Source organism: Haliotis cracherodii, unplaced genomic scaffold (genome assembly GCF_022045235.1).
Source record: "Haliotis cracherodii isolate W230 unplaced genomic scaffold, xgHalCrac1.p SCAF_13, whole genome shotgun sequence".
In the NCBI taxonomy this organism is placed as follows: domain Eukaryota; kingdom Metazoa; phylum Mollusca; class Gastropoda; order Lepetellida; family Haliotidae; genus Haliotis; species Haliotis cracherodii.
This window is the reverse complement of record NW_027266268.1, coordinates 4104723-4170037: the sequence shown is the minus strand read 5'-3', so window position 1 is coordinate 4170037 and position 65315 is coordinate 4104723. Positions and strand designations below refer to the sequence as shown.

Here is a 65315-nt window from a genome sequence, read left to right as displayed (position 1 = left end):
TATGATGAAACTGCAAATAGTCACTAGAAGTTGTTACCCACCGAGTCTTCTCATTGCCAACTTCCTGAGGAGTCTGAAGAGATGGAAGGGATGCATTTTTGGTCTACGTTGGTGTTGCCGAGCAATATGATGAAACTGCAAATAGTCACTAGAAGTTGTTACCCACCGAGTCTTCTCATTGCAAACTTCCTGAGGAGTCTGAAGAGATGGAACAGATGCATTTTCGGTCTACGTTGGTGTTGCCGAGCACTATGATGAAACTGCAAATAGTCACTAGAAGTTGTTACCCACCGAGTCTTCTCATTGCCAACTTCCTGTGATGTCTGAAGAGATGGAACAGATGCATTTTTGGTCTACGTTAGTGTTGCCGAGCACTATGATGAAACTGCAAATAGTCACTAGAAGTTGTTACCCACCGAGTCTTCTCATTGCCAACTTCCTGTGATGTCTGAAGAGATGGAACAGATGCATTTTCGGTCTACGTTGGTGTTGCCGAGCACTATGATGAAACTGCAAATAGTCACTAGAAGTTGTTACCCACCGAGTCTTCTCATTGCCAACTTCCTGTGATGTCTGAAGAGATGAAACAGATGCATTTTTGGTCTACGTTAGTGTTGCCGAGCACTATGATGAAACTGCAAATAGTCACAAGAAAATGTGTCTTCTCATTGCCCAGGTCGTTTCTTAGTGTAACCCCAGTATGATGTAATTGAAGTAACACATGTTATATTTGGGATAACACTTTCTGAGTAAAGTAAAGTTTCTCGTACTTTTGGGGGTTGAGTCCCTCCCGGGATTCGAACCCACTCAGCCACAGAGGCTTCCACAGAGGGGTACACAAAGTACGTGACTACGAGTTGTCGAACTTTCATTTTTGTGGAAGCCTCGGTGGCCGAGTGGGTTAGATCGCTGACTTTGTGTGCTGGCGATTAGGTGCTCTATCTGGCAGTGTGGGTTCGAATCCCGGACGGGACTCAACTTTAAAGGGTACGAGAAACTGCACTTTACTCAGAAAGTGTTATCCCAAATGTAACAATTGTTACATTTGAGCACTTTCTAAATGACATGGTGTGTTCAAAAGTTTAACGTGTTTGCCAACCATTGTTTCACGGCAGCATCGTGTGCAAGAGATGAGTCTTCAAAAGGCACAATGTATTGTATCATAAAAAATGATTGCCTAAATTCTGAATATTACTTAAACGTACTCCAGAAAACGTTTGGCGAGTCTTACTTAAGTTTATGACCTGTAACCATAATCAACCTCTTGAAACTGGGAGATAGAGAAAAATAACTTTTATCGAAAGAAAATGATCACTTTGTAAACTATCTGACATAGGTGATGAATTCCATTATTTATTTATTTGTCCATCTTTAGAAAACGAAAAAACACAGTTTGTACACAGATTCTACTACTTCGAACGCAATATATGTATAATTAATTTACTTTTTAATAATCAACGATCAGGAACTTTGAGAAAATTGTCCAAATTCTGTAAAATCATCATATCGTTGTTTAAACCTATTAATTAACTCTCCCCCTCATAGAATTGCACATATGTTGCTACCCAAGAGAATCTGTATAAATATGAATGCATGCTCAGCGAAGATGCTATTGTATATATTTATAAGTATATGTATTATGTTGTTGAAATAATTGTGTACCTCTGATGGCGCTGATAGCGGCCTGAGTGGAAATAAAGTTGAGTCCAGTTCAGGTAGGGAAGCCCGAAGTAATTCAGGTTTATTAGGGTGTTAGGCAGGTTGACGAAACCCACTAGCACGACCACTGACAAACCAAGGATCATAATGTACGATTGGAATCTGTCTTCATTGGATCATGGCATACGTTTCGTGAATTTGACGGTGTGTGTGTCTGCGCGCGTACGTGTGCGTGTGTGTATGTGTGTGTGTGTGTGTGTGTGTGTGTGTGTGTGTGTGTGTGTGTGTGTGTGTGTGCGCGTGTATGTGTGTGTTTGTGTGTGTGCGTGCGTGCGTGCTCGCGCTATTGAGAGTGTGCTTTGTGTGTTTGTTGAGAACACAAACACCCAGTCTTTACATTATTATTATTGTTATTAATATTGTTTCTTGTTTTATGCCGCTTTAGCAATACATCGTGCCTATACATTACCGAGTCTTGATCAAACAATCAGTGATTGACATTGTAAACATCGATTTACGCTGTCAGTTGCTAGGGGCCAAATCGAACACATGATCTCCAGGGATTTGTAATTATTATTGAGTTAAATATATATATATATTTAAAAGGAATATGTTAAAATAACGATCGAGACACCTCGTGATGGGCATTTACGAAGTGCATTGTACCATCCAAGAGGACGTCCGTGTCAACATACATGTTCAAATATACAGCATTACGCGTTAGTGATCGGATTGTATCAAACATATAGAGGTGTTATTGTGGAGAAGCAGGTTATGAACATCGGCGGGTACACGACTACTGGGTATTGCGGCTGATTAGAATCTTTGATGAGTTGATGGTGCACAGATGGTGCATTGATCACGGTTGATTGATAGTTGGCGTCTTTTGATGTGGATTGCTCTTTGGAATTCCTAATCTTGAAGTCTGGTTGTAGGGGTTTGATGTTGTCCCACTCTATGCCTTGTTTGTTTGTTGTTTGTTGTTTAACGCTGCACTCGGCAATATACCAGCTATATGAGGCGGTATGTCAATAATCGTGTCTGGACCAGACAACCTAGTGATCGACACCGTTGGCATCGATCCACGCAATTCGGATACGATGACATGCGTCAACTAAATCAGCGAGCCTGACCACCCGATCCCGTTAGTCGCCTCTTACGACAACAATAGTCGCCTTTTACGGCAAGCATGGGTTGCTGAAGACCTATTCCATCCCGGATCTTCTCGGGGCCCAATGTGGCTGGGGTTGTCACAGATATGGTAAAATAAAGCTGATTTAGAGTCCACTTTGGACACTAAGCTCTGATGTTCTTAATGTTCATATTGGGGTAACTCAGAGTCATGTAGTGCGTGAATGATGGAACTCTGTAAATGCAGCCTTTAAATAATCGAGTCTGGGCCATTTTCCCCAGTGGCTAAAAGACCATGATAAGCGTTTAATACCCCTGGGTCCTGGGTCCTGGGTCCTAGGTCCCGCTGACACACATTTAGCCAGGTCACACATTGACTCAGCTGATGCATGGTGTATTTGTGATCTACTCTACTGAGGAATCAACATTTTCGCCCGTGTTGAAATATATATGTGTCATCTACAAAGTATAAAGTAAGCACATATTTACGTTGATAGAAAGACAGGTCTAATCTGCAGGTGCTCTATATGACTTGCAGTTTCAAGAAGTAAAGGACAGGCCAAAGTGCTGTGTCAGGATATCCAGGTTAAAAGCTAGATCAAGGGTTTCAAGGGATAAGATGACGTGACAATATTTTGAACAGCTCCTTCGGTGGTACTTTCAAGTGAACCACCAATTTTTAACCAGTTCTGTGGTCTAATGGTTAGAGTGCCTAACCACTGATCAGGAGGTTCTGGGTCCATTTCCCGTCATCCATAATGCGAGGTTTCAGTTCTTGTCTTCGAGTTGACGTTTGAAACAAGTCCAAATTTAGTCTCAAAAGGGAATTTCATAGAAGGAATGAGGTCTAACTAGGAAAAAGAAAAATCCTCCCACCTGGTCGTACTGTGAACAAGTAAAACTCCATCCCATGTCTTACTGCCCATAGAAAGTATAGATTGGTTCAGTGGCAAGTACCAGCATAGTGCCTTATAATTTGTCAGCGTAACCCTGTTTGAAAACAGTTGAGGGTTATATATTTGCCTCACCCTGAGAACATTCCTCAACAGGTCAACATGACCTCACCTGTTTGATAACTGAGACGCATATGTCAGCAACCGTTTAGAAACGATTGCGTTCGTATCTCCCCCTGAAATGCCACGATCTTCTTAGTGACAGGTATGGTATTGTAGAACCAGCAATTATCAGGCAACCCGTTTTGTTTAGTTTTGTACTCGTGCAGTCGTACAGGAAATAGTGTAGGCATACAGACAACCATGCGTCACACAGACACCATGTAGGCACACAGACAACCATGCGTCACACAGACAACATGTAGGCATACAGACAACCATGTGTCACACAGACACCATGTAGGCACACAGACAACCATGCGTCACACAGACAACATGTAGGCATACAGACAACCATGCGTCACACAGACACCATGTAGGCATACAGACAACCATGCGTCACACAATTGACGCCTTCTGTATACTCTCTCTCCCTGATTTTGTAGTCATCTGTTTTGTTCAGTTCTCTCTCTCTCTCTCTCTCTCTCTCTCTCTCTGATTTTGTAGTCATTTAGACATCCGTTTTGTTTAGTTCTGTACTCTCTCTCTCTCTCTCTCTCTCTCTCTCTCTCTCTCTCTCGGACGGCTAAAACAACAGCGTTAAAACAATGAAATCTTTTGCCAATTTTACTAATCAACCTCTCTATTACAAGCGACAAAACCCGTTCCATATTCAATAAGACTCAATATCATGATCATCTTTGAAATACTGGTAGAAAGAGCATGCTCACTGTACCTCAAAATGCTGGAGCTGCAGGAATATTGCTCGACGAGAGTTGACTGGTGGACTATTGAAGAATTTCATGAACAAAATAATCCTTATTGATTCTATAAGACCAGATCACATTTGATATTGATTTATTTTCAAAGTGTTTTATCCGTCGGTATTACACACACGCATAAAATTATAATTAACAATAGATATGATTGTCTCAAGACAATATGCACCATCTGGAATCGAGACGTTTTTGCATGGTTTCTGGAGACAACGATAACTTTAATGAAAATGTGTCTATTTCCCCTTTTCTTCCTGACCGGACCTCCGATATTTATATTACCTTTAGGGGTACGTGAATGCCGATATATGTATTCCAAATAGGTTTTTTAATTCCGTTTACGGAGTGTGTGATTTTTACACTTTCACTTGGACATTTAAATACTTTCTACGAATGCAATGAATTTTTCCCTCGGGAATTGACGATATTTGCACTTCAAGCATGTTTAAGTATATGAACAAATATAGAGCTCCAAAGACATCTAAAGATTTCTGTTTTGTCCAGTTCTAAATTTGTTTGGGGAATATTGATCAATGACTACAAGGGAGTATATGAGTATGGTTTTCGTCCGCCTTTAGCAAGACTCCAGCTGTATCACATCAGGGGACACCACAACCACGTAAGAATCGAACCCGGGGCTTCGGTGTGACGATCGAACGCCTTAACCTCTGGACTACTCCACCGCCCCGCAATCACTACAATCTCTACAAGCAACATCGACCAAAGTAGGTGAGGTAAGGTGAGATTTAACGTTCCGGTCAAGATTATTGCGCTTAAGTAGCGACCTGCACGAGTGTGTGTGTGTGTGTGTGTGTGTGTGTGTGTGTGTGTGTGCGTGCGTGCGTGCGTGCGTGCGTGTGTGTGTGTGTGCTTATCCGGAGAAAAGCCTATTTTACAATGCTAGCCCACCGGGATACAATGCCACAGTTTAACACGAATACCTCACTCAGACACAGTATACTCACTCCGTGCCCACCAGCCCTTAATGCCGAGCGCTAGACAGGGTAACAACAAGTACCATTTTTTAACGTCAATTGGTATGACGCGGCGGGAATCGAACCCCGGGCCTTCCGCTCTACAGGCAGACGCTCTACCACTCGACCACGGAGGCCTTCTCTTACAAAGAAACATACACCCGGCGATGATGGCGTCATTGACAGTTTCCCAAGGGAGGACAAAACACTTGCTATTACCAACAGCTTTATTGACGTTTCTACATTACAGGTGAATGTGGGTCCTTCTTATGTACATTTGACGTCCTCTGGTTTCATTGCATTCACCTCGGCACACTGGACTCGGTCAACGGGGTTCTCCCTGTTTTTCGGGTCACCGCAGTACATGTTCTTGAAACGCTGAAGACAGGAGGAGAGTGAGTGAGTGAGTGAGTGAGTGAGTGAGTGAAATGGATAACTATCGCTCTTTGGGTAGTACATGATACTACTTCGGTCACTGTTTAATGTGTGATAAAATATGCAAGTAACACAGGCAATCAACGTTTAATTCGAACCCATGACTACCGGAATAAGTAGCGTGAGTGATTGCTGTGTTATGCCGCTTTCACAATATTCATGTCAAATCTGGACAGGGTACACCAACAATGGGCTTCCTACAAATGAAGGGAACCGACGTGACGAGTGAACGCTTGAGCATCTGGTCTATGGGCATATGGGAAGGTATTCGAAATGAACGTTTATATTACTAAACCAGTGACATTATCACATGTCATGAAATTACAATACTGATATCGGAGAGTGGTGTGTGTAAAGGGACTTATATAACTTCGTTAAAACTATATCTTAATTAAGTAAATGAAGAAAACAATGGTTAACACTCCTTGAAAATAATGACTTGGTTTGTTTGCGAATTATTCGCATTATCGACCTTCTTTATATCCTGACTGTTGATTTACTTACAGTGTATTGCGCCGATAGGAAGTCGGCATTGGTGAAATCTGAAAATTAGATGAAAAAGTAAGTGAATGTTGCTTTACGTCCCTTTAAATTCCAGCTAAATCGCGATTGTCTGTTAATAACCATTGTTCACACGGGATTAACTCCATGAGCAGCGACTCACGCCGTCGGGTACGATGACACATGGTCAGACAGGTCCCAAATTGTTTCCATTTGACCCTATGCGGCTCTTTCGAAATACACGATGTTTCAGGCACCTATTGTTGGTACCTGTTTAGTTGGACTTCAGGTTCATGCGTTTATTTTAGTAGGTAATGTTGCAGGTTGGGCACCTTGAATCAAACTATTTCACAAATCATTTCGGACACTAGTTTTACTTGGGCACAAACACAATGTGGCGTTTTCATGATGTTCTCTGTCAGTTTAGTTCGTCATTCCGACGTTGTAAGACAGGGACATTGCGATCCACTTAGCCTGTTCTGGACAGAAATGTTACTGTAATAGATATTTCATGGTTCATTAAATCGTTAGACGTTACACTGAATGCCGCCCGCTGAAACCACAAGCGAAAGGACACAAATCTTAAATATATCTTACTTAATGTCTTGAAGTCGTCTGCGGTCGCAAGGCCATCTTGGTTGGCGTCGAATAATTTGAACATGAATAGGCCGTATTGGTCGGAGAAGCCGTACCTACACGTCCATCTCGTCACGACCTCCCACTCTTGCATGATGCAAAGGTCATCTGCAGGTCAAATTATAAAATACCAAGTTTTTTCTCAAATATCGTGCTCCACAATCATAGCCATATTGTTACCAAACACAAAATGTAGAAATGAGGCTAAAATATGTAAAAAAACCCTGATTTTAGACGTTTTCAGGAAACGTTTTTTCTGATATTTTAACATGAGCACGGGTTTGACCTAATATGGTATTCTTAAGAATAAGGAAAGCTGGAACAAAGAAAAGGTAAAACATCCTCAATGTTAGATTGCAGCCTCAGATGGTGGAGTCTTTTTTACTTTTTCTACGGTACTTGATCATGCCATTAATGTAATAAGACACAACCGACCTTCCAGGTTATGAAATGGTCGGTCACTAAACAGAGATTACCGTCGTAGTTGTAATACAGGACGTCTTTGGCGACGTCACTGCCGTCCACTCTGCCGTCGCCGTTGACGTCGTTGTCCAGCAAAGCAGCACAGAACTTCCCCACAAGCTGCTCAGGAGGGTTGCAGTGGTTGATTAGGTTAAACCCAAACCTTCAAAAGTGAGTGAGTGAGTGAGTGATAACAGTTACCGATCAAGACCACCCGGTAAATTAATTCGCCCTTTACGACAAGAATAGATTGATGGGGATCTGTTCTAACGGATCCCCGGGGATGTTTGGTATTATGGGATGTAATCGTAGTAATTGTAGTATGATAACAGCTTATTTAGAATATTTTTCAAATCAGGTGTTACAGTTTGGGTGAATGTCTTGATATACCTCGAGAAACCACAGGTCCCACAGAAGAGGAGGGCGGACACGGTGAGTCGAAGGGCAAGCATTCTGTGAAATAAAACACAGGCAAGTAATAACGTTTCTATTTGACAGGACCTGTGCAGTGTCATTGCGTATGAGCTGAGTAGCAATGTATTGGTCGATAACACGAACATAAGTCACACCATCGGGGTACACAGTTCATCAAACTGAATGTTTTCTCAGTTGTCACACAGGATTGTTGTTGTTAAAACCGGCAACCACATCAAACCTGATCAAAGCGGCTTCAAGAAGGGACACTCATTGATCATATATTAAGACCCGAAAATGAAATAAAAAAGCTCAATTAAACAGGCAATACCCTGCAGTCGCAGTATTTCTGGACTTCAGCAAAGCCTTCGACATGGTATGGCATGACGGAGTCCTCACAAAACTAGCACGAAATGGAGTTGAAGGAAACATGGCAAACTTCACAGACAGCTTCCTGCTTACCAGGTCAATCTGATCCTATGTCACTGGACAATGGCAGCGTTATACCCCTAACCCTCTTTAACATCATGATCAATGATCTATATGATAATGTCAACTCATCTACCCCAACTTCTAAATTCGCTTATGACGGAGTAATATGGATCACAGACAGAGATATTTCACAAATAGACGACTGGGACACCCGTGCCCCCTAAACACTTAAAACAGCAACATAATCAAGCAGGGCTTTCGGAAACAATTTATCCACGATGTGTTAGAGGGAAAACCCATTAATTATAGTCGTTGTATCAGGAGTTATACTCTCTATGTGATATTGTCAAACGGTATCATACCAGCGGGAATGAATAAGTTAATTACATCTATACAAGATTATCATTGAACTGTGTTGTAAGGTAGTTTAGTAAAATACGAAAAGTACGAACCTGTCTGAATGCACTGGATAACGACTCTAGCTTTGGCCAGATCCGTTTTAGACTATTCACACTGCAGCTAGCTCCGCCCCAATTGGAGGTAGGCGCTTGGAGTTTTGCCAGGTGAGGGTCCAGAGGAGGGGTGTCCACGTTTTGCTAACTTTAGCTGAGAATCGTGTCCGTTTACGCTTTTACAAGAACTAAACAAAAGAGAGAGTACAGAACTAAACAAAACGGATGACTAAATGACTACAAAATCACAGAGAGCGAGAGAGAGTATACGGAAGGCGTCAATCGTTAGTAACAATCATTTGGGCATCTGGCCAAGACTTATTATTTACAGGCAACCGCTTCAAGTGCGACGTTAAACAACACAGAAACAAACATCAGGTAAAGGCTCTGTCCAGTCGGTATTCGAGTTATGGGTCAAGTTATGCCTTGACATTGTATCCTTCCAACATTCGTTTTACTGCAGTGCTTGCCGAGTTGCATGTACATCGAGGTTCTCACAAGGGAGAAAAGTTCGTTCGTTGGACTTGAGTGTATTAAAACAATCAGCTGGAATTTGATACATCCATGTAAGCAATACTATTGCTAATTTTACAGTGAAAAAAGTTCATCCGAATTATATAATCTAAATAAATCCCGAGCTGACAAGAAACAATACATTTAGCCATTTCTCCTCACAAATGTGCAAGAGAAATATTTCCATCCTCAACGCTCGAAAATCGTAGAACAGACTGAAATACTTGATTTTTATGACATCAAAAATTAGATTTTTAAGTCAAATATTTTCTATCTATTTATTAAATAGGAAAATGTACTTGCATGTTTCTGTTTTTGTTTTCAGAACGACGTGGATCTGTGTTAATGAATCAAGGTAAGAGTAACTGGATTAAAGAGAACACCAAAGGCGCTTCTACATAATTGCCATTTCTTGTCCACCCTAAAACAAACCAGACCCAATAAAGCCTGTACTTAGACACGCCGGATAGGGTGTCTGCATACGAAGAAACCTTTGGGATTTTGAACTACACACACGAAGTAGACCTTTCATTGCCTTTGATGTTACCTGAGTTGTTTTGAGGCATCATAGATGCAGCCCATTGAGTTGTTATTGTTTTTTTGATAGATTAACTAATCAACATCAAACATGATCATTGCAAAATATATTTTTAAGTTCAAGTGTCAGTTACGAAAGTCGAAGATGAGCTCGAGACATCAGAAGTAGATGGCATCAGAAGTTTATTCCAGCAGCTTGTGGAGGTAGATGTCTATGTGCAGGAGAGGCTATTTTCAGACGCTATAGAAGAAATCGTGACTGGATTTCCTGGCGCTGCTTTGACAAAGACGTGTGTATCGACTGCTTCAACATTAGGCGACATCGTCACAATGGTTAGCAATGACCACAATCAACCGCTTTTCAGAATGACATGAAGGTAAGTGTCGTTCATAAATTAAATAATCTGTTACAAATATATTACCACAATAACACAAATAAGGTGAGGTGAGATGAAATTGGGTTTAACGTCGCGTCCAAGATTATTGCACTTATATAGCGACGTGCATGCACGTGTGTGTGTGTGTGTGTGTGTATGTGTGTGTGTGTGTGTGTGTGTATGTTGTGTGGCTGCTTGTACTAGTCAGGACTGATGCCGATATATAGTGCTAGCTCACTGAGATACCATGCCGCAGTTTAACATGAATACCCCACTCAGACACAGTATACTGACTCCGAGCCGACCAGTCCTTGTTTTAGCCCCTTAATGCCGAGCGCCAGACAGGGTAACAACAAGTACCATCTTTTAACGTCTTTTGGTATGACGCGGCCGGGGATCAAACAGCGGACCTTCCGCTCTCCGGGCGGACGCTCTACCACTAGACCACGGAGGCGGTCTAACACAAATAATAAACAAACAGTAACAAGTTTACTAATACTTTTATTGGATGTTCTTTTACTAGATGCATATATAAAATACAGAGTGGATAAGAAATAGCCATCATTCAGCAAGATTTTGTTTTTATTGAAGATGTTTATTGATTTGAAATGTCATGTGAACCATGGTTCAGTAACACATAGTAATACTAATAATGTGTTATTATGGAAAGTATTTCAAGGACTGTTGTTATTATTATAATATTTATTCATTTCAGGTGAGGCAGACTCTAGCGAGCATCCACATCTTAGCCAAAGTCATCTCTTGATCCCATGCCATCTATGTTGGATGAAGAGGACATCAAACTGGAGCTCATGTAGTCTCCCAGATGCCAACATTTAAAACGCGTCGAACAAGAAGATCCGTTCTTCCGGAGAGACCGACCATCAGACAAGGCCTTTTCACAGCGGATGGTTAATACTTCGAACAGTTCCTGCTGAAGGATGACTGAGTGGACAACAGAATGCTGATCTTCGCCACTGACCGCTCTTGTTGCATGTGTCTTCATCTTATCTATGTCATCAATGTAATGTTTATTATGTAATTAATGTATATAAATGTTTTATTGTACAGAATATAATATTGTATACATAAATCATGAAATGAATTGCCAATAAATGAAGTGAAAGAAGTAAAAAAAAGTTTTATATTTTATCAAATTGACAAAATGGTCGGAGACGGTATGTATATATAAATGCACACAGAGTTGAACATATCTGTAGTCATACACCTAAAACAGGATCAGCTTGGTACGAAATCTGTATTGACTGGCAAGATAAACATGGTTGAACCTACATGTATCTAGTTTAATAGCCTAATTGGTCAAATGCACAATGTCGACCTGTTTCACCTCCCCAAACTCAGAAGGTATGCTTCGTGTGCTCTAACCCCGGACAGGTCGGCTGAAGAGTTCTGTGATGACAACACTGAAGGGGTATTCTATTGTTCAGCTGGACAGACTTATACTTGTCATAAGTCGCTTTGACCTGGACACAGGGCATTTGTACTTGGTGGCACATTCTTGACTTCACAACGTCCGGCAGCCTCGTGCTATAAACGTTCACCGAATCTCGTTATTGAAATGAATGACAACTAGATCATGTCTGCATGACAGAGTGGATATCTAAAGGACATGGTTATCGATATGCCACAATGTCTGATTTTATGATTGCATGTTCGTCTTTATGACGGCATGTATTCCTGCGTGGTATAAATGAATGCTTGTCCGTTTGACGGCATGGTTATCCGTGTGACTGCATGGTGTGACGTGAGAACGCTTTTCTGTATGACTGCATGGCTGTCGTTCGACTGCATGTTTTCCTGTACGACAGCATTTTTTTCTGTGTGAATGTATGACTGCATGGGTAACTGTATGACTGCATGAGTGTCTGTATGACTGTATCGTGTCCTGTCTTACTGCAAAGTTTCCTGTAAGACTGCATGGTTTCCTGTATGACTGCATGGATCTCCGTATGACTGCGTACTTGTCTTTTTTACATCTTGGGTGTCTGTATGACTGCCTGGGTGTCTGTATGACTTCTTGGGTGTCTGTATGACTGCTTGGGTGTCTGTATGACTACTTGGGTGTCTGTATGACTGCTTGGGTGTCTGTATGACTGCTTGGGTGTCTGTATGGCTACTTGGGTGTCTGTATGACTGCATGGATCTCCGTATGACTTCTTGGGTGTCTGTATGACTGCTTGGGTGTCTGTATGACTGCATGGATCTCCGTATGACTGCGTACTTGTCTTTTTTACATCTTGGGTGTCTGTATGACTGCCTGGGTGTCTGTATGACTGCTTGGGTGTCTGTATGACTTCTTGGGTGTCTGTATGACTGCTTGGGTGTCTGTATGACTACTCGGGTGTCTGTATGACTGCTTGGGTGTCTGTATGACTGCTTGGGTGTCTGTATGACTGCTTGGGTGTCTGTATGACTTCTTGGGTGTCTGTATGACTGCTTGGGTGTCTGTATGACTGCTTGGGTGTCTGTATGACTGCTTGGGTGTCTGAATGAATGTGTAGCTGCCACTTTAACTACAGGGTCATCTGCATGGATTTGTTTGCGTGCATTTGTGTCTGTGACCGTTGTGTCTATATGACCGTTGTGTCTGTATGACCGTTGTGTCTGTATGACCGTTGTGTCTATATGACCTTTGTGTCTATATGACCGTTGTGTCTGTATGACCATTGTGTCTGTATGACCGTTGTGTCTATATGACCGTTGTGTCTATATGACCGTTGTGTCTGTATGACCGTTGTGTCTATATGACCGTTGTGAATATGTGACCGTTGTGTCTATATGACTGTTGTGTCTATATGACTGTTGTGTCTATATGACTGTTGTGTCTATATGACCGTTTTGAATATGTGACCGTTGTGTCTATATGACCGTTGTGTCTATATGACTGTTGTGTCTATATGACTGTTGTGTCTATATGACCGTTGTGTCTATATGACCGTTGTGAATATGTGACCGTTGTGAATATGTGACCGTTGTGTATAAATGACCGTTGTGTCTGTATGACCGTTGTGTCTGTATGACCGTTGTGTCTGTATGACCGTTGTGTCTATATGACCGTTGTGTCTATATGACCGTTGTGTCTATATGACCGTTGTGAATATGTGAGGCTGCATTGGTACTATCTCTATAATATGTGTTGCACTCAGTGAATGGTTGAGTGCTTACAGTGTGTATTTCTGACTTTATGCTTCATATTTGGTAAAATAACTAAGAGTGCATGGCAGTCAACAAACAATTAGGCAATTCCGAAACACTCATGGCTGCCCCTACCTCATCCAAAAAGTACGTATAAAAGTTTGCCACACATAGTGATGCCTGACTGTGGGTACTTCTACAGTGATTCATATTTTCCATACATGGTAATGCATGATGCACGTATAGAGATCACAAGCTGCACCAATCTGCACCGTGACTGTGCATCACGACATACACTCATGCCATCCGGGGATCATCATTTTTCATATTTACTCACAATACCTTAAGTATATAAATATTTACGTTGATAGAAACACAGGTTCAGTTTTCTGCGCTCTAAATGACTTGCAGTTTGTAGAATTAAGGGGGAAGGGGGAGGGTCATGGCACACTATCCACAGTGTACAAAATATCCAGATTAAAAACTGTTCACGTCTCAAGGGTTAAGATAACGAAACAGTATTTCCTGCGCCGTTGGAGTAGGTGAATGGGTTGTACATTGGCCAAAGTCGCCCTGAATGCGTACAGAATGTGATGTCTGGGATCGGATCCGAGGTTCGCCCCGATTGACAACATGAGTGATTGACAACCTGAGCAACGATCTACGCAATTGAGATTGGGATTTTATAAATGACATCTCATACGAGAGAGAGAGAGAGAGAGAGAGAGAGAGAGAGAGAGAGAGAGAGAGAGAGAGAGAGAGAGAGAGAGAGAGAGAGAGAGAGAGAACGAACATGTAACGGGTTTTGTCGCTTATATGAAGTAATTGTCAGTAAAAGATTAAGTAAATAAGAGAGGGAGGATGCTTGATAGTAAAAATGGCAAAAGATTTAATTGATTTAACACTGATTTTTTAGACGTCCGTGAATCCCATTCTTGCAAAATGGCCGGAATTGTGCTAAAAGCGGTGCAAAACCCTACTAACCCTCAATGTAACGGTTGCATGCAAACATTCAATTAAACCCCAGATTCTTATTTTCTTGTCTGATACCCGAACAAAAGGTCACCACGACCGACGGTACACTAAACGAATATCAGTGTTTAGTTTAGACGTAGAAGGCACTGCCGGACCAACACGGCAAATAATCCCAGCACTAAATATTGCAAATACGTACGGATGTGCGTCCTGTCTAGAGCCCCACTTTGATTGATAGGTTGAGTTTGCTGACTAACAAGCAAAGCAGGGCTCTGCTCCAAGAAACTAACCCACCAAGCCTGGCTCTGCAGTTGCTCGCTAGAAGGGTCGAGAATGAAGGTGAGCTCGAAATGAACTGGGCATCCACTTCGGTTTAAAGCTTTGTTAAGTATTATTAACATAGAAATCCTAATCAGTGTGAGTTATATAGAATGTCCATTTTTTTGCTGTTGATGTCTGTTGTCATGTGGTTGACTTTAAATCTGTTCAGTTAAACTGTGCTATTCAAGAATGTTTTAAGACCTTTTTGTGAAAATGTTCGGGAAAATTGTGTTCTTATGTTAGTGTGTATATCACTCATTATCATTCGTTAAAATAATTTATCAATATCACCAACGTAATGTATGTATAATAAATAACGTTTTAACGTCTTGCAGAATTAGTGTGAATATATGTTTTGGGTATTCTTCATTGTTTTGTTGTGCTGCTAAATAACAATATGCCTTTGGAGTAAAAAACTAAGCTTTTGTAAACCCAACACAGATGATGTACAGAGCGTTGTTGTGTCTGGCCCTAGTCGTGGGTTCTGTCTCTGCCATGGAAAGCTGGTTCAGCGACAACAAGATGACAGAATGCGGCGACTTCCAAATCCAAACCAAGGGCAGGTGGGAACGACAGATTAGTATTTAAATTCCAATAGTCGTACATTTATAATAACTACAGCGTGTAAGTACCAGAACGCCTCGTGTGTCAGTCTGCTGTGGGAGAAAAGAATGAAGTGATGCACGTGTTAGACGCTTACCACTCTTGAGAAACCCGCGAGCACTGGTATGGTGCTGCAAAACCATGGGTGATAGTTAGAAGGAATGTGGGATTCGAACCCACGACAATACGGCCCCGGCACAAAATATGAGACACACATCTGCATATCTTAGACAACTGAGCCACTCGTGCTCCGGTCTCTCGTTGATGTTATTGTACATTTATAACGTCATGCTATTTTAATAGAAGCGCCCTGGCTTTGGCGAAGTTTTACTAAAGTTTTATTTTACCGACTCTGGTGGTTATCCAAAGAAATACTACCGGCTTGGCAACGGTTTGGTTCCATAACCGTACCAGGATACGCTGGTAGTGATCAGATTTTGATCTTTGGTTTGTCAGCACCATCTTCGTGCTCGTGGAATTCAGCAAAATAGTTATAGCCTCCGGTCTGCGTTCCTCTTAAGGTAATCAGAACTTATCTTCTTACCTGGTGGGTAGGATATGATCATCGTTTCGCGAACACCATGTCTCGTCACACGTGATAGTAATTTAGGAACGCATGCTTATTATGTAGTGGGAATCGTGCTTTGAGTCGCCCCTGACAACCATGAGCTACTGGGAACATTCTGGTACCTAGGGCCCCCATGCCGTCAGAGTTTCAGTACCAATAATATCCAAAGAAAACAAAGCAATTAAAAAAAAATTTTTTAGAGTGAAAATATTTTAGCAGAGAAAAACAGTTTCTACCTCAAGACTAAATCTTGGTTACATCAAGTCATTTTTCTTGTATATGTGGGATTTTGTTTATTTTAGGTCCGGTGGTTTAATGTGTGAGTTAATAAACATAATCTAATGTGACGCCTGACTCCATCATTTTGTATTCTCGCAGGCTCTCCAGCAAACCCATGACTGATGTTGACACGCGTCAACTTCTGGCTGACATCAAAGCTTTCGACACCAACAAAGATGGCTACGTCACTTCCGCCGAAACGAGGGACCCAACTGTTGCAGCTACCTTCGACAGTGACCTTAACCGTAAGTATTTGTTCAAAAACAGGTTATTCAGAATCACATTACGACCTTGCGCGATCACTACTTTTGCTACATTGGCTTGACACCTTACCCGACGGTGTAGTGGGAACACATTGCAGCCTCTGGAGCTACTCTAGAAGCGTTATACGTAATATTTCCAATCCCCAAATAGCAAAGGTCTTGTGGGCTCCCCTGCCATAACTCACAGTGCAGAGTTAGTCCCCTTTGCTGTGCAAGGATCAGCCGATCGTTCTTTTACATTCCGCATTCACTCTGATGATGAGACAGCAATACATCCGTTTGTGTATTAATGTGAGTGATGGACATCTACAGCCTGCATGACATAAATGTTACACGCCGACATATGACATGAAGTTAAAAACAAATTACTCACCTAAAATGCTACAATGAGGTGCACAAGGATGAGACATTCATCTGCGGTGCATGAATATGTATAAAGTGCCGATCAAGCAATTCATCAAAATCTTTCTGTTTCATACACCATAATATATCCAAATATCGATGTAAACCGAATAATATCACACTAGGAATAACCACATATCATGGTTTGCTCTGTTTGAAATCCTTATATTGACGATACCTTTTTGTCCTCATTATGATCATTTTATTGGTGAATGTTTTTGTTGTTGTTACCAGACTCCGGTTTCACTGATGTGACGTTAAATCATAACACGTTATTAACGATATGAATACATTTTATACACGAGGCATACGATCAGTCTTTCAGGAGGCCTCGTCGTACTGATTTTATGAGCGCCTCATTCGGTTTGTCGACGGTCTTTTTTTAAAAACCGCGGTGTTCTCAATAAATATGAAATTGCCCCATATCTTTAATAACGTCCTGTCTGGATTTGGTTTGTTTGTTTTGTCGTTTAACGCCGCACTCAGCAATATTCCAGCATTATCACTGCGGCCTGTAAATAATCGAGTCTGGACCAGACAATCCAGTGATTAATATCATGAGCAATTGGGATGTAATTGGGATGGATGACATGTATCAACCAAGTCAGCGAGCCTGACCACCCGATCCCGTTAGTCGCCTCTGACGACAAGCATAGTCGCCTTTTACGGCAAGCATGTGTTGCTGAAGACCTATTCTACCCCTAATCGTCACGCGTCTCCTGTCGGGAATATTCTATAATTGATTTACTTCCGTTCGTATATTGGTTGATTAAAGACATTGTTAACATTGAAATCTGTTCACATTTGTTTAATGTGTTAATTGCAAAATGTGTGTTCGGCGGATTTGTAATGAAAATAATAAAGGAACATTTTTAGATAATCGTATTGTAGCGAGTATTAGAACGTCGTCAGGGATTGACAAATACGCTGGCCCACATAAAACGTGGCAGTAAATCAGAACAACGAATTATAAAAAAGGGTAAGTCGAATTGATTTGTGGAAAATATGAAACGTATACCCACGAGCGACGGATCCTTGCATAGCAAAGGGGCACAAGTCTGCTCAGCGAATTATGGCAGCTGAAACCAGATGACCTTTTACAATACAAATACAATCATAGACGAATATTCATGTATAACGATACAATTAATATATGGATATGTATTTCTTTTGTCTATTTATATTTTTCTTGGGCCGGTGATGTGTCTGCGACAATGTACTGATAACTTTTGAAGAAAATGTGTCCAACTCTGACGATATCGTATGTTCTTGTCTTTAGCAGTTAACGCTGCGGTCGATCGTTGCACCTACATTTCGTAGATCTTGTCTTCAACAACTGACGCTAAAGTCGATCGTAACACAAATATTTCGAATGTTCTTGTCGTTTACAGTTATCGGTTTGGTCGATCGTTGCACCTGCATTTCGTATGTTCTGGCCATGAGCAGCCAACACTTTGGTCGATTGTAACACATGCATTTCGTATGTTCTTGTCTTGAGCAGCTGAGGCTTTGGTTTATCGTTATACCCACACCTCGTAGTTAACGCTTTTCTCGATTGTAACACCTACGTTTCATATGTTGTTCTCCTGAGCAGCTAATGCTTTGGTCGACTGTAACACCTACATTTCGTATGTTGTTCTCCTGAGCAGCTAATGCTTTGGTCGATTGTAACACCTACATTTCGTATGTTGTTCTCCTGAGCAGCTAATGCTTTGGTCGATTGTAACACCTACATTTCGTATGTTGTTCTCCTGAGCAGCTAATGCTTTGATCGATTGTAAAACCTACATTGCGTATGTTGTTTTCCTGAGCAGCTTATGCTTTTATCGATTGTAACACCTACATTTCGTATGTTGTTCTCCTGAGCAGCTTATGCTTTTATCGATTGTAACACCTACATTTCGTATGTTGTTCTCCTGAGCAGCTAATGCTTTGGTCGATTGTAACACCTACATTTCGTATGTTGTTTTCCTGAGCAGCTTATGCTTTTATCGATTGTAACACCTACATTGCGTATGTTGTTCTCCTGAGCAGCTAATGCTTTGGTTGACTGTAACACCTACATTTCGTATGTTTTTTGTCGTGTGTAGTTACCGCAGGAGTCGATCGTTGCACCTTCGTGATGATTGCGAAGAAGCGATATGACATCAGCACAGGCGTCGCAGCCCGCCTCTTCGACCTTCAGGACTCCAACAATGACCTCATGATAACCGTAGCGGACCAGGACGCGGCTGCCTTCAAATTGTTGGATAAGGATGGTGGGTTCACGATAACTTGGCAAATATTGATGTACCAAAGTTTCCCATAGACATCCACTCTCTACATTTTATAGTCACATTGTTTAAGGAGCACGGATGATTCAGTCACCTGATGCAAAAAACGAAGTTCACTGAATAGACTTGCATCTCGTTGGCATGCAAGAATTACATGATCATTGGTTCGAATCCCAGATTCTTAGCTTACCTCTGCTGATAGATTTCATCCAAAAGCATCAACAGTGTTTTGAACTTCGAACATAACGAAACAACAAAACGTATTTATTTGCTCCTTTGAATTTTCTTTAAAATGGAATATATAAAATATATAATTCATATTAGTTGGTTATAATGGCGTTTGTTTCAGTTTTCGCAAGCCATTTGACGGAAAACCCAGCCAGAAACACACATAACACCGCCAGCTCCTCCAGCTCGACACACACATCCAGCAAGCAGAAACAAACATAACACCGCCAGCTCCTCCAGCTCGACACAAACATCCAGCAAGCAGAAACACACATAACACCGTCAGCTCCTCCAGCTCGACACAAACATCCAGCCAGAAACACACATAACACCACCAGCTCCTCCAGCTCGACACACACATACAGCAAGCAGAAACACACATAACACCGTCAGCTCCTCAAGCTCGACACAAACATCCAGCAAGCAGAAACACACATAACACCGCCAGCTCCTCCAGCTCGACACAAACATCCAGCAAGCAGAAACACACATAACACCGCCAGCTCCTCCAGCTCGACACAAACATCCAGCAAGCAGAAACACACATAACACCGCCAGCTCCTCCAGCTCGACACACACATCCAGCAAGCAGAAACACACATAACACCGCCAGCTCCTCCAGCTCGACACACACATCCAGCAAGCAGAAACACACATAACACCGCCAGCTCCTCCAGCTCGACACAAACATCCAGCAAGCAGAAACACACATAACACCGCCAGCTCCTCCAGCTCGACACAAACATCCAGCAAGCAGAAACACACATAACACCGCCAGCTCCTCCAGCTCGACACACACATCCAGCAAGCAGAAACACACATAACACCGCCAGCTCCTCCAGCTCGACACAAACATCCTGCAAGCAGAAACACACATAGCACCGCCAGCTCCTCCAGCTCGACACAAACATCCAGCTAGCAGAAACACACATAGCACCGCCAGCTCCTCCAACTCGACACAAACATCCTGCAAGCAGAAACACACATAGCACCGCCAGCTCCTCCAGCTCGACACAAACATTCAGCTGGCAGAAACACACATAACACCGCCAGCTCCTCAAGCTCGACACAAACATCCAGCAGCCAGAAACACACATAGCACCGCCAGCTCCTCCAGCTCGACACAAACATCCCGCAAGCAGAAACACACATAACACCGCCAGCTCCTCCAGCTCGACACAAACATCCAGCAGCCAGAAACACACATAGCACCGATAGCTCCTCCAGCTCGACACAAACATCCAGCTAGCAAAAACACACATAGCACCGCCAGCTCCTCCAGCTCGACACAAACATCCAGCAAGCAGAAACACACATAGCACCGCCAGCTCCTCCAGCTCGACACAAACATCCAGCAAGCAGAAACACACATAACACCGCCAGCTCCTCCAGCTCGACACACACATACAGCAAGCAGAAACACACATAACACCGTCAGCTCCTCCAGCTCGACACAAACATCCTGCAAGCAGAAACACACATTACACCGCCAGCTCCTCCAGCTCGACACAAACATCCAGCAAGCAGAAACACACATAACACCGCCAGCTACTCCAGCTCGACACACACATCCAGCAAGCAGAAACAAACATAACACCGCCAGCTCCTCCAGCTTGACACAAACATCCAGCAAGCAGAAACACACATAACACCGCCAGCTCCTCCAGCTCGACACAAACATCCAGCAAGCAGAAACACACATAACACCGCCAGCTCCTCCAGCTTGACACAAACATCCAGCAAGCAGAAACACACATAACACCGCCAGCTCCTCCAGCTTGACACAAACATCCAGCAAGCAGAAACACACATAACACCGCCAGCTCCTCCAGCTCGACACAAACATCCTGCAAGCAGAAACACACATAGCACCGCCAGCTCCTCCAGCTCGACACAAACATCCAGCAAGCAGATAAGAAATGTGTAAATGCAAGATTGATGAGACGTCAGCATGCAATAAAGTGTATTTGTTTGCCTGCAGGTGATGGCCAGGTGTCTGTATGTGAAGCCTTCCAGGGATTCATGGCCAGCCTGGAGGATTTGGAAAACAAGGTCTACACCACGGAGGTATTTCATGACGCGTCAGCAATATTTTACCTTTGCTGCGACATTGTATTTTGTACTGCTCCGCATTTACTTTCCCGCATCCGATGATACCTAATGCGTAACTAGGCCTGACGTTTTCATCAGGTTCTAAGGTAAATGGTTTGGTAACAAATGAGGTATAACATGTCCATGATTCTATGAAGTTTGCATTCTGAAAAGAGCTTGTAGATGTCGTTGCAAAATCAGCATCAGACTTCAGTAGAACGTGATGAAGGCGTGAATCCTAGCTATGTGTTAGCGATCAGTAGATGTCGGGTAGTAAAGCGGCGCAATACATAGCTACTATTTCCCATCTAACTTTTTAGCCCTGGACCTAGTCATGCTTAAATAAACTTAAGAAAAAGCCTTACAATTTTCTCTGCAAGTGTTATATATAATTAGCAAAAGAAAACGAGAATTACTGGAAAGCCCACTCTTTCTGTTGACACAGCTGAAGTATACCAACATCGCCTACAAGTACAGGAAACCCCCTCCCACATCCTAATCCGCAATGTTCTTCATTGCAACAAAGGGGCCGACGGTCACGTGACCGCAAGGACGCTAAATGTAATGCTTTGTTAATAAAGTGATACATACTCATCTGTTGCTTGGACTTGTCCTATTGCCTTGATGTACATACGCATACATGTATATGGCTCAGTCATCAAAGTCGCCGCTATTCGCTTTACAAAGGTGCGTTCCTATGCGTACCAGGAACCTATGACGGGAGTCCCAGATTGTCCCTAATTTGGGGCTGATAAACACAATGGCCATGTTCGTGGCTTCAGCCCTGCATCACTTTAGACTTCCTCTCTCTGATCGAGCTCGCACGCCGTGGTATGATAGAATAATGTACAAAAGCGGCCTTAAACCGATCTCATTCACTGTTCTGAACTCAACAATCATAAAACACAAAATACCTACCTTCGCGTTTCATCTTATTTTTTAAAGGTGAAAACTACTTGCAACACAGTGATGCACCTGAACCTTTCAGAAAGTTTGATCTCCACCATGTTATTGTTTTCAAAATGGTCACTTTAATTACAACATTTCAAGTAGATGACCGTACACAATGAAAGTTATGTCCAATAAGCTTGAACAACTGAAGGGTATTGGGGACGCATAGTGGATAAAGCGTTGCCTGGTTCGTCTTGTTGAAGATTCTAGTTCGATTATTTACTTGGGTACAATATGCAAGACCCATTTCCCATGACGCAACGCTACCCACGCCATGATTTTGCCAAAAGCGGCGTAAAACATCACTCAATCATTTACCCTTCACTCGGGAGATCTTCTTGTCATCATCCCAAAGCGGAATCATTTAAATCAACCTGTGTGTAAACACAAAAAAGTCTTGACTTTGAACTTCCTTCTCTATCCTTAGCTTCATGTTCCATGTAACATGCGTTATAACAATTGCGTTAACCGTGCGTTTACCGTAAAAAAAAACACACAAAAAATAGAAAGGTCAAGGTCACTTCAGGGAGTCGACCATGTGGTTGGATGAGAAACACGCATAAAGCATAATATAACATAGAAACATAACACCATTTTTAACAGTAGTCCAGTTGTATCATGGCGGTCTGTAAATAATCGAGTCTGGACCAGACAATCTCAGGCGAGCCTGACCACCAGATCCCGTTTGTCGCCTCTTACGACCAGCATAGTTGCCTTTTACGGCAAGCATGGGTTGCTATTCTATCCTGGATTAGTGCTGGGGTAATTTGCCGTGTTGGCCCGGCAGTGCCTTCTACGTCTAAACTAAACACTGATATTCGTTTAGTGTACCGTCGGTCGTGGTGACCTTTTGTTTGGGAATCAGACAAGAAAATAAGAATCTGGGGTTTAATTGAATGTGTGCATGCAACCGTTACATTGAGGGTGAGAAGGGTTTTGCACCGCCTTCAGCAATATTCCGGGTGTTTTGCAAGAATGGGATTCACGGGCGGCTACAAAATAAGAGTTAAAACAATGAAATCCTTTGCCATTTTAACTACCAAGCAGCCTCTCTCTTTCTCTCTTGCGTAGATCGATGCTCATGATGTCGAACACTGGATTGTCTTTTCTAGACTGGATTATTTACAGACCGCCATCATATAGCTGGATTTTTGTTGAATGCGGCGTAAAACAACAAACATACGAACACACAGGTTTGGCGCTGACAATATAAGAATCGTAATCGGGACGAACCTCAGATCGAAACCCAGACATCGCATTCTGTAGGCATTTGGCCAATGTACAGCCCATTCACCTACTCCAACGGCGCAGGAGATACTGTTTCGTTATCTTAACCCTTGAGACGTGGACAGCTTTTAATCTGGATATTATGTACACTAGGGATACTTTATCCTGACCCCCACACCCCTTCCCCCTTCACCCCCTAATTCTAGAAGCTGCAAGTCATTTAGAGCGCCAGACGCTATCAACGTAAATATTTATATACTTAAGGTACTGTAAGTTAATATGAATTGTGGTCGCATGTGTATGTGTTTCCTAGGAGGGGTATGCGTGTGTGTCGTGATGCACAGTGACGATGCAGATTGGTGCAGCTTGTGAACTCTATACGTGCATCATGCATTACCATGTATGGAAAATATAAGAATCACTGTAGAAGTACACGCAGTCAGGCATCTCCATATGTGACAACATATTGTTGACTGCCATGCACGCTTAGTTAATATATCAAATATGAAGCATAAAGTGAGAACTACACACTGTAAGCACTCAACCATTCACTGAGTGCAGTCACAAACAACACATATTATATAGATAGTACCAATGCAGTCAAGAAGTCATACAAAAAACCATGCAGCATAGAGACAGCCACGCAGTCTTACAATAAATCATGCAGTCGTACGAGAAATCATGGTGCATACAGACAACCATGCAGTCATACAAGAAATCATGCAGTCATGCAGGAAATTATGCAGTCGCACAGAAAGCCATGCAGCCATACAAGAAATCATGCAGTCGTACAGACAACCATGCAGTCATACAAGAAATTGTGCAATGGTACATGAAATCATGCAGTCATACAAGAAATCATGCAGTCATGCAGGAAATTATGCAATGGTACATGAAATCATGCAGTCATACAAGAAATTGTGCAATGGTACATGAAATCATGCAGTCATACAAGACATCATGCAGTCATACAGGAAATTGTGCAATGGTACATGAAATCATGCAGTCATACAAGACATCATGCAGTCATACAGACAACCATGCAGGTTGCAATACTTTTATTGGATGGTATTTTATAAGATAAAAAAAAATCCAGAGTGGATAAGAAATAAAACATTTAGCCTTTTGTTCTTATTGAAGATGTTTATTGAATTTAAATGTCATATGAACCATGGTTCAGTAACACATAGTAATACTAATATTGTGTTATGGAAACTATTTCTAGGACTGTTGTTATTGTTATAATAGTTATTCATGGCTGAATGTTTTGTTTCTAGTCAACTCGGGATTTATTTAGATTATATCATTTTGATGAAAGGAGACTTTTTTCACTGTAAAATTAGCAATAGTATTGCTTACATGGATATATCAAATCTCTCTCTCTCTCTCTCTCTCTCTCTCTCTCTCTCTCTCGCACACATATTATCTTGTTAGTTATCTTGAGTTATATTTATTTTTCAGAGTGAGTTAGTGAGTTAAAATTTACCTTCGCAACGGCATTTTTTCAGCCATATAGCGACCCGACTGTTGAAAGTGACAGAACATTGATAGATATAGTTCTTATTAGCGTTACCCGTCTGTTGTCCGAAAACTACTCAAGCAATATCATTTCTGTCCACAAACGGAAACGTGGACGCGCCTCCTCTGGACCCTCACCTGCCAAAGTTTTTCGAGTCTGCCTCCATCGGGGGCATACAGCCTGAATAGTCTAAAACAGATCCGACCAAAGCTCGAGTCGAGTGCATTCAGACAGGTTCGTACTTTTTCGTATTTTACTAAAGTACCTTACTTTATCTTTTCTCATTGGTACTACTGAGTGACTCTTTTCATTTTCAATCGTACGACATATAAAGTTGACATCCTCACTGCAATTAGTATCAATACAGTTAGTTATACCCCCGTTTGCTTGTACAGTAAACTACGGTTATAACGAACTCAACAGGATCACTAATTTTAGTTCGTTATAACCGTAGTTCGTTATAAGCATATATACAGCATAGCTACAGCAAATAGTCGGGACAAAAAAGTACGTTCGTTATATCCGTCAGTTATAAGCGTAAAGCGTTAAACAGGGTTAGGAGTGTAATGCTGCCATTGTCCAGTGACATAGGATCAGATTGATTGGTCCCTATTTTTACTGATAGTGACCGGTTATGCAGGAAGCTGTCTGTGAAGTTTGCCATGTTTCCTTCAACTCCATTTCGTGATAGTTTTGTGAGGACTCCGTCATGCCATACCATGTCGAAGGCTTTGCTGAAGTCCAGAAATACTGCGACTGCAGGGTATTGCCTGTTTAACTGAGCTTTTTTATTTCATTTTCGGGTCTTAATATATGATCAAGGAGTGTCCCTTCTTGAAGCCGCTTTGATCAGGTTTGATGTGGTTGCCGGTTTCAACAACAACAATCCTGTGTGACAACTGAGAAAACCTCCAGGTTGATGAACTGTGTACTCCAATGGTTTCATTTATGTTCGTGTTATCGACCAATACTTTGCTACTCAACTCATACGCAATGACACTGCACAGGTCCTGTCAAATAGAAACGTTATTACATCAGTCTTTATTTCACAGAATGCTTGCCCTCCGACTCACCGTGTTCGCCCTCCTCTTGTGTGGGACCTGTGGTTTTTCCAGGTATAGCAAGACATTCACTAAAAGTGTGACACCTGATTTGAAAAATATCCTAAATAAGCTGTTATCATACTACAATTGCTACGATTACATCTCATAATACTAAACATCCCCGGGGATCCGTTAGAACAGATCCCCATAAATCTAATTTACCGGGTGGTCTTGATCGGCAACTGTTATCACTCACTCACTCACTCACTTTTGAAGGTTTTGGTTTAACCTGCTGTTGAACCACTGCAACCTACCCCGAGCAGCTGGTGGGGAAGTTCTGTGCTGCTTTGCTGGGCAACAACGTCAACGGTGACGGCAGAGTGGACGGCAGTGACATCGCCAAAGACGTCCTGTATTACAACTACGACGGTAAGTTCTGTTTAGTGACCGACCATTTCATAACCTGGAAGTAGTGTGTGTGTGTGTGTGTGTGTGTGTGTGTGTGTGTGTGTGTGTGATTGCATTTTTGAGATGATCAAGTACCATAGAAAAAATAAAGAAGGCTCAGCCATTTATTGCTGCAATCTAACATTGAGGATGTTTTACTATTTCTTTGTTCCCGCTTTCCTTATTCTTCTAAGAATATCATATTAGTTCAAACACGTGCTCATGTTGAAATATTAGAAAATCGTTTCCTGAAAACGTCTAAAACCAGGTGATTTTTCATATATTTTAGCCTTACTTTTACATGTTGTGTTTGGTAACAATATGGTTATGATTGTGGAGTGCGATATTTGATAAAAAACTTGGTATTTTGCAATTTGAACTACAGATGACCTTTGCATCATGCAAGAGTGGGAGGTCTCCGACCGATACGGCCGATTCATGTACAAAAACTTCGACCAAAACTAAGCGACCGCAGGACGACTTCAAGACATTAAGTAAGATATATTTTGAAGATTTGTGTCCTTTCGCTGGTGGTTTCAGCGGGCGGCATTCAGTGTAACGTCTAACGATTTAATGAACCATGAAATATCTATTACAGTAACACTTCCGTCCAGAATAGGCTAAGTGAATCGCGATGTCCCTGTCTTACAACGTCGGAATAACGAACTAAACTGACAGAGAACATCATGAAAACGCCACATTGTGTTAGTGCCCAAGTAAAACTAGTGTCCGAAATGATTTGTGAAATAGTTTGATTCAAGGTGCCCAACCTGCAATAGGTACCAACAATAGGTGCCTGAAACATCGTGTATTTCGTAGGGGCCGCATAGGGTCAAATGGAAACAATTTGGGACCTGTCTGACAATGTGTCATCGTACCCGACGGCGTAAGTCGCTGCTGATGGACTTAATCCCTAATCCCGTGTTAACAATGGTTATTAACAGACAATCGCGATTTAGCTGGATTAAAAGCGACGTAAAGCAACATTCACTTACTTTTCATCTATTTTTCAGATTTTACCAATGCCGACTTCTTATCGGCGCAATACAATGTAAGTGAATTAACAGACAGGATATGAATAAGGTCAATATTGCGAATAATTCGCAAACAAACCAAGTCATAATTTTCAAGGAGTGTTAACCATTGTTTATTTCATATACGTAATTAAGATATAGTTATAACGAAGTTATATATTAAGTCCCTTTAAATCCGATATCAATATTGTAATTTCATGACATGTGATAATGTCACTGGTTTAGTAATATAAACGTTCATTTCGAATACCTTCCCATATGCCCATAGACCAGATGCTCAAGCGTTCACTCGTCACGTCGGTTCCCTTCATTTGTAGGAAGCCCATTGTTGGTGTACCCTGTCCAGATTTGACATGAATATTGTGAAAGCGGCACCCCACAGCAATCACTCACTCTGCCTGATCCCGTTAGTCGTGGTTCGAATCCCTGATTAAACGTCGATAGGCTGCGTTACTTTCAGATTTGACCTCACATTAAACACTGACTGAAGTGATATCACACCAAACTACCAAATTAGCGCTAGATGTCCATTTCACACACGCACACACAACACACACACACACACATGCAATAATCTTGACCGGAACGTTAAGTGCCATCTCACCTCAACTCACCTACTTCGTTCGATGTTGCTTGATTGGGGGGAGATGGGGTAGTCCAGTGGTTAAGGCGTTCGATCGTCACACCGAAGGCCCGGGTTCGATTCTTGCGTGGTTACAATGTGGGAAGCCCATATGTGGTGTCCCCTGATGTGATACAGCTGCAGTATTGCTAAAGGCGGACGAAAACCATACTCACATACTCACATACTCACTTGTAGCCATTGATCAATATTCCCCAAACAAATTTAGAACTGGACAAAACAGAAATCTTTAGATGTCTTTGGAGCTCTATATTTGTTCATATACTTAAACATGCCTAAAGTGCAAATATTGTGAAAAAGGTGATTGCGAATATCAATTTTACTAGATACATTAATTTCCGGGGGAAATATTCCTTACATTCGTAGAAAATATTTAAATGTCCAAGTGAAAGTGTAAAAATCACACGCTCCGTAATCGGATTCCAAAACAAAACTATTTGGAATACATTTAACGGCAGTCACGTACCCCTAGAGGTAATATAAATATCGGAGGTCCGGTCAGGAAGAAAAGGGAAAATAGACACATTTTCATTAAAGTTATCGTTGTCTCCAGAAACCATGCAAAAACGTCTCGATTCCAGATGGTGCATATAGCCTTGAGACAATCATATCTATTTTTATTCTTTAAACTGCAAGTCATATAGAGCACCTGCAGATTAGACCTGTCTTTCTATCAACGTAAATATGTATTTACTTTATACTTAGTAGATGACACATATATATTTCAACACGGACAAACATGTTGATTCCTTTGTAGAGTTGGACACAAATTAAATACACCATGCATCAGCTGAGTCAATGTGTGACCTGGCTAAATGTGTGTCAGCGGGACCTAGGACCCAGGACCCGAGGGCATTATCATGTTTTTTTAACCACTGGGGAAAATGGCCCAGACTCGATTATTTAAAGGCTGCATTTACAGAGTTCAATCATTCACGCACTAAATGACTCTGAGTTACCTCAATATGAACATTAAGAACATCAGAGCTTAGTGTCCAAAGTGGACTCTAAATCAGCTTCTTTTTACCATATCCGTTACAACCCCAGCCACAGCATACAGTTGGACACGTGAAGGTCCAGGGTAGAATAGGTCTTCAGCAACCCATGCTTGCCGTAAAAGGCAACTATGCTTGTCGTAAAAGGCGACTAACGGGATCGGATAGTCAGGCTCGCTGACTTAGTTGATGCATCTTATTCCAATTGCGTGGATCGATGCTCACGGTGTCAATCACTAGATTGTCTGGTCCGGACACGAGTGCGGCGTTAAACAACAAACAAACAAGACATAGAGTGGGACAACATCAAACCCCTACAACCAGCCGCAAAGACTTCAAGATTAGGAAATTCCAAAGAGCAATCCACATCAAAAGACGCCAACTATCAATCAACCGTGATCAATGCACCATCTGCGCACCGTCAACTCGTCAAAGATTCTAATCAGCCGTAATACCCAGTAGTCGTGTACCCGCCGGTCTTCATAACCTGCTTCTCCACAATAACACCTCAATATGTTTGATACAATCCGATCACTAAAGTGTAATGCTGTATATTTAAACATTTATGTTGACACGGACGCAAATGCACATCACGAGATGACTCGTTCGTTATTTTAACATATTTAACAACTGTTTTGGTGGTAAAAAAATTTCCAAAAGCAAAATTCGAAGATGGAAAACACTCTTGAGTCCCAAAAGGGATGCGAACCCACACTGCTAGAGTGAGGCACCTACTCGCCAGCACACAAAGTCAGCGATCTAACCCACTGGGCCACCGAGACTTCCTCTAATGTGACAATTCGACAACTGGTAGTCACGTACTTTGTACCCCTCTGTGGAAGCCTCGGTGGCTGAGTGGGTTCGAATCCCGGACGGGAAGAAACTTTATTTTAGTCAGAAAGTGTTATCCCAAATATAACATTTGTTATTCTGAAAAGACATCATAACTGGGGTTACACCAAGAAATGACCTGGGCAATGAGAAGACACGGTTAGTAACAACTTGCAGTGACTATTTGCAGTTTCATCATAGTGCTCGGCAACACTAACGTAGACCAAGAATGTATCTGTTCCATCTCTTCAGACATCTCAGGAAGTTGGCAATGAGAAGACACGGCGGGTAACAACTTCTAGTGACTATTTGCAGTTTCATCATGTTGCCGGGCAACACTAACGTACTCCAAGAATGCATCTGTTCCATCTCTTCAGACATCTCAGGAAGTTGGCAATGAGAAGACACGGCGGGTAACAACATCTAGTGACTATTTGCAGTTTCATCATATTGCTCGGCAACACTAACGTAGACCAAAAATGCATCTGTTCCATCTCTTCAGACATCTCAGGAAGTGACCATTCATTATCGCCAGTCAAGTGTCCGGCATGGTTATTTGCTTGACATCAATTCCGCAAACAAAGCGCACGTAAAATATGACCTATACACCTGACAACAAAACATTCCGCCTTACATTATTCTATTGCCTCAAAGTTCCTGGAAATAGAAATATCGCTAATATGTGTGTTCCTACTCCGTACACGTAGCCCTACTGAACACGCATGATGCATGTGAATCCCCTTCGACAATTGCACACAGTTACCTTAAATTGTTTGATAGGAAAACAATAAAATGTTAAAAATAAAATGCGTTCCGTCTGCTGTATATTTTAAAATTCAATCAGACTCTAGCTTTTTTTTACATAAAAACCGAATTGTTCAAATGAATAATGTTAATCCCTCATGGCCCATCCTCTATTTCCCCAGGGTTCGCATTCCAGTAAAACCTATAGTAATCCCTGGATCCATTCGCAAGGTTTTCGTGATCTTATATTATCTAACAACGCCAGATTAACTTCATGTATACTCACATAAAAAAGCGGGTGTTCTTTAACTTCATTTGAGTCATATGTTATGTATGGAGACAATTCTCAGAAAGTTTGGAAACATTTGATTTCGCAGATTCAGAGGGGTAGGATTTGAAAGACATGTACCCCAATCAAAGTAAAATCTTGAATCAAATCACATGAAATGTCCAGCACCGGAAACAATAGACATTGGGTCAATGACCTGGGATTTTTGTGTTGTCAGGTGCTCAGCTGTCTACATACATATAAACAATTTGAACAGCATCGGTCTACTCATTATTAAATCGTTTTTGTCGCAACAATCGGCGGAATAATAAAAATAACAATAACGAACAACAATGTTCAACAAACGAGTAATGTCGGAAGTGTATATTTCTAAACCTACAAAATTACTGTTGAAATACATGTTTCAACTGCAAAGTTATCAATGTACCTCGAGTACAAGCAAGTAAAATTCATGTATGTGGTGCCGGTACAATTTTGTGTCGCTATTGTGTAGTGTAGCATTATTATGAATATTAAATCACAACAGCACTTTTCTTTTTTTAAAACAGACGAATCCTTCGTTGGTAATGCTTTAATCTCTACATTAACAATCCCGAAAGAAAACTAACCACTTTATCGACCACTGTGCCCAAGCATGTTCTATTATGCCAACAGTCCAAACTCGAGACCTTGCAACATATCCGATTACACTGGCCCAGGCTGACCCTAGCAGGATTCCGTCAGTTCTCCATGCCATACTCACACCATAGTCTGTCCCAAGACCTGCGCCATGACTGTGGAATTTAAATTTTGTAGATATTCTGTTTTACTAAAATCCTAGGCAAGTCTAGATCATACTAACCAAGTCTAGTTTAGTTGATTCCAAAACAGCAGAATGGGAAAGATTCTTTTGAATAAAAAAATATATTTTAAAGATTTTTTTTTTATGATTTGACAAGTCTAGATGCCTAAGTTCTGGTCCTGAAATCAAGCATTGTTCTGTGCTCCATTTGATTCTATAAGGTAGATTTATATTTTTAACTACGACAATTATAATTCTGGGATGTTGATTGATTTTAGATGTCGGTATTTAAAGATAACAAAATAATATGAAATATATATAATTTATGATGTAGCTAAGGTATGTGCACATGTAAAAACTGTATTTTGTAGTCAAACAAAGTAGATCTTGAACACCTTATATTGCATATTGTTTTGAAATGTCTCGGCTCATGAACACGTACCTTATTTCAATATTGTATTCAGTTCCACACATGGCAGTACACAACATTTATATATTGTACATGTATACGACGGCTACATGGGCAAGTATAACGGTAAACACAAACGTATGTATGTTTAACATTTATTGTGTGTTGAAACACGTGTTATTTTAAAGGGAAATATAAACATTTAGTCTGTTCGGGTAACTAATTCTAACTATTGTTTCAAGAATAAAATGCCTTTACTTCAGGCATACACATATTATTTGGAGTCATGTAACACCAGATGTTGTTATCAACCAATACTCGTGTCGTACACAACCACAGAAATATGAAACATCAATGCTAGAGAATAACCAATTTCGATTTTGCAACGAAACAAATTCCTTTCGGCGTAAACGTTGACAATAGCAGTAAAAATATATTAATGCATCACTGAAAATTAGTGATGACGCAATTATTTGCACAAAGAAGCTGTTGCCTCAGATGAATAGATGAAGTTATGCCGAAACAGTAATTTCTTAGAACTCTTGTTTGCCAGCTAGGACCATATCAGTATGTCATATATGAAATGTATTTATATGTTGATCGTATTCACAGAGAGTATTGTTATCTGGAACGGTTTTTGCAAGCGAAGTAGACATTTGGGATTCCATTTGTGCACACAAAAATGTTTCATTTATCAAAATATGCCTGTGTTTGTTTGAAGGGAACATGTTCTTCACCGACTTTGCTGCAGGCTTCAATGCTGGGTTGGAGCACACAAAGACTATTAAGAGACAATCTGTTCAAATAATTAATCAGCGCTACTACCAATGCAAATAAAGAATGTTTATTATAACATGTTAATGTCATTGTATGTATATACTTCACATAAATAAAGTACAAGTTTACTTTTCTACAGTTGTATACACATAAAGTACAAGATTACTTTTCTACTTTTCTTGGATCACTCCATTCTAATACTTAGGTAACATTGGGTAGACCAGTCAGAGCCTTCAACAATGACCTAACGTAACGTTGTTTTAAGGTGTGTGACAAACGGGACGCGAAACTAACGGGAGGATACCGATTACACTTGCCCAGTCTAACCCAAGCTGGATTCTCTCTACTGGTCAGTTCTCCATGCAATACTCACGGCATTGTGTGTCTCCCAGACCCAAGCTGGATTCTCTCTACTGGTCAGTTCTCCATGCGATACTCACAGCGTTGTGTGTCTCCCAGACCCAAGCGGGATTCTCTCTACTGGTCAGTTCTCCATGCGATACTCACAGCATTGTGTGTCTCCCAGACCCAAGCTGGATTCTCTCTACTGGTCAGTTCTCCATGCGATACTCACAGCGTTGTGTGTCTCCCAGACCCAAGCGGGATTCTCTCTACTGGTCAGTTCTCCATGCGATACTCACTGCGTTGTGTGTCTCCCAGACCCAAGCGGGATTCTCTCTACTGGTCAGTTCTCCATGCGATACTCACAGCATTGTGTGTCTCCCAGACCCAAGCTGGATTCTCTCTACTGGTCAGTTCTCCATGCGATACTCACAGCGTTGTGTGTCTCCCAGACCCAAGCGGGATTCTCTCCACTGGTCAGTTCTCCATGCGATACTCACAGCGTTGTGTGTCTCCCAGACCCAAGCGGGATTCTCTCCACTCGTCAGTTCTCCATGCGATACTCACAGCGTTGTGTGTCTCCCAGACCCAAGAAAATAAATATGAAAAGGACTCCAACTCAAGTCAAGAATGATTTGGCAAGTCAAGATTACCAGTTTTGGCCTTGACATGAAGCATTGTTTTGGGCTCCATTTGGATTCTTTAGGATATATCATAGTTAACACTATCGTTAATTATTATTATCAAAACTTGTATCCACATTACTGCAATGGACGTGTACATAATCACGCACTAAGTATTATCAAACACTATTTTCTATCGTGCTGTGAATTTAACTGGTTACATTATATCTTTCCTGGTTGGTATATCCATGTTTGATTCAAAAGTAATTTGCTATTTAATTCACTGAATCATGTAGTCTAAATGGATACAAGTTCATACCAAATATATAGTTTGAATGGCATTCCAAGAGAAGATATATATTTGCCATCATTTACTTGTGGGCCTGTGTTCACAGAAAAACATTCCCGCGAGTCAGTGCGCTCATACCACAATAAGTCCAGTTTGGCCCTTCGATCAGCCGGGGCCACCGCCCGTTATCCCAGCTGGCCTTTAGTTATATCATCTAACATGGCTAATGGATTTCCTCAGTGAACAAGAACCTAATCAGTGAGGGGTCCTTTATCTTCCTTATTCGACTTCTTGTGGAAATCTGATATCTCAACTCACAGCTGGTTGATATATATTTTGCGCTAAATATTCGAAACAGAGTGAGTTGGCTGGTTTGAACGACATATGTACAGCGCCTCTATTTAAAATGGCTACAACTATCCAGTTTCAAAAAGTGTGTGTGTGCTGTTTCACGGCGCACTCAGCAATATTCCCGTTATAAGAACAACGAGTCACGCCATCCGAGCACGTTGACACGCCAACAACCACACACATACAATCATGAATTGCCTCGCACTATTAGTTTAAGTTTGCTATGGACCAATTCCGATCCGGATTCATCGCCGATAAACCGATATATTTTAAGCTGTATTTTTCTTTACAAACTGTGCGTAATGTCAAACATGCATGAGGGCGAACATGTCCCTTGTGGTGTATTTGTTGTTCTTCACACGAATGTAAGAGGGCGTCCACATACATGAACAACGATAATGTCCCCATAAACGTGGAAAGAATAAACGTACACAGAACATATGGGATTCACTACAACACGCATTCACAGGCTATCGACGAATAACAGACACAAAATTGTCAAATTGATACAGGACTCAACAGAAAATCGGTTTATCTGGGTATCTGTTAGAGAACATAATTGTTGCATGTATTTAATAGTGATATCATAGTTTGCGCTAACCAAAAAAAGACAGGTGGTTAGCTTAGATAATCGTTATTGCTAATAATTGATTAAGAAACTATGTAAGTTTTAAACACTATCATCAGGTTGTTCACGTTACTCGAGTATGACACATTCGCTAACTTTTATTATGGAACAACATATCGCTGTACAGAGTTGTCAGAACTCCCAACAAGCATAAATTGATGATTGCACTTTTCTAGACATGGTTATTATAATTATAGAACCACTATACATCTATGGACTTTTCCTTCAGTACAGCCTTGGAGCAAGGCCGACCACAGAGAGTGTGGAGAGGCTTGCGATTGGGAGACGGGCAACAGGAGCAATTTTAAGCTGACGAGTGTAATTAAAATTATGCCGAATCTCCCTACTGTTGACAATAGAACCACACACAGCAAAACGGACATGCTAGAATGAATCGGACTATTTCTTATAACTAAACTGCAATTATGATTGAAAAGAGAAACCGACTTAAAGCTCGAACAAGAACGATACATGTTTGGCCATGCTTACTACGTAATTAACATCTAGATCTACCAAACGACTTTAGAGAATCCTGTTATTGACACATCGACCTCTTAATAGTCTTATGAGCAACTCGTGTGTCCACGGGAGCGTAGTCGATTTCATCGTCATGGTCTGCACGTGTACAGCATGCGTACACCCTCTCTAACTGTAACATACCAAATATGTTTGCCGAAATTCTGTGGAAGGCCAACTTGTCTCAAATGCGCTTTGTGGGTTGGTTCAAGTTTTCCTTGATTACTAGTAATTAAACTGAATTATTGCGGGAATATGTTTATTAAAATACCACACTTCCTACGCGAATTCTGATTGACCAGCGATGCATGTTTCGACTCAAACCGTAATAAATGCGAGAAGGCGCGATATCGCGTTCTCGTGCTTTTGTGTGCATTCCCTCTACAGTCAAATGCAACTATTTTCAAAAACGCGAGAACGCGTGATTGTGACACTTGACCAATGTCGCGATCTCGCGTTCTCGTGCTGTTGTGTCAATTGCCTAAAAACGCGAGAACGCGAGATCGCAACATTGGTCAAGTTTCGCAATCTCGCGTTCTCGTGCTTTTGTGCCAATTGCCTATGAAGTTATATGTAACTATTTTTACGCGAGAACGCGAGATCTCGACACTTGACAAATGTCGCGATCTCGCATTCTCGTGCTTTTGTGCAAATTGCCTTTACAGTTATATGCAACTATTTTCAAAAACGCGAGAACGCAAGATAGCGAAACTTGACCAATGTTGCGATCTCGCGTTTTTCTGCCAATTACCTATAAAGCCAACTGATGGCTCAGTCGTCTGAGGCGTCGCAATTCGCTGTGTAGAGTTGCGTTCCTTGGGCGTGCCAGAAACATATGCTGGTGGGTTTCGTCCCATTTCAAGCTGACAAGGGAGTGTATAACTGAAATATAAATACGGTTCAAAGCGGTGTTAAGCCGAACTCACTCACTTGTATTCAGTGAGTGAGTGAGTATGGTTTTACGCCGCTTTTAGCAATATTCCAGCAATAGCACGGCGGGGAACACCAGAAATGGGCTTCACACATTGTACCCATGTCGGGAATCGAACCCGGGTCTTCAGCGTGACGAGCAAACGCTTTAACCACGAAGCTACCCGACCGCCCCCACTTCTATATACATTCAGAGCCATACCGGTCCCTCAGACTGGATATTTGGGGTACTTTTCCAGTATAAGCATGCCTATCATGTGGATGTCAAGGCCGCAAAAAATTAATAGAGTTTGATTGAATTTTAAAACACACATTTTATTTTTAGCATTTTACTGTTTTCTTTTCGAAGTATTTAAAACATTTGTGTACAATTGCTGTCGAAGGGTGTAATTATATATGTAGTCTTGCGTGTATTTTAGATTAATGTGTATTTACAAGTAAATTGTGTTTATATAGGCAATTCTTATGTATGTCTATGTTACTCTTGCAAACATTATGTTTATGTTCTTGTGTAAATATATTTCTCTTTGTTACTATAAATGTAATCTGTGCATATGTATTTGAGTATGTGTATGTATGTATGAGTATGTATGATTGTGTGTATATATGATTATGTGTATATGTATGTATTTCTGTATACATATGTATATGTATGTGTGTATGTATATGTGTATATATATGTATAATCAATGTCTGTACACATAGAGTAGGGAAAGGACCTCCTAAGTTTGATAACCTTTGCCCAATCCCGTTGACCATATATGTCAATAACATATGCTTAAAACAAGGGTGCGATTCACATGCATCATGCATGTTCAGTAGGGCTACGTGTACGGAGTAGGAACACACTTATATTTTTCTATTTCTAGGAAGTTTGAGGCAATAGAATAATGTTAGGCGGGATGTTTTGTAGTCAGGTGTGAGAGGATGGAAATTTATTAATTAATTTTGTATGGCCTAAAGTAGCCACTATGGTGTCGTGTAAAAACATCGGACAATCTCATTTTAGCCGAATGCTACAAATTGGTGTTTGAGAATTTTGTTTTAATGAATGTGCCAGCCGTGTATAATATTGTCTCATGGAGAAAATCACTGGCCTGTGATTTTTTCTGTAACTGACAGTGCAGCCTCGAATAGCTGCAATACTGCTCATGTTTCGTGTCTTTGTGGCCTAATTTGTCAAGTGGAGATTGCGAGATTTTTCATTATGTCCAAATGTCGCATTCTCGCGTTGTCGACTTTTGACAAAATGTGCTATGTATAAAAAAACCCACGAGAATGCGAGATCGCGAGAACGCGATATTTTGGCCAAATCTGGCGTTCTCGCTATCTCGCATTCTTGTGTTTGGGGCATATTTAGTTCGTTTTCAAAGGTCGAGATCGCGAGAATGGTATATATTGAGGACAGACTGTTTAGTTGGGTATTGTTTCTACATGTAATTATATGTATATATTGATTAACCACATAAAAACAAATTATTGAAGTATAATCAGTTTCACTCAGTGTAATGTAAATCGGAACATTGACGCATCGGTGACAGTAGTTGCTGGTGTTATAATGTAGAGTCCCGGAACTGACCGGTCAACCTTAGAATAACGTAAGGAGGAAGGAAGTACCTCCGATAGGTGTCAGCAGCGGTATCTCCATGTGAGTGTGGGCGTCATACAGCATCCTTCTGCGGAAGTACGTGACGTTGGATGGACAGAGACGTGGCATCCATGTAAACAGGCATCCTCAGCTCTTGAAATAGTTTCCATGACAACACGTTATTAGTATTACTATGTGTTACTGAACCATGGTTCACACTGCATTTAAATTCAATAAACATCTTCAATTAAAACAAATGGCTGAATGGTTTATTTCTAATCCACTCTGGATTTATTGACATTATATAATTCTGATGCAATGAGATTTCTTTCATTGTAAAATAAGCAATAACACGGTCTATGTTTGCTGACATGGGTATATGTAAAACCAGCTGAGTTTCTTAAAATCCTCTCAAGTCCAGCGAACGTACAGTTCAGGCGCTCGTGCCAACATGGATGTACATGCAACTCGGCAAGCATTGTTGTCAGCCTCGATTCTAAAATGCAGTTTGCAAAATGTGGACACCCCTCCTCTGGACCCTCACTATATACTATATACTGTGTTATATTACTACTAATACATTAATCGTATTATAGTTTATACTGTAAGTATTGATACAAATAGTTTATTCTGTAACCATTGATAGTTTATAATGTTACTAAAGATGCAGTTGGTTTACACTGTAACTATTGACGCAGTTTGTTTATACTCTTAGTTAATACTGTAAGTATTGATACAGTTAGTTCATACTGTAAGTATTGATATGGTTAGGTTACACTGTAGCTAGTGATACAGTTAGCTTATACTACTATTCATAGTTTGTTTATACTGTAATTAGCAACACATTTGAATGGTCATCTTGTTTTAGATGTAATTAACGTTTGTATTCGGGCTCTTAGTGTGACACTATTATTTTCAGAGTATAACTACTGATACAATGATAACAATTATTTGGCTTTCCCTCTAATCCACCTTGGTTAATAGTATCCTTGAAACCCCGGTTTGACAACTGAGAAGACATCCAGTTTTATGAAATGTGTACCTCAATGGTTTGATACTGTTAGTTTTTACTGTAACTATTATCATATTGAGAATATAACTTATGATACAATCGCTATAATTATTTGGCTTTCCCCCAAACACACCGCGGATAAATAGTTTCCTAGAATTTCATGTTTAACAACTGAGAAACCATCCAGTTTTATGAAATGTGTACTTCAATGTGACCGATGTTCGTGTTATCGACCACTACTTTGCTGATGAGGACATGCACAATAGCACCCCACAGGTCCAGATCGTTAACTTGAAAAACTGATGACAAAATGATACGTCATTACCTGCCTCAGTTAGTTTGCAGACTGCCTCCCCTCCGACTCACCGTGTTCGCCCTCCTCTTCTGTGGGGCCTGTGCTTTCTCCAGCTATATCAAGACATTGTACCAACCCATAATATCTGAATTGTAAAATATTCTAAATCAGCTCTTATCATACTACTAAGCACCCCGAATGGAATCCATAGAAATCTGTTCTGGTCGTAAAAGGAAACTTTATAGATTGTGTGGTCTTGATCGGTAACTTAGTCGATAGCCTGTCATCAAACCACGAAGGCTTGGATCTTTGCTCATAATATCGATCATTGGCTTTCCCTGTCAAGACCGTTGTCATGTGACGTAAACAACAAACAAAACACACTACAACAAACAATATGTTTCCTTCATGTGCAACCTTGGTTATGTTCCAGCTTAATGAGCTGACTTGCGGTGACATGAATTAAAGTTGTCCAAGCAGCGTAACCCCAACTCACTCACTCACTCACTCACTCACTCACTCACCCGCTCAGGTTTCTTGAATGTACTCGATTAACATGCTCAACAACTGCAACCCTCCTCAGCAGCTGTTGGGGAAGTTCTGTGCTGCTGTGGTGGACAACGACGTCGACGAAGACGGCAGAGTGGCCTTCAGAGACGTTCACAAACAAATCTTGTATTTCAACTACGACGTAAGTTCTGTTCTTTACAAAGTACTTTTACTAAGGGAAATAGTTGCAAAAAGGACATAGGGGTTAATTATATAATAGGGTTAACCGATTTCAGAAAGATCTTGCATTGTAAAGATTGTGTCTTGCCACATGTTAATATTTTAAGAACTGGTGGAATAATAATTAGTGACACAAAAAAGAAATGAATAGCTTTAAAACGGACGATGTAGTGAAATTGCTTTTTTAAATTAAATGGCACACAACAATTAATCATTCAATTAGTGATATAACTCCTAAACGGTGATCGACCATGTGGATCCTTTGCTGGTAGTCTTCCCATAGAATGTAGCGTGTCCTGAATACTGATGTACTTTTGTCTTGGAAGTGACGTCACCATCTCCGTCTCCAACTTCGCGCACGAATGCTCTAAGTCATGACAACAATCAATAAAATCTGCTCTTTTGAACGCATAGATGAACATTCAAATTCGCGTCCTCGTACGAACTTGAATGGGCTTCTGCCAAAAAAACCTAAGCTTGACTACATAAACCAGTAGAGAGGGGACTGTCGATTTGTCGTTGACTGCGATTGGACGTCACTAAACATGACATTCATTGGTCCTCGGTATCGAACGAAAACAAATAACGGACTACAGTGAAATAACAGACTCTCGACTAAATCAACATTAGCAGAGCGGTTTGTAGTAGTCATTTTCACCCAAAACAAACTTTCCAGGTGGAGTGAGTGAGTGAGTTGGGTTTAACGCCGCTTTCCAGTATTCCAGTTTTATCACGGCGTGTCAGCCCGAAGTGATGCAGGTCTCAGACGTTTACCACTTCAGTGAAACCCACGAGCACGGGTATGGTGCTGACAAACTTATAAACATAATCGGTGCGAACCGATCATAGGTATCTGGCGTGCCCAAGGGACGCATCTCTGCACAGCGAATCTCGGCGCCTTAGACGACTGGGCCACCCGTGCCCCCTTCGAGGTGGACGTATGTCTCCATGTGTATTCGTAATTAATAATCCTCTGGGTGTTACAGACCGCCTCTGTGGTAGAGGTAGAGCGGAAGGTCCGGGGTTCGATCCACCGTAGAGGTGAACGTCTGAGACCTGCATCACTTCCTGTGTTCCCCCACATGTGCTGACATGTCGTGATGTACATGTAACTGTACATGTACTATTCCAAGCATCGTTCAACGCAACTCACTCACACGGTTCTACAATCCTGTGTCGGGTTGTCGAGAGCCTTTTGTGTGTGGAACTGACCGATACGCCAGTGGTTATGTTTCTAGGTTTGTCAGCACCATCCACCTGCTCGTGGGTCTCGTCAAAGTGGAAAACGCCTAAGACCTGCATCACTACTGACATGCCGTGACATAACTGGAATACTGTTCAAAGTGGCGCTTTAACAAGATTCAAGAGTTCTTCTTGATTGACATTACTCTAAGAAAAGTTGTCTTATAGTATATCTGCAACATAAAAAGAATACACAGAATACTGACTCGGAGCCGACCAGTCCTTGTGTTAGCCACTTAATGCCGAGCGCCAGACAGGTTAACAACAAGTACCATCTTTCAACGGTATGACGCGACCGGGGATCGAACCCGGACCTTCCGCTCTCCGGGGGTCCGCTCTACCACTAGACCACGGAGACGGTCTCGACATCTCAACATATATAACGTGTGGAGGACTATGCACTGCTAGGTGCAACTTGTCGCAACTCCGACACAACAGAGGAACCTACTCTCCTCGGCATTTTGCCAAATTGGCTAATTTCAAGTTCCGCATGCCATGCTTGAGATTCCAGCTGTGCAGCGAGGAACTCCTCGCCTCCGGTACCCAGATTCTACTCTGCATCCTCTTTCTACGCAGATAATGCACTGTTGCACCGTGTTGTTATTAACCATATGGTGATGTTTCAAACCCACCTTACACAATACTCCTCTCGTGTACATTGTAGACTAAAGAGTGTGGTTGTATTTGACTCGTCTCTATATAACCCCCCGGCCTGCCGTTTGCCCATTACCAATCAATGATAATTTAAGGGCTGGCTTCCAGTTGTCCACAACCATCAGCGCTAATTACTGTACAGTGTTGGCTTCTATTGTCTTTTGCTAATCACCCCTCAGCGCCAGTTATCTGTTGGCCTTCCTTGTTAGTTTCCACCTTTTGTTATCTTATTACTTTTGTTGTCCTTACGTGTACATTATATATATGATCTCTGCCTCAAAGCATTAAGCATATCCCCCGAAACGTTGTGTTTCGTCACAATAAACAAGATGATATCCATAGATTCTCTTCCTTATATCATTTTCTAGTTTTAAAAAAATAAATCAATTTATATTTTTATAAATAAAAACATGGAGTGCTGACAAAACACAGGTAAAGTTCAGTTTTCAGATGATGAAATCGGGGAGAGGTATAGTTTCTTTTGCTCCTCGGTTTAGGTACCGTATGAGGAGACACCATAGATAGTGACCAGAGGAATCAAGGCTGTATTCAGCAATGTTTAAAGTACTTTCGTGAGATAGGAAGATTGAGCTTGTACCAACGTGGGAAAAAGAACACTCTCGTCCATCCCATAAACTCCAAGCTTGCTTAATTATAACTAATGTTGTGGGAACTGTTGCACGTGCTGCGGAGGAGGAGGAGTGCGAGGAGCGGACAGACAGTCAGATGTGGTCTGCCAGATATTATAAGTATTTACGACAATGGCAGTCATGTTTCCCTTTCCTTTACGTCATTCCTCCATACGATTTATTCATTCATTCGGTTCATACGGTTTATTCATTCATTTTCTTAGTGAAGCAACATTTATTTCCCGTTTCCCACTCGGGTCCACTCGTCTTATTCCGCTACGCGGCAGCAATGGTGTTTGTTTGTTTGTTGTTTAACGCCGCACTCAGCAATATTCCTGCTATGTGATGGCGGTGTGTAAATAAGCGAGTCTGGACCACACAATCCAGTGATTGATATCATGGGCATCGATCTACGCAATTAGGATACGATGACATGCATCGACCAAGTCATCGAGTGTAACCACCCATCCCGTTAGTCGCCTCTTACGACAAGCCCGCTCGCCTTGTACAGCAAGCATGGGATGCTGAAGACCTATTCTTCACCGGATCTGCACGGGTCTGATTTGAAGACAAAAGCAAACGGAAACAATTTGAACTGCTGCGTAAAGTTCGTGAGTGCCGCCTGAGTAATATAATACTGGTAGTTACTTGAACGAAACTATTTTTAATAAGGATTCCTGACAGTCCTGGCCGAGATCCCGTTGGATGGAGTTTTAGGAGACAAGCCCAATGTCCCATCTTCATGATCAGATTCAGAAGCTGAATGTTGGAAGTTTTTTACACAACCTGCTGGGGAGATTTGTTAATGGCATTTAAAAGTTATACACATAAGGAAGCGAATTTATCGATGTCAGCTTCTTAAATGAATATATATAAAACATTGTCTGTTGTACAAGACATGGTACGTAATAATAGATTTGCATGATTGTGCAGTATTCGTAGGGCAACGGTTGCCGCTAAATCAGTGTGTGATGGTAGAATTACCAGTCACCCAAAATTAGAAGCTTCAAACCGGGATTTGATACCAGTTACCCTATTTTCCACTTAAGTGATCACATACATACATACATACACGCACACACACACACACACACACACACACACACACACACACACACACACACACACACACACACACACACACACACACACACACATATATATATATATTCTACTCTCTACCTAAGAGAGAGACAGAAAGAGAGAGAGAGAGTATTTTAAGTAAAAGGAAGAAAAAGAGAGGGGAGGGAAGAGACACAAAAAGAGGGGGAAACTTTTTATTTATTTATATTTATTCAACATCATGGCCGACATTATTGCTTGTTATTGCTAATCGTTGATAAATATGTCTGATGATTACATTATTTGTACATGACTCAGGAAGGGAAAAGGTCAAGCTTATAACAATGTCTCTTAAAGCACATCATGATTCAGCACAAATGACCTTATTAACGTATCCTGTTATATTACAATTTTGTTTGCACACAGTTCGCATTGTGCACTTCCTGCCTATTAACACTTCACGAATGTCATGAGTGGTAGAGGCACAGGAAAAATATCAGTAATTAGAACTATGGAAAACAATCCAAGTCATCGTGTAGTGATGTATGGCAGCGCCGTGGTGACATTACCACCGCGGGAATGGACCCAGGAAATAGTGTAGGTTTACCAAAATGCAAACACTGGAAGTATAGAGAACGCGAAGCGATATTGCACAGAAACACCGATATTGGGATGCTGGGAATGATAGTATATGCGGTAGGGCGGGTAGGACATGTAAGTGAGTGAGTGAGTATGGTTTTACGCCGCTTTTAGCAATATTCCAGCAATATCACGGCGGGGGACACCAGAAATGGGCTTCACACCTTGTACCCATGTCGGGAATCGAACCCGGGTCTTCGGCGTGACGAGCGAACGCTTTAACCACAAAGCTACCCGACCGCCCCAGGACATATAAGGCTGACAACTCAGAAAACACACCAACCCCATATATACTGGTACCCCAACTGCTCATACAAATGTAACGCTGCCAAGATTGTTGCTGAATATCAAAATCAATTCTAAAGAATATCATATTTAATAACAATATTTAAACAGTTCTCTTTCTGGACGTGTTCTTTATGCCAAAGGAAATGCTTCGATTCCCAACATGGCTTAAATGTGTGAATCCCATTTCTTGTGTACCCCGTTGTGATATTGCTGGAATATTGACAAAAGCGTCGTAAAACACAACTCACTCACTTACTTTAAAAAACTTCCGTGAAGTGCTGTTTTCGACCTTTATTCACGCTCGATGGACATCCTGTCCAAATATTGCATGGTCCTGGTCCATTGTCACTATTATTGACAACCTGCTGACCCACGGTCATACAACGACAGCAGTGTGACACGTGGACCCTCGTAAGTGAGGGGTTACAGCAACATCGCACGAAGAAAACTGACATACGATAACGTTTTCGGTGTATCCCTCGAACAAATGATTCAGAAAATTCTGTTTCTCGGAAACGGATTCATGAGCTTAGTAAACAGTTCTAGGGAATATTGTTTGTGAGTAACAAGACTCGCAACATGATCTCATTACGGCAAACCGATGACGTGCCCTTAGTAACACATGACAACCGGAAGCTTAATTAATCCTGATGCTATTTCCATCGCCAGTCCCATCTAGAGTGACGAGACAACAAACCTTGTGCCTCTCAACCCGGACAGACTGTATTATATAAACCCCGACCGCCAATACCGGCAGTCATTCAGTTTCAAGTCTTACCAGACCCAACTCGCCACCTCGCGACAACTCGCAGAATCTCAGTAGAAGAGCCTATTACCGTGTAACAGCATCGTCTCCGTGTAACTTCAGGCATGGATCTGTATCAAGGAAAATGGGAACTGCTCCCCGAAGAAACAACAGGATTTGATGAATTCACCGATGCTATAGGTAAGACTGTTTTATTAGATGAATATGATTTACCTAACAAAACCGCTATGCCCCGCGCGTACATTAACCCTTGGATTCCTGTTTTTCGATTGCCATTGCCAAAGGAGTGCTGACGTTATACGAACCAAAGGGCGTACACCTAACGTGAATAAACGACCTGCTTAGGATGTTTCCCGGGGCCACAGACTGACTGACTCTAGGTCAAGCTCCGTGCACTACGTTCTTCATTGCTGCATATCTCTACATGGAACGACTTGCCACTCTCCCAATTGCAAATATCTCCCATTCTGAAAATGTCAAAACATCAATGTCGTTTAGAGGATGTATTTTATTTAAAGCCTGTCAACTTAAGGCCACAGAAAATATATTTTGTTCGTGATCACTTCTTCAACAAAACAAGTCGACGGGTCCATTTATATTATTTTAGACTTTGGAATCACTCAAACCTAAATTGGCGTTCCTCAAAGGCTCTAAACCTCACAGCCTGTCTTGATTACCTTAGGATAACTGAGGATCATGCAAATGTTAAAATTAGTAAAAATTTTCGGATATGGCCGATTTTTTACGTTGGTCTGTGATGAGAGACACCGCACAGCAGCATCAGACACATATGTGGAATGCTCCCGACGAGATTAACCAGACACTTTAACAGAAGACTTGTTAGCCTCACTGTCAAACGTTTGTCCATGTCACGGCAGAGAAGACCCCACGAGCACATGTTTAGAATCCTGCCGTGCTTTTGGGTGGTCGGTTATTATATAATTATACAGAATATATAATTTTTTATTATGTTGCCTCAGAGAGATCCTTGTCAGTCATTTTGAAAAAACCTTTATTTTGGTCATAAGTTTGAACACACGTTACTTTTTTGCAATATATATGAAATGTCCGTGATCTTAAATTATGTCAAAAGACATATTTGGCCGAGTGAGATGAACCTTTATATTTCTCTATATTTCTATCTTTTATCTATATTTGATTCAAATTTTTAAATTTTAGTCTTTATTTTTAGTCCTCAGAATTTAGGTGCCGCTATATTTTTTTTTACATTTTATACTTTTGACTAGGTATCCAGGTCAGCTACAATGCCACGACACTATTTTCTGCTTATTTTGATGTTTATCGCCATATTTGACAAAATCGTTATGCTGTAATGTTCGGCTATGTTAGTAGTAGCATCAAAGAAACAAACTTTGCTTATGTGTAAAATGTGCACCCAATATTGTGTACCGAATATTTTGCGTAAGAGATACAGGTTATTAAAAGCATGGACATCTTTAATTCATTTAATGTAACTTATATAGATATAAAATATAAAGTTGTCTCCCAAAGGGATGACGACATGTCAGATACTTTCATCGTATCTCTACATATTCATCACCTTAGCCTCTGAGACATGTATGATAACTTTACATGTGTCTTGTAACTTCGATCCGTAAAGATCCGGGTTAAAATTGGTCTTCAGCAGCCAGTGCTTTCCGTAAGAGGCGACTATGCTTGTCGTAAGAGGCGACTAACGGGATCGGCTGGTCAGGCTCGATGACTTGGTTGATGCTTGTCATCTTTTCCCAATTGCGTAGATCGAAGCTCATGATGTCAATCACGGGATTGTGTGGTCCAGACTTGATTATTTACAAACCGCCATCATACAGCTGAAATATTGCTGAGTGGGGCGAGATCAATTGCTATGCACAGTGTAACTTAAGCTCAATAGATATGAAAATACACTTTGGTCTCAGATTTAGATAAGATATACCGCTGTTTTTTCAACATGAACTGTTCCAATTGTCGAGAGAAGGTGCAGTCGCTAAAGCGTTGCATAGCTCGTCACGCCGAAAATCCGGGTTCGATTCCAACGTGACAACAATATGTGAAACCCATCACTGTGTCAACCATCCCTCGCACGCCCCGATGTACATTGGCTAGAGTTAGCGAGAAAAAAACAACATTCACTCAATCAGTCAAAAAGTCCACATCCCGTGTTAAGAGTTGAAGTATTTTACGTGACCAACAGAGAATAGTGTTGTCGTTTATAAGTTATAACAGGGTTATTACACGAGGAAGCACGGTATAGCCTGAAAGTCACCAGCCCGTATTCTCGCAGGTTTCCATGGAATCAACACCAAACGATGTATGGTCTGCTTACATTCCGCAGGGGACACAGTGACTCAGTGTTTGTCTCAACTCATATGTCAGAGAGATACATTTCAACTCAATAAAACGCTGTTCAGCACGCCAATCCCAACGGCCCACTTCTCGTTATTGTGAATTGGTTGTGGTGTGCGGCAGGAATATAGCATTGTTTGTGTTAGGCTGAGGTTGGTTGTATCATAAGGAGGGGTCAGCTTTGAATCCAGGTCAGGTGTCGGAAAATACCACGCCATGCTGGAGGTTGGGTGAAGGGAGCATCCTGAACGAGGACTGCAATTGGTAGAGCATATAGGATGTAGACATTGCTGAGGAGGTTCAAATAATATATCGTCTTGCGTCTCCCCGATTGGACACCAGATAATGTTTTTGAGGTTGGCGATTTGTGAGGCCGGGCGGAAAATGGTTTCTGCGAGACGGAAGGAGGGAGCGGGAACAGTCCGTCTGCAAGCTTCGAGCAGATACCACACTCATGTTATTAATTCACATTCTACAGAACAAACAAACATACAACATGTTCACAGGCTACTGGTAAATAATTATTATTCTTAGCATTGTGATCCAGGTTGTGTTGGTTGGTGCGTCTGACATTAATGTACAGTCACAGTTTATTTTCAATGAGTGAGTTGTGTTTAGCGCCGCTTTTAACAGTATTACAGTTATATCGCGGCGTGTCAGCTTAATGTGGGAGGAAAGCCCGAAGTGATGCAGACGTTTACCACTTAATTAGGTGAAACCCACGAGCACGGGTATGGTGCTGACAAACATAGAAACATAATCGGGACGAACCGGGATTCGAACAACCATAGGTTTCTGGCGTGCCAAAGAGACGCAACTCTGCACATGGAATCGCGGCGCCTTAGACAACTGGGCCACCCGTGCCCCCAGTTTATTTTCAAGTGTTTTACTGTCACTTAATTACATACATCACTGTCGCTTTTATAAACACATCGCTGTCTATGTCGACTCACATATAGCCTTGAAATCGTATTACTAAATACATTTCTCTCCTCAATTATAAAAACAAATAATTTTCCAGATACTGATTTCATGGACTAAAGATGACATGACTGTGAAATAGAGCTGGCTAGAGCTGGCTTGACTTGCTTTTATATAAAATAAGATTAGTTTTGTTTTCATGAAATACAAAATATTCAAAAGTCGTGATACAAGACTACTGTATAGGGAGTGGACATGTATGCATCACTGTCACTGCTACCGTAAACACAACTGCCTGATATCTGTAGCAACGTGAATGGAACGAGTGTGAGCAATAGCATGCCACATAACTACGACCTTTGGTATCCTAACCACAAGTGTTTGGACATCCGGTCTCTTGATATAATCATAGTTGGAATAAGACTCTTGAAATTACATGTTATTATACAGGCTATATATAACCAATGAGAACACGAACTATATTACAAAAATAAATAAAATATATTTATATCGAACCTCCACAAATCGAACAAGATATTTTTAACATAAATAACTTCCTTAAAGTCTACATTTTTTCTTATAAGTGAAGTAGAAAACAATTATATCAGATACACTTTTTACTATGATAGCGGTGTGTTTCAAATAGACGTAGTATTATGATAACGGTGTGTTTCAAATATAACGGTGATAACGGTGTCTTTCATGACAGAACGGGGGCACGGTGGCCCAGTCGTCTAAGGCGGCGCGATTCGCTGTTCAGAGTTGCGTCCCTTGGGCACCCTAGAAACCTATGATTGTGGGTTCGAATCACGGTTAGCCCCGATTATGTTTCTAGGTTTGTCAGAACCATACCCGTGTTCGTGGGTTTCACCGACGTGGTAAACGCCTGAGACCTGCAACACTTCGGGCTTTCCTCCCACATTAAGTATAACTGGAATACTGGAACTCACTCACTCACTCATTCATGACAGAACTGTTTGAGAAGAAGTACCGTTATTTCTAGCGACTCGAGGAAAATACGCTAACTAAATATATTGAAAATATGTTGTGTGTATTTAAACCTGAATGAACTTGAATTTACATCAGAGTTATAAGATACGTTTTTCTTTTATCTGACATGCATTAAGAAAGTACTTACGGCAAAACAATCCTGAAGTGACTTGAAAATGGCCGCTCGTTTACCTCGTTTTAGTTTCAAAGCATTAGGGTTTTCATGCCGTGTTTCGACAGATAATACATCAAGAACCATATTGAAATGCTCTGTTCCCTAATTAGCCAACACATGTGATAATGTGTTATTAGGACACATACGTACAATTGGTATATCAATGCGACTGTCACTTAAGATCACCACATTATTTCCACTGCTGGTAGAACAAACAAGCAAACAAAATATGCACTCATATTGGTCCACAGGAGACATGCTATATTTTTTGTTTGTTTGTTTGTTTGTTGTTCAGCGGTTGTTGTTCAGCAATATTGCAGCTATATGACGGCTATAAATAATCGAATCAAGACCTAATACTCCAGTGACTGACATCACAAGCCGTTGAGATACGACAACATACATCAACCAAGTCAGCGAGCCTGACCACCCGATCCCATTAGTCGCCTCATACACAGGTACCTGAAGACAAATTCTAACACTCATCTCCAGGTATGCTAAACGAAGGTTAGAGTCTAATCACCCTTCCTTGCCCGTCAACCAGATGTTCCAGGTAACATATACATTTATATATATTTAATATATAAACTGCCAGGTAAAATAAACTTGAAAACTGGATTTGACCAAAAAATAAAAAAGTTACCAAAACCTTACTGGGATGAAAACAGTCACTGAAACACTGCAAACTTAAGGTCCAATATGATACCCGTGTCTCATACATAACCATCGAATAAACCATGGCTTGTTTATTTCATATTTAGCCACCGTCAAACATGGGTGTATTCCTTTGCCCTGCAGTATATTAAACAACGGGGCGTTGTCATGATGAAAAAAGTGAACATTCTCTATTTTTTAGTTAGGATTCTTTTGTGAAATTTCATAGGAATATCACACAATACATATAATTCACCTGGGAACAAAACCGTCATCTCCTTCGAGTACTGGTAAAGCTATAAAATATCTTTGAGGAAAAATTTACAAGCATTGGGCGTGTACCACTTGTCTGGGTCATTTGGCATGTACCGCTTGTCTGGGTCAAAGGGCATGTTCCCCTTTTCTGGGTCATTTGGGCATGTACCACTTGTCTGGGTCATTGGGCATGTACCACTTGTCTGGGTCATTGGGTATGTACCACTTGTCTGGGACATTGGGCATGTACCACTTGTCTGGGTCATTGGGTATGTACCACTTGTCTGGGTCATTGGGTATGTACCACTTGTGTGGGCCATTGGGCATGTACCACTTGTCTGGGTCATTGGGCATGTACCGCTTGTCTGGGTCAAAGGGCATGTTCCCCTTTTCTAGGTCATTTGGGTATGTACCTTTTGTCTGGGCCATTGGGTATGTACCACTTGTCTGGGTCATTGGGCATGTTCCCCTTTTCTAGGTCATTTGGGTATGTACCTTTTGTCTGGGTCATTGGGTATGTACCACTTGTCTGAGCCATTGGGCATGTACCACTTGTGTGGGCCATTGTGTATGTACCACTTGTCTGGGTCAAAGGGCATGTTCCCCTTTTCTAGGTCATTTGTGTGGGCCTTTGGGTATGTACCATTTGTGTGGGCCTTTGGGTATGTACCTTTTGTCTGGGTCATTGGGTATGTACCACTTGTCCGGGGCATTGGGTATGTACCACTTGTCTGAGCCATTGGGTATGTACCACTTGTCTGGGTCATTGGGTATGTACCACTTGTCCGGGTCATTGGGCATGTACCACTTGTCTGAGCCATTGGGCATGTACCACTTGTCTGGGTCATTGGGTATGTACCACTTGTCTGAGCCATTGTGTATGTACCACTTGTCTGGGTCATTGGGTATGTACCACTTGTCCGGGTCATTGGGCATGTACCACTTGTCTGGGTCATTGGGTATGTACCACTTGTCTGGTTTATGGACATGTACCACTTGTCTGAGCCATTGGGTATGTACCACTTGTGTGAGTCATTGGGTATGTACCACTTGTCTGGATCATTGGGCATGTACCACCTGTGTATGCCATTGGGTATGTACCATGTGTCTGGGTCCTTGGGCAAGTACTACTTGTCTGGGTCATTGGGCAAGTACCACATGAATGGATACCTGGGTGTGTACCACTTGTCTGCGTCCTTTAGCAAGTACCACTTGTCTGGATCATTGGGCAAGTACCATTTGTCTGCGCCATTGGGCAAGTACCACATAAGTGGATACCTGGGTGTGTACCACTTGTCTGCGTCCTCTGGCAAGTACCACTTGTCTGGGTCATTGGGCAAGTACCACATAAATGGATACCTGGGTGTGTACCACTTGTCTGCGTCCTCTGGCAAGTACCACTTGTCTGGGTCATTGGGCAAGTACCACGAAACTGGGTCCTCGGTCAAGTACAACTTATCTTGGGACACTGGCCAGGCAAGGAAACTATTTGTGATTTTTTTATAAGCACGGTTATAGAAAATTAGGTTTATAATTAATATAGTTTTTTCTCCCGGATTCATGGCTTTTCGGGGTTAACGTTGTACCATTCTTTCAGGAGTTCCTGAGCAAGCCCGTGAGGTGTTCAGGAAAGTGGTATACGCGGTGGAGTACACGAAAGATGGCGACAGCTGGACGGCAAAGTTGGAGGTAGTGGGGTCCAACGATCCTAAGGAGTACTCGTGGACGCCGGGGGTGGAGTTTGAGTACGAGGGACTCGATGGCATGAAGATGAAGGTACGTGTTTATCTGCTGGGGGGCATGCATCCGTCACTAACCGAGATTTTCTGTAACAATCAGGTGTGTGTGTGATGTGTGATGTGTGTATTTCTGTGTGTGCATGTGTGTGCCTCTGCGCGGGCGCGTACGTGTGTGCATATGTATGTATGTGTCAGTGTGTGTGTGTCAGTGGGTGTGTGTGTCAGTGTGTGTGTCAGTGTGTGTGTGTGTGTGTGTGTGTCAGTGTGTGTGTGTGTGTGTGTGTGTGTGTGTCAGTGTGTGTGTGTGTGTGTGTGTGTGTGTGTGTGTGTGTGTGTGTCAGTGTGTGTGTGTGTGTGTGTGTGTGTGTGTGTGTGTGTGTGTGTGTGTGTCAGTGTGTGTGTGTGTGACCTGATTAAAAGCTTATGTCGTGGCCCGGTTTTTTGGGCAACTGTCATGAAACTTGTCCATGAAGTTCGATTTCGAAATTCATTATCGCTGATACGGCAGCCATATTGAAAAATTCTTTTTGTGGCCAGAGGTCATGATTGTTTTTTCGGTTGGCTCAGTAATTCCTTGAATCTCGGGTGTTTCAAAATAGTTAACATGGCAGCCATACTACAGAACAACTATTGATGACCATTACTCAGCCACATGTCTTCAAAATGGAATAATATTTGCCATGGGTTTAGTTACCAGTCGGACCCAATTCATGATTTTCGAGATATTATAAATTTGGGCTACGTTCTATCCACTACACCAGGGAGACGGTTCTAACATGTAAGAGATCCCATACCAGGACATGAGTTTCTAAATGGAATACTTTGTTTCAGAGCACGATCAGATGGGACGGAAGTGCTTGCCAAGAGGAGCACGCCTCTGTGACCGGAAAGTGGACCTCGGTCAGGACTGTGGAAGGAGATTCAATGACACTGGTCAGTTACTTGGAATGATCCAATGAGTTCTCCTGCCCAATGATATGGTCCCGTACTTACTATAGTCTTAGCGATAAGATCGCATTTTTGAACGAAGCTTTTGGCCCTTTAAAGAAAGCAACTTCAGCTCTACGACTTTCGTAACACACTAAACATAACTTACTTCTTTAAAGAGAGCAATCTTAGCACTACGACAGCCGTACCATTTTTCTATTACCATTCATAGGTGATAATAGGTTTATGTATGCTATGAATGTCACGCTTGGTATGGCGTAATATCTGTTACTTACTTACTTATATTGGAGATTTAACGTGCGCTTTCTGACTGCAAGCGTATGTCGCACACGGGTAATATATGTAATATAACTCGCGTCTTGTATATCCGCCCTCATTACGCTGAAGACATAAAAGGGAGGCAATCGCGTTTGACTTGACCATGAATGTTGTTTTGTGTAGTGTATTCCTGTAAATCACCAGAGCAATCTTAGCACTACGGCAGCCGTAACACACATGACCTAATTAACACGCGGTCTGGGGTTCTTGGCACGAGGAAAGGTACGCAACTCAGCACAATTGCAGCAAATTACCACGCTAAGACTACTGGGCCGACCGCGTCTCCATTTGCCTGTGCTTTGTAGCGCTATGATTGTCGTGTGAAAGAGAGCTCTGATGATTAACATAACTTGGGAATTAAAATCAAGCTCTGTTAAACAATAGACCGGACTCGTGAAGATCCGGGGTAGAATAGGTCTTCAGCAACCCATGCTTGCTGTAAAAGGCGACTGTGCTTTTCGTAAGGGGCGACTAACGGGATCAGGTGGGCAGACTCGCTGAGTTGGTTTATGCATGTCATCGTATCCCAGTTGCATGGATTGATGTCCATGATGTCAGTTACTAGATTTTCTGGTCCAGACTAGATTATTTCCAGACCTCCGTCATATAGCAGGAATATTGCTTAGTGCGGCGTTGAACAACAAACAAACAAACTAAACATTGACCTTAGAATTGGTTCCCAGTTACCTATGAGATTACTCAAACTTATAGGTCGTCATCCCTTGTGACGTCAGGTGATTGGGTGTCATCAACCCCTATGGTGTGGAGGCTTGATCTGCTTTGCTGGTCTGTCTAAGACTCGATTGTTTACAGGTCGTCTTGATACATAGCATGAATATGGCTGCATGTGCTGTTAACAATCCACTTAGTCCTTCATTGTTGAGAGATAGATTATATGAGTGGTGTATAACCAAGTATGGGTCCATAGTTGGTTTTACACTAACTATTCGTATAAAACCGGATGAATTTTACTGTTATTGTTTCAATACTCAATTACTTCTTTTCAGACATCGGAAAGCAAAGGAAAGTCGATGGTTCAGAAGTTTAAACGTGTCTGATGCGACCATGAAACCCTTGCCGGTCGTCATTTTGGACATGGTATCATGGGTACCTGAAGTCAGTTTAAAACATTGGCAATGCGCAAGCGCAATGCGGTATAGGTGTACGCTTCATATGCAATTGTTGCCACGGCTACTGTCAGTGAATGAGCAAAAGATACATCTCCTGAGTGCAATACATTTTATGAGCGATATCAAAAGTTCATATTTATATCACGTTGACCTTTTTTTATATTTATGTCTAATCTTTCATGAAATCAAAAATGAAAATAATGAAAATAGGTTCCGACAATGTTCTTGTCATTTACATCAATAGCATATATACTGAAACAAAATCGATCAGAAAAAAACATTTCATTGTTAGTGACGTGAAACAACTCAGGGCGTAAATAAAAGACATCTGTTCAACGTGAATAAATAAATTAGCAGCGCATTACTATGGACGGATGTGATCACGTGACCTGCTCAATATGCTCCCTGGTGGTACAAATGTATTCTCTATGGTATGATGTAATATAACTAGCCTCGCAGATGTCCGCCCTGTTCACGCTGAAGACATAAAAGGGAGACAATCGTATTTGATTTGATCATGAATGTTGTGTTGTGCATTCGTGTATAATCATCAATCCTGTGTTCGATCCACTAAATTCAATTTACAAATTATTGAAAACATGTAAGAATTAATATTACATTGACAATGTAGAATACGTTTATATTAAGACCATTTATCTTTTGGTTAAAGTATTTATTCATATGTTTTTCATAGTTTTCTGAAGTGTTGGTTTGCGAGAAACACGATACCATTTTTCTATTACCATTCACAGGTGATAATAGGTTTATGTATGCTATGACTGTCACGCTTGGTATGGCGTAATATCAGTAATATAACTCTCGTCTTATATATCCGCCCTCTTTACGCTGAAGACATAAAAGGGAGGCAATCGCGTTTAACTTGACCATGAATGTTGTTTTGTGTGGTGTATTCCTGTAAATCACCAATACCGTGTTCGACCCCCTAAATTCAATTTACATCTTATTGGAAACATGAAAGAATTAATATTAGTTGGATAATGTAGAATGTGATTATCATAAGACCATTATCTTTCGGTTAAATTATGGATTTATATTTTTTTCACATTTTTTTTGTTTAGTTGGTTCAGGAGAACAGCAATCCAATATCAATATTCATCATCGATCACAAGCGATTTTCATTTCATAGGTTTTCATTTTGTTCACTATCACTGGTTTTGAATGTTTGAATCAAAACGTCCATATACATGTGGTACAAGTGATGTATGATGTAAATGGAGTCGATTTTAAATTTTAGTTTTTATTTTCTTTCAAACAAGAACCTTATAATAATTTGTCCAAATGTAACAGTTTGGAGTATTACTGAGAGAAGAACTTACATTAACATTACGTTGATTTCTAGGGAAGCAATATTATGTTACAAAATGTAGTGTACTTTTTCCTTCAGTCTGCAGTATCATAAACACGATGTACCAACCCGTGTACCTAATATGTTCAACAGCTATTTCATTGTGTCATATATAATACGGCGGAATTGAATAAAGTATGAGTTTGTATCTGAAAATGTTTTGTTATTATTAAGCAAGCAACGATAAAAATAACACGAACGAACGGTTCTGTCATCATTCAAGGTAGAGCATCGTTATCATGGTTCTGGTAGATCATCTTAGATTCGAACCAACGATCAGCGTATCCTGGTACCGTAAACACGTAAATCAGATCTGTGTTTACTGAGTAAGGGTGCACGTGAATAAGATGTGTGTTTACTAAGTAAGGGTGTTCGTGAGTCAGATCTGTGCTTACTTATATATACAGCGAGGTGCCTGCATTAGATGTGTTTACTGAAATTAATACCCAAGTGTGCGCGCGTTAGATTTGTGTTGACGGAGACATACCGCGGTTCACGTGCACCATGTTTACTGAGTGTTTACAGCGGTGTTGTTTTAGCAAAGAAATGTTTGCTGCTCATGGGCTTAATTTTTTAACAACACTAAAAACATTTTGAATTTTGAAATTAATTAAATTAAGTTTCATGATATTTGAATATATACCTTGCGCTTTTACAATTCAAATATATAAGATTTGCTGGTCCATGGGCAGGCCTATAGCAGCCATGTGGCTTAAAATACGAGTTTTGTGGACGTTTGTTATCACTTCAACGAGGGCCAGATACAGAGCGGGGAGTTTCTGAACAAACAGCTTTTCATAATAGAGAAGTGTCGTTATTATTGATATATGTTTACAGGTGAAATATTTCACTGTCAAATATACATATGGAGGGCGGAGGAGGGAGGGGTGGTGGCATGGTGAAGGTGTTCGCTCGTCATGCTGAAGACCCGGGTTCTCCATTTCGCCACATGGGCATAATGTGTGAAGCTGCAATCGCCGCGGTATATTGCTAAAAGATTAGATGCGTAAAACTATTCTCACTCACTCCCACATTGAGGGTTAGATCGGTGTTTTACACCGCAGTCATCTCATTTCATTTATATCACAGCGACATCTAGTCGATCGAGCCTGGGCAAGACAAACCGGTGGTTGATAGAATGAACAACGGTCCAGTAGTCGGGATACAAGGACACATACATGTACTCAAACACATGATACACCAGATACCCAGTAGTCGGGATACAAGGACACATACATGTACTCAAACACATGATACACCAGATACCCAGTAGTCGGGATACAAGGACACATACATGTGCTCAAACACATGATATACCAGATACCCAGTAGTCGGGATACAAGGACACATACATGTACTCAAACACATCATACACCAGATACCCAGTAGTCGGGATACAAGGTCACATACATGTACTCAAACACATCATACACCAGATACCCAGTAGTCGGGATACAAGGACACATACATGTGCTCAAACACATGATATACCAGATACCCAGTAGTCGGGATACAAGGACACATACATGTACTCAAACACATCATACACCAGATACCCAGTAGTCGGGATACAAGGACACATATATGTACTCAAACACATGATACACCAGATACCCAGTAGTCGGGATACAAGGACACATACATGTGCTCAAACACATCATACACCAGATACCCAGTAGTCGGGATACAAGGACACATACATGTACTCAAACACATGATACACCAGATACCCAGTAGTCGGGATACAAGGACACATACATGTGCTCAAACACATGATATACCAGATACCCAGTAGTCGGGATACAAGGACACATACATGTACTCAAACACATGATACACCAGATACCCAGTAGTCGGGATACAAGGTCACATACATGTACTCAAACACATCATACACCAGATACCCAGTAGTCGGGATACAAGGACACATACATGTGCTCAAACACATGATATACCAGATACCCAGTAGTCGGGATACAAGGACACATACATGTACTCAAACACATGATACACCAGATACCCAGTAGTCGGGATACAAGGACACATACATGTACTCAAACACATCATACACCAGATACCCAGTAGTCGGCTCATGGCGCATCGAAATATACACAGAAAACTCTGAATGTAATGTAATCATGTTACCTTTGTTTGGGTCTACATCTTCTTTCCATAGCAACATCGCACGAAAGAAAACTGACATATGCTAATATGCGTATTCCTCGAACAACTGATTCAGGAATCCTGTTTTCTCGGAAACAGATTCAAGAGCTTAGCAAACAGTTCTAGGAAGTATTTTTATGAGTAACAAGACTCGCAACATGATCTCATTACGACAAAACGATGACGTGCACTTAGTCATACATCACAACCAGAAGCTTAATTAAGCCTGATGCTAATTCCATCTCCAGTCCCATCTAGAGTGACGAGACAACAAACCTTGTGCCTCTCAACCCGGACAGACTGTATTAAACACGTCCCATTTTAATTCTGGAAACCCCAAAGTCCAGAAACTCTACGGTCTTTGCCCAGTCTCGGTCAAAGGTATTTACAAAATTAAACATGCTGTTTTCATGGGAACATACCAAGGAAGAAAAAATGGAAAAAAAATGTTCAAAAAGAAGATTGGCTCATGAGTATATGGCGACAATATGTTCCTTTACTGAAAACTCATGTTTTGTTTCGCAAATACATAAGTGTATATGTTTCAAGTATCATGACACAAAATTTAACTCATTTTAAATTAATTCAACGATTTTTAGAGCGATATTGAAATATTTCGCCCATGGGCGAGTAAAAGGTTTGGCCCATGGGCAGGCTCATGGGCGACAATATGTTCCTTTACTTAAAACTCATGTTTTTGTTTCGCAAATACATAAATTTATTTATCTCAAGTATCATGAAACAAAATTTAACTCATTTTAACTTAATTCAACTATTTTATAGCGATATTGAAATATTTCGCCCATGGGCGAGTAAAAGGTTTGGCCCATGGGCAGGCTCATGGGCGACAATATGTTCCTCTACTGAAAACTCATGTTTTTGTTTCGCAAATACATAAATTTATTTATTTCAAGTATCCTGACACAAAATTTAACTCATTTTACCTTAATTCAACTATTTTATAGCGATATTGAAATATTTCGCCCATGGGCGAGAAAAAGGTTTGGCCCATTGGCAGGCTCATGGGCGACAATATGTTCCTTTACTTAAAACTCATGTTTTTGTTTCACAAATACATAAATTTATTTATTTCAAGTTTCATGACACAAAATTTAACTCATTTTACCTTAATTCAACTATTTTATAGCGATACTGAAATATTTCGCCCATGGGCGAGAAAAAGGTTTGGCCCATGGGCAGGCTAATGGGCGAGAATATGTTCCTTTACTTAAAACTCATGGTAAGAAGAAATTATCAGTCCCATGCTGAGACCTTTGTCAAAATTCAGGCCAGTGGCAGGCTGCCAACAAAGAGAAGAAAATATCGCAACTGCGACACAAGTGTGCTCAGTCAAACGATGAACTTACGACCGGCAGAAAACAACTCCAGTTGAGTATGCCGATGCTGTATCTCAACCGTGTTGGCCTGAAAAATTAAACATGCTAATTAAACCCATAATCGTATAATTAGTTTTAATAGAAACCGTATCTTAGTTTGTTCTTGCACTGTATCATATCGTGTATTTCATCTGTATATGTGTAATGTGTATATGTATAAATGACTTCACTTTTACCGGATATTCTGCAACAGACAATAATTAATCACCTTATTATTGTCTCTCCATTTACCACGGCTGACTGCACTAGTACCCTTTTAACAGTGGACACCGATTTCAGTATACATGTAGGCATTTTGTTTAAAAGGGAATATGCAGGAAATTATATGTAACAATTAACTGTGTACTAATTAAATGTTTGAATGTTATCAGTTTTGCGTTCTGAGATACAGTGATGTAAGCATCTTCTACAATTAAAAATACATGTATATAATAAAATACAGAACATTCTGCCGGAATTTTTCGTGGAAATCATTCGATCAAGTAAAAATGACTGCATGACAAGACAAATCAATTTGACTGCATAGGTATCTGTATGACTGCACAGCTATCTGTCTGACTGCATAGGTATCTGTATGACTGCATATGTATCTGTATGACTGCATAGCTATCTGTATGACTGCATAGCTATCTGTATGACTGCATAGGTATCTGTATGACTGCATAGGTATCTGTATGACTGCATGTGTATCTGTATGACTGCAATGTGTATCTGTATGACTGCAATGTGTATCTGTATGACTGCAATGGGTGTCTGTATGCCTACATGGATGTCTGTATGACTGCATAGGTATCTGTGTGACTGCATGTGTATCTGTATGACTGCATGGGTATCTGTATGATTGCAATGGGTGTTTGTATGCCTACATGGATGTCTGTATGACTGCATAGGTATCTGTATGCCTGCATAGGTATCTGTATGACTGCATTGGTGTCTGTATGCCTACATGGATGTCTGTATGACTGCATAGGTATCTGTATGACTGCATGGGTATCTGTATGACTGCATGGGTATCTGTATGACTGCATAGGTATCTGTATGACTGCAATGGGTGTCTGTATGACTGTATAGGTGTCTGTATGACTGCATGGGTGTCTGTATGACTGCATGGGTGTCTGTATGACTGCATGGGTGTCTATATGACTGCATGAGTATCTGTATGCCTACATGGATGTCTGTATGACTGCATAGGTATCTGTATGACTGTATAGGTATCTGTATGACTGTATAGGTGTTTGTATGACTGTATAGGTGTCTGTATGACTGCATGGGTGTCTGTATGACTGCATGGGTGTCTGTATGACTGCATGGGTATCTGTGTGACTGCAAGGTTGTCTGTATGACTGTATGGTTTCCTGAGTGACTGCTTGGGTGTCTGTATGCCTACATGAATGTCTATATGACTGCATGAGTATCTGTATGACTGCATAGGTGTCTGTATGACTGCATGGGTGTCTGTATGACTACATAGATATATGTATGACTGCATAGGTATCTGTATGACTGTATAGGTGTCTGTATGACTGCATTGGTGTCTGTATGACTGCATGGGTATCTGTGTGACTGCAAGGTTGTCTGTATGACTGTATGGTTTCCTGAGTGACTGTTTGGGTGTCTGTATGCCTACATGGATGTCTATATGACTGCATGGGTAGCTGTATGACTGCATTGGTTTCTGTATGACGGCACAGCTGTATGTATGGCTGCGTGGGTGTCTGTATGACGGCCTGTTTTCCCGTATGATTGCGTGGTTGCCATGTTAACTACTTGTTTATCTGCTTGGATGCGTGGATATTTTGTGCCTCTGTGTCTATATGCCCCGGGGAGACTGCATTGGTACTATCCATACTAATATGTGTTGTTTGTGATTGCACGCAGTGAATGGACTTGTGTTTACACAGTGTTTATTTCTGACTTTGTTCTTCAGATTTGATATGAATAATAAACATTGCACGGCAGTCTACTCACAAATGGGAAGTCCTGGCACACGTATGTCTGTCCCTACCTGATCAAAATAGTGTTAATTTAAGTTTGCCACATATCGTGATGCCTGACCGAGTGTACTTGATTCTTATTTTCAATATATGGTAATGCATCATGCACCTACAGTGATCACAAACTGCATAAATCTGCAACATGACCTCACGACGTACGAATTCCTAAGAATAGGATACGCTTTCACGAAGACACGTATCTCTTTATGACCAAGACAATGTTCCCATCCCACAGATCAACACTGGGACACAGGTTATGATGAAAGGTTTAATTACATTCTATCAGTGGTATCAAAAAGTTGAATTTTAACACATGCCATCCAAATTAACATCTTGGGGAGAAAAATGTAGTGTACCACAACGTTGTTTTTTAGGCGAATTGGTTGTTTAATGGTTTAAGGCGCACTGAATGCATAGATATGACGACGGCTGGGTTCGCATCCCAGGATCGCCCCGGTTATGATCCTTGGATTATCGACGCCATACCTGCATGTCCGTGCTACCTGATATAATTTCAGGTGAGCTTGACAGTGAAAAAGGCATACGAATTCATTTACTCAACAACAAAACTTCCTGTGACACCAATATTTTAGTGTATTTTTCAAACAAGTAAAGTTTGGTTTTCAATATTGTAGTACATGTTTGGAATCAAGTCACAAAAACGCAACTGCTACAGAAAAGAATGCATTCCATGCAAAAGATGACTTTTATGCAAGCCCCATGCATTTCACTAAGAATCGGTATAAAACATGTGCGTTTACGGGATTCCATATGCATTGTTAAGCATCGTGCTGACAACAACCACTCAGAAAAGCAACAGAATTACGCAATTATTCAACATTGCGAAATGCCACGCCTGTCCGAAAATGAGCGTCTGCGAGCCATTGGTATGCTTGAAGCAGGAGAGAGTCAACGTGATATTGCAAGAAAATCTAACGTCCACAGAAACACCATTTGGCTGGCAACAGACGAATGCAGTCAGAGACCATCCTCGGAGTGGCAGGCCACTCGTAACCAATAATCGATAAGACAAATGGATTCGAACAACACACCTACGAAATCGATTCCAGCCAGCAACAGTGACTGCAAGAGGCATCCCTGGCCTTCGACGAATATCTTCACAAACCGTACGTCGTCGCCTCCGATGTGCAGGCATTGTCGCCAGAAGACCCGCCAGACCTCCCATTTTGACAGGAAACCACCGTCAAGCACGTCTACAGTGGTGCTGACAGCGTCTACGCTGGACGGCCATGCAGTGGGGACAAGTTCTATTCACTAACGAGTCTCGTTTTCACCTCAGCCACAGCGATGGAGGGATTCGAGTGTACCGACGTCGAGGTGAACGTTACGTCAATCATTGTGTCATGGAAGACGATCGGTTCGGGGGTGGCAGCGTTATGGAATGGGGTGGGATTCCAGCAAGACAGGGGACCTGTTTGATAGTGGTAGAGGGAAATCTCAATGGACAGCGCTAACGCGACGAGATCATAGGCCCTGTTGTTTTACCGTTTTTGTGTCGTCATGGCCCAGGCATTACCTTTCAACATGACAACGCCCGACCTCACATTCCTCGATTTGTTCAGGATTCTCTTCAACAAAACAACGTGAATGTCATCCCCTGGTCGGCTCGCTCCCTTTATCTCTTACCAATCGAGCACATGTGGGATGAGATGGTTCGACGGCAACCATGTGTTCCACAGACACTCCAGGAACTTCGAAACATGCTCCAACTTCGAAACATGGACAGATATCCCACAGCACTTTGTGCGACGCCTGGTCCATTCCATGAGACGAAGATGTTGCTTGCTTGAATCGCAACCAGAGGTGGACACATACGCTATTGATTTGTAAATTGACATTTTTGCTTTTTTTCATAGAAAATCCCGCATTTTTTTAAGTCAGTATGGCAAATTGAATTGTTTTTATCCCACTCTGGGACCCCAGTTCTAGCGACCCATGTATAATGGCCGGAATATTGCTAAATGCGGCGCAAAACTCTTGTCACCCACAATGTAACGGTTGCATAAGCACATTCCGTTAAACCCTAGCCTCCTATTTTCTTGTCTGAAGCCAAACAAAAGGTCACCACGACCGACGGTACACTAAAATAATATAAATATTTAGTTCAGCTTCTTATTATCATATCTGATTCCCGAACAAACGGTCACCACGACCGACGGTACACTACACGAATATCAGTGTTTTCTCCAGACATAGAAGGCATTGCCGGACCAACCCGGCAAATAATCCCAGCTCTAAATATTGCAAATACGTACGGATGTGCGTCCTGTCTGGAGCCGTTACATAACAAAATGCCTTTGGGTGAATAACGAAGCTCTTGTAAAACCCACTCACACCTCTTTACACAGATCATGTTTAGAATGTTGTTGTGTCTGGTCCAATTCGTTGGATCTGTATCTGCCTGGGGAAGCTGGTTCAGCAAGAACAAGAACACAGAATGCGGTTCCTTCCCAACCCAAAAAGCGGGCTGGTGGTAACTACAAATATAGTATTTCAATCTATTCATGTCGACTTGCTTTAAATTAGTCGTACATTCATAATTACCACAGCTTGTAAATGGCAGAACGCTTTGACTAGGCGTCAGCCTGGTGTGGGAAAATGTCACGAAGTGTTTGACGTGTTCAACATTTACCACTTTTGAGAAACCCTCGAGCACGAGTGTGGTGCTGACAAACCAAGGGTGATCATTAGCACCGACGATAATAAGGTTCCGGCACAAATATGAGACACACATCTACATATCTTAGATATCTGAGCCACTCGTGCCCAGGCCTCGCGTTGATGTAATTGTACATTAATAACGTCATACTTTTTAAATATGGCGTCCTGGCTTTAGTGACGTTCTACTCACGTTTTGGTTCTGCCTTGGGTGGTTATATTAAGATAACAATTGTTTTGGTTCCTTAGCCGTACTAGGATACCCTGGAGATAATCAGATTATGATCTTTCGTTTGTCGGCACCATATCTGTGCAGGTGGAATAGTCATTGCTTACGACCTGCGTCACTTTGGGCCTTCATCTGACGGTCATCTGAATACGTAACTGAAACACTAAAACGTTTTTTCTTCTCGTATTTTCTTCAGGTGAACAGCTGCCTTACCTGTGCATGTGTTTG

General features: G+C 41.4%; 3 protein-coding genes and 1 pseudogene across 3 annotated transcripts; 3 read left to right on the top strand and 1 right to left on the bottom strand.

Moving 5' to 3' along the window:
- Positions 1 to 5830: 5830 nt before the first annotated feature.
- LOC139458754 (uncharacterized) lies at positions 5831 to 8078 on the bottom strand. The gene is made up of 5 exons (XM_071240167.1): positions 8017 to 8078; positions 7641 to 7789; positions 7126 to 7272; positions 6532 to 6569; positions 5831 to 5970 (listed from the first exon to the last, which is right to left on the bottom strand). Exons 1-5 carry the CDS (start codon positions 8076 to 8078, stop codon positions 5860 to 5862), a joined length of 507 nt encoding a protein of 168 aa, XP_071096268.1. The 3' UTR covers positions 5831 to 5859.
- Positions 8079 to 15244: 7166 nt separating this feature from the next.
- Positions 15245 to 22058, top strand: LOC139458753 (uncharacterized). Its single transcript, XM_071240165.1, has 5 exons — positions 15245 to 15366; positions 16353 to 16498; positions 19009 to 19176; positions 21401 to 21486; positions 21956 to 22058. Exons 1-5 carry the CDS (start codon positions 15245 to 15247, stop codon positions 22007 to 22009), a joined length of 576 nt encoding a protein of 191 aa, XP_071096266.1. The 3' UTR covers positions 22010 to 22058.
- A 4202-nt stretch (positions 22059 to 26260) lies between these two features.
- LOC139459413 (uncharacterized) lies at positions 26261 to 35746 on the top strand (annotated as a pseudogene).
- A 9929-nt stretch (positions 35747 to 45675) lies between these two features.
- LOC139459520 (fatty acid-binding protein 2, liver-like) lies at positions 45676 to 56781 on the top strand. Its single transcript, XM_071241036.1, has 4 exons — positions 45676 to 45963; positions 52722 to 52900; positions 53695 to 53796; positions 55137 to 56781. The coding sequence occupies exons 1-4, from the start codon at positions 45888 to 45890 to the stop codon at positions 55185 to 55187; spliced, it is 408 nt and encodes a 135-aa protein (XP_071097137.1). The 5' UTR covers positions 45676 to 45887; the 3' UTR covers positions 55188 to 56781.
- Positions 56782 to 65315: the final 8534 nt, after the last annotated feature.

Excerpts from the sequence above, each read along its gene's own strand:
- LOC139458754 (XM_071240167.1), bottom strand. The coding sequence starts at position 8,078 with ATGCTTGCCCTTCGACTCACCGTGTCCGCCCTCCTCTTCTGTGGGACC. Across the intron at positions 7,790-8,016 it reads GGGACCTGTGGTTTCTCGAG|GTTTGGGTTTAACCTAATCA; the intron begins GTATATCAAGAC and ends TCACTTTTGAAG. Across the intron at positions 5,971-6,531 it reads TCCTATCGGCGCAATACACT|CGTTTCAAGAACATGTACTG; the intron begins GTAAGTAAATCA and ends TCCTGTCTTCAG.
- LOC139458753 (XM_071240165.1), top strand. The coding sequence starts at position 15,245 with ATGATGTACAGAGCGTTGTTGTGTCTGGCCCTAGTCGTGGGTTCTGTC. Across the intron at positions 16,499-19,008 it reads CTTCGACAGTGACCTTAACC|TTACCGCAGGAGTCGATCGT; the intron begins GTAAGTATTTGT and ends TGTCGTGTGTAG. Across the intron at positions 21,487-21,955 it reads ACAAGGTCTACACCACGGAG|CTGAAGTATACCAACATCGC; the intron begins GTATTTCATGAC and ends CTGTTGACACAG.
- LOC139459520 (XM_071241036.1), top strand. The coding sequence starts at position 45,888 with ATGGATCTGTATCAAGGAAAATGGGAACTGCTCCCCGAAGAAACAACA. Across the intron at positions 45,964-52,721 it reads TGAATTCACCGATGCTATAG|GAGTTCCTGAGCAAGCCCGT; the intron begins GTAAGACTGTTT and ends CCATTCTTTCAG. Across the intron at positions 53,797-55,136 it reads AAGGAGATTCAATGACACTG|ACATCGGAAAGCAAAGGAAA; the intron begins GTCAGTTACTTG and ends ACTTCTTTTCAG.